Raw genomic sequence first — 72,089 nt, 5'->3', positions numbered from 1 at the left:
AATGATGCAGAAAAACTAGTTCATGCATTTGTTACCTCCAGATTGGATTATTGTAACTCTCTTTTGTCAGGGTGCTCTAGTAAGTCTCTAACTCTTCAACTAGTCCAAAATGCTGCAGCTCGTGTACTGACCAGAACCAGGAAATGGGACCACATCACTCCGGTCTTGGCTTCTCTGCACTGGCTCCCCATACAGAATAGAATTCAAAATCCTTCTTCTCACTTATAAAGCTCTAAGTGGCCAGGCACCATCTTATCTTAAGGAGCTACTAGTGCCGTACTGTCCCTCAAGAGCGTTGCGGTCCCGGAGTGCAGGCCTGCTGGTGGTACCTACAGTCTCTAAGTGTACTATGGGGGGTAAAGCCTTCAGTTATCGGGCTCCTCTCCTCTGGAACTGCCTTCCAGCCGGGGTCCGGGAGGCAGACACAGTCTGTATTTTTAAGAATAGACTTAAAACTTTCCTTTTTGATAAATCTTATAGTTAGTGCTGGTGTAGACCAGCTCTTAGTTATGCTGCTATAGGCTTAGACTACCGGGGGAACTGGCACCTTGAGCTCCAAAGTTCTTATCTGGCGTTTTGTGAACTTTTGTCCTTGGTTGGTTTCGTTTGGCAAGCTCACCAAGGAACACCCATCATGATATGAATTTTGTGACAACTGTAACATGTAATTATGCATGCTTCACGTGCAGCTTTTTGAATTCATGTCAAAGCTTGAATGGCAAAGTAGGGCAGTCCTCTGGCATCATGTGGCAATAAGCACAGAGCTAATGTCAAAAACAATAATAATAAATAGAGGTATAAATGAAGACATAGCATACAGCCGTGGGTTGGGACTTTGCATTAAATCACCAGTGGAAGTCTGAAGACTGCATGAATGCATCTCACTGGACAGTGACACCACAGTATTATGCTATGTTTTTCAAAATTATTAAGTGACTGGAAATTCACAAAGTACAGTTACTGTAGCCCATTTAGGCTGTATAAGTCCCTTTTTTGCCTGCTTTTATTAGTCATGCAGAAGTACAATTAGAAACACTCAAAACAATGCGTACCAAATTTTCCAATAGTATAACTCTTTAAACGCCTTTTAAAGTCAATATGGCAGAAATGGTTTTGTACAAAAATATAACCTCTCCCTGGTGTATAAGAACAAACAGCTCAGCTAACGTATACTCATAAAGTGTTATAGACACATTAGTGGCATTTAGTGACAGGAGGTGTGTTTATCATAGGGAGTGTAAGAATTATCACTGCTGCACACAAACTGCCTTCTGACGGGCAGAGTCACTAGATTTACCCAAAGGAAGTATACACTTGTACAAAAGTAATGCTACTAAGTCTCAGGGAGCTTGCAGTGTAGCTACAGGCAGTAAACCTATACACACTAAAGTCCTGCAGTGAGTGTACACTTTTGGTGATGAGACCAGTTTGAATGTTGTGTTTACAATCTGTAATGAACATTTACTCCTTTACCTTTAAAGATGCTGTAATGAACGCTTGTAATGACAAATGTCCCAATGAGATTTGGAGGCCGATAGAATGATAAGTAACACCTGCTGACAGACAGACAGTCGGGCAGGTAGAATGTCAGACAGACAGACAGACAGACAGACAGACAGAAAGACAGAGAGACAGACACCTTTGTAATATATCCAAGATCAGGAATATCCTGTCGCAAAATGATGCAGAAAAACTAGTTCATGCATTTGTTACCTCCAGATTGGATTATTGTAACTCTCTTTTGTCAGGGTGCTCTAGTAAGTCTCTAACTCTTCAACTAGTCCAAAATGCTGCAGCTCGTGTACTGACCAGAACCAGGAAATGGGACCACATCACTCCGGTCTTGGCTTCTCTGCACTGGCTCCCCATACAGAATAGAATTCAAAATCCTTCTTCTCACTTACAAAGCTCTAAGTGGCCAGGCACCATCTTATCTTAAGGAGCTACTAGTGCCGTACTGTCCCTCAAGAGCATTGCGGTCCCGGAGTGCAGGCCTGCTGGTGGTACCTACAGTCTCTAAGTGTACTATGGGGGGTAAAGCCTTCAGTTATCGGGCTCCTCTCCTCTGGAACCGCCTTCCAGCCGGGGTCCGGGAGGCAGACACAGTCTGTATTTTTAAGAATAGACTTAAAACTTTCCTTTTTGATAAATCTTATAGTTAGTGCTGGTGTAGACCAGCTCTTAGTTATGCTGCTATAGGCTTAGACTACCGGGGGAACTGGCACCTTGAGCTCCTCTCTCTCTCTCTCTCTCTCTATCTCTCTCTCTCTCTCTCTCTCTCTCTCTCTGTGCATATACAGTACATTATATTACTGCATGTATCTATCTGTAAATCTCAGTCACTAGCCACCTACTTTCCTGAGAGCTCTTGAGCTCTCTTAGGCTCCTCAAGATCGTTGGTTGACGACCTGCCAGTTGACGCTATTAAAAATAAATTCAATTCAATTCAATTGCATTGAATTGAATTGAATTGAATTGAATTGAATTGAATTGAATTGAATTGAATTGAATTGAATTGAATTTAATTGAATTTAATTTAATTGACAGACAGACAGACAGACAGACAGGAAGACAGAGTGACAAGACGGACAGGCAGGCCGTCAGACAGCAAGAAAGACAGACACAGACAGACTGACAGAGGCTGTGGAAACTGAGATTTATGACACCTGCTCTATGACTACATGTGATGAGCTCATTGAACATCTGCATGGAGAAGACAACAGTCAATGGGTATGCATCATGACTTTTGGCTGCACTTTCTCTGGGGTGACTTACTGGAAGAAATCACTATAGACCCATTTAAGGTATCACATACTTTACTGTTTGCAGTACCTGTAATGCCATGATTTTAAGGTAAACCAAAACCAGATGAAGATAAGAGATGCAGATAGAAATCAACCTTGGCCTTTTGAACCTGCAAAGTGATTGAGATGAATGAATTCTAAATATGTGTGGCTAAAACTGCAAATTATAGTTTGAAATGTACGTGGGTGGATTAACGACGATGTCTTAAAGGTCCCATATTATGCTTTTTCTGGTTTTATATGCTCTTCAGTGTGTTTTCCAAGTGTCCTGTGCATGTTTAGGAACATCTATGTGCAAAAAATCAAAGTCCGCGGAAACACGGCTTTTCCTAAGTCCTCCTGTTAGCTGTAGCATTAGCTGCATGTAACGCTCGGTTCTAGCCCCCCTCAATAAAAATTTGTCAGTCCGACGTCATTGTCAGTGGCAGATCACTGATCTAAGCCCATTGGCTCATTGTGGCAAGCCCTGCAGCTCATGTTGCACGCCCGTTAACTTCTGTAGCACGCCCATGATATGCTGTAGCCTGCGGTAGCACAGTAGTGCTAAGGTGCTAATGTTTATCCTCCCCTCGGACGGAGCCAGTGGCTGCATTCCCAATATGGTAAAAGAGGCGGGTAATTTCCGAGAACCATGCTGAGCAACTGACCAATAACGACAGAGCGGATCGACAGACCAATCAGAGCAGACTTGGCCCACGCTCCTCCTACGTCCTCCTGTTAGCTGTAGCATTAGCCTCATGTAACGCTCGGTTCTAGCCCCCCTCGAAAAAAAATTGTCAGTGTGAGATCACTGATCTAAGCCCATTGGCTCGTTGTGGCAAGCCCAGCAGCTCAGGTTGAAATTTCTGAGAAGCGTGCTGAGCAACTGACCAATAACGACAGAGCGGCTCGGCAGACCAATCAGAGCAGACTTGGCCCACGTGGGGTCTAACAGTGTGGTCACAGCAGAGTGTAGCTGACGGACTCAGAGCGTAGAGGGAGCAAGGAGGAGCAGTACATGAAAACAGACACTTTTTTAGAACTTTAGCTATTGTGAATGTACAAAGTAGGTACATAGATTAAATATACGAACCCCAAAAAGGGCATAATATGGGCTCTTTAATGATTAGCATAGAAGATGTGAAATACTTGTGTATACTAGCATAAAGATCTGTATCTTTCTTCAGCATTCATTTGCATAGCTGTAGAGAATATCAATTCCTGACTTGTCAAAATGTTAGGTTGCCATGTCCTTAAATGGAAGAAAAAGATCCTCCTTTTTTAAATGTCTGGCATCTTTTGGAGATATAATCTGTAACAATATTTTTATTACTAAATGTGTTGGCATACACCTCATCATGGTTTACCCTTTAAAAACCTATGGGTGAGCTTTTTTTTGCAAGTAGCTGATGGAACCTGATGTCTGGATTACATAAGTAATGCGGGTGTGGTTCAGTTGGTAGAGTCGTCGTCTCTCAACCGGAATGTCAAGGGTTTGATCCCCAGCTCCTGCAGCAACATGTCCGATGTGTCCTTGGGCAAGACACTTAACGTGGAATTGCTCCCGCTGCTTCATCTGTGGCGTATGAATGGGATTAGTTACTTCTGATAGTCTCACTACATAGCAACCAATTCCATCAGTGTGTGAATGGGTGTGAATGGGTAGGTGGTACATGCAGTGTAAAAGCGCTTTGAGTAGTCAGAAAACTAGAAAATGCACCATACAAGCTCAAGTCCATTTACCATAAGTAGAAACAGTTTGTGGAGTATAATACAGGTCTTTTATTCAGAACATGTCCTATACAAGACCATCACGCTACTAGTGTAAAACAACACCAAATAAGGATGATTCCATTCTCTTTACATTTAAACAATTTTAACCAACATGATTGTATCAGTCTAGTTTATGTAGACATAACCATGAGCTCTTTGGCATTTTTTTTATACCAGAGACGCTGGAGAGCAGACAGAACGATAAGCTAAGAGTGCAGACAGATATGGTGACAGCAGAGGAAGGTATGTGCAAAGACTTACTCATCACTCACCTCACCTCAGCTCACCTAGCCTGGGAAAGTCTGCATGAAGGGCATATCAGGTTGTTGGCATCCGGATGTGTCAACAATGAACTCCTTCATGACTTTCTTTTTCGCAATAGAAGTAAAAAAACTTTATAAATACAAACATGAAGCTTATGAGGTAATGCATATTGAATATTGAGTCACTGTACAAATATTAGTAGTTGTGATTTATTTAACAGATTAGCTTTGGTGTTTGGATTAGTGATTAGCACAAACATTAGCATGCTTTAATGATACAGTATGAGCACAGGCTCACACAGATACAATATGATTGTTGAATGTGTGGGTAATCACCGTCTTTAACAAAATGTATTATAAATAGTAATTTTCCTGCTTGTTGAAGTCACAGCTGGAGCCAAAACCATTTAGGTGCTACTTAGGTGAAGCCCTAAACATATTTACAAAAGCTGTTTGTCTTCACTTCATAGAAAGTGGCTGTTTGAGCTTGTCATGAATGAAACAGTTTCTGATGCAGAGCTTGGCTTGAAATTCTAGTCAGTCAGTCACCTGCTGAACAGTATCCAACGTTGAAACACTGAAATGATTTGTTATGACAGCCCAGGGTAGCATGATGGAAACTCCCAGACTACTCTCAGCTTGAACATCAGTCCTGCAAATTACACATTTTCACTTTGCCAGAAAAAGACATGTTGATCCTGAAATGTACACAATGACTCCTGGCTATCATACTGATACATCATGAGGTGTTGATGTATCTTAGTTGGTAAAGCAGGAGCCTTGTATACATAACAATAGTTCATATTGCATCAGCAACAGGTCTGACTCCTGACCTCGGCCCTTTGATGCATGTCTACCCTCCTCACTCCTTCTGAAAGGATAAAAGCTTTCTTGCCGATGTCCCAGTAAGTCTTTAAACTGGTACTATAGAGCTCAGGAAAACAGAACACCATTTGTTGTGATTTGATCTTCCCTCTTATTGGATGTGCCAAGGAGTCGTCACAAATCACTGCACCCAAGATGAAAAAAAAACTGGTCTCCCAACGCCCAATCTAACCCTCAACAACAATGACATCACACGCCTTGCAACCTCAATAGAACAGGACATCCCATATCCACTAAACATCCACCCTACCCCACTCCCCTCATGACGGAGGTACAGACAACTGAGGTGCAGGAGGGCTCGCCTCAGGAAAAGCCTGATCCCTGCGGTTATAGCTGCCATGAACAAAAGGGGAATTGTTTGATTGTTGTTTAACTTTATTTGTTCTATACATTGTGTTTTGTGTATGCACTGTTCTTTTTGAGGGAATTGTATTGTCCCCACGGGTACAATAAAGTCTAAAGTGTAACTTATGTCCACAGGCGACCCTGTGCTGTGCTCAGCAAGGCACAGTGCAGATACGCTCGCCACCAACAAATAGACAATGAATGAGTTGAGAATGGTGTGCATTTCCCAACGCATCCTATCTGAAAGGCCTTTTATAGGCCATCCAAGTCTTTTCAAGTATGTGGAATGAAAAATCATTGATAATATTGGTGAGTTTTTCCCCACAAGTTCTGTATTGAAATGTTTAATTTACACTTTTGACAGCACAAAACTGTATGTGTCACAGTTTGTCAAAAACTTAGAGGAAAACCCGAGTGTAAAAACAAAATGTTTTTTTTTTTTTTCACAATAAAGGCAAACAACGCTTACGCGTTGGCCGAGGGAAGATACAAAGAAAAGTCCAACTTGGTGGCTTGTGGTTTAAAAGGAGAAGATTCAGGGATGACATAATGACAAGCTGACACAGAGGAGAAAGCACACAGAGGGTGCATCCGAATTGTCCCTCCTATCTCCTTTCACTATCCACTTCACCTTAACCCTGGAAGCATTTATGTGGCGGCCATGATAAGAGCCGTTCGAATTCTCTAAAAGTTAAGGAAAGGTGGGTCAATGCTTCCTTTATAACCTGCTTTAGCATAGGATACACTGGACCATCCTTTACCAAAGGAGATGAGATATGAGATATTCTGAGTGGACAGGAAGCTGATGGTTTCATTTTTCTTACTTGTAGCCTGGTAGTCTATATTTATTTTATTTCAATCCCAACCTTTTGAAAATTAGGATTATTTCACTGGTAAGAAGGCACAGAAAGAGTTTTTTAGATGTGTTTTTTGTAGTCCATTTTCGGAACGTTGTAGTTTCACCACGGCAGACCCACGTCATTAACCTCCGCCGGCGCGTCGCATTTAATGATGTCGCCTAGTGGAAAATGCGGTCGGATTGTCAGAGCAACAAGATCGCCTTTCCCTAAGTCCTTTATGAATTCTCCTAACATCTTTCCTTGAACTCATGACGTTTTCGCGGGGTTAAGTTAAAGTGGATAGTGAAAGGAGATAGGAGGGACAATTCGGATGCACCCAGACACTAAATAAACAAGGAGTGATTGGATACAGGTGTGACAAGGGGACACAGGTGAAACTGGTGAGGACAATCAAAATGGACGGAAACGGGACGAAGGGAGGAAGTAAGACAAGAAACACTTTGGACAAGAACTACAAAATAAAATACGGGGGGTAAGAAATTACAAAATGAAACGGAAAAACCATAATGCTAAACTTGGAAATAAAGCAATGAAAAATACACATGAGGGAAACAAGCAACACAAAGGATGAAATACCCCCCAAAACAGGAAATAATTTAAACAGTCATTCCTTTAATCCCAAAATGAGATCCCATGCCAAGGTGAAGTACCAAATCAGATTAAAAGGGTTTAATTTCCCATAATTTAAATGTAACTTTGAATATAAATACATGACTTTTCTTTGTTCTGAAGTCTTCAGTTTATATCTGTGGTTTAAGATAAACAGTTTATATGATCTGAGCCTGTTTTTCAGTGATTAAAACAAGTGATATTTCCGTAAACACGCTTCACTTTCTGTGCAACAGTTCTTTAGGGGCAGGAACAAAGTAGATCCACTTCATTGGCTGAACTCTGCTAACATGCAAATATGGTGTCAAAGAAGGTTCAGCCTCTAGTTTACACCCTGCACATAAGCTCCAAGTGAGAGAGCGGAGACAGCTCAGACCTGCCACCCTCTCTTTGGTTAAGGACATTATTTTTTTTATTTAGTCTACTTTCGGGAGCTGTTTGCGTCATGAAGAGCACTCAATATTTGGAATAACTGACGTTCAGTTAGAAGCGGTTTTTTTCTCATTAAACCTAAATCCTGCTCATAGATCATTCTGATTTTGCTGTAGCCATCTGGCAAGGACAACTGACCAAGTCAAATCTTCAATTTGAAAATGAGCTTCACAAGGTAAGTCACTGTGCTTAAATTAAACTCATTTAACTGTATTTCTACCTGTGCTGTTGGTTTAACAAAAAACTAGAAAAATTAGATAGATAAATATGAAAATAGATTCATAAAGATAACAAGGTAAAAAGATACAGAAGGTAATTTGATCATTGGTATATATTCATGTCTTACAATACCAATCACTGCATGCTTGAATTTGCATATTGTATTCTTTGGCAATATTTCAACTCCATTGTTTCTCCTTTCTCAGAGTTCTCAGTGCTCTTGGGAGTCACCCACAGCCAGGAGTGATACCTGTCGACCTCACCCTCTGTCTGAGCCTCAGTCAGCGCCAACCGCTGTATGAACTGCTGTCCAGTGCTTCTCTGAAACCGGCAGAGCAAAGCTCTCGGCCAGCTCAATGTCTGCAGAGGACTGTCAGCCGCCGCTCCCCTTCTCACCGCCACTCCTCATATTCAACGCTGCCCTCCTCTCCTGTGTACTCAGGGCCTCGGAGCTGTTTCCGCAAAGACAGCAGCGGTCAGAACAAGAAGCGTGTGGTGTTTGCAGATGCTAAAGGACTGGCCCTTACTGCTGTGCGCATGTTTATCCCCGGCTCCTCTATCCCTACTCCTACTCTGGTGATGAAACCTGTCCCGGTCAGATTCCAAGGTCAACAGTCACCCATAAACAAACTGCAGCAGCAGACCCTCTCAAACAAACTGCAGCAGCAGACCCTCTCAAACAAACTGCAGCGCCACAAGTTGAGGCTGGGTTTCCCTCAGCCAGTCCTAGACATTTCTCTGGCACGTCTGCGAGAGATGCGTGTACAGTTGGAAAGCTGCAACATTTCAGAAAACACTTTGAACGGCAGAGTGCGTGTCTCTCATGTCAGCACTGACAAGGCTGTGCATGTAAGGGTGACCTTTGACTCTTGGCGGAGCCATCATGACGTCCCCTGCACATTCCTGCATCAGCAGCGTTTTGGTGGTTCAGAGGTGGATGTGTTTGCCTTTGACGTAAGCTTACCAAAGAACATAGATCCAGAGGACAGATTTGAGTTCTGCGTGTCGCTTAAAACCGGAGCTGGAGCAACAACACACTGGGACGACAACAATGGACAGAACTATACAATCTATGTGGAAAAAGACAGAGCTAATGCTAACCAGGGCACTGCCAACTGCTTTTACCCTACACTTTCAAAATATCAGCAGCCATCTTGGCCCTCAAATGTGTCCCACAATTTGCAAAAATATGCTGATCCCTGTTACTTTCAGGGTAGCTTATCGAGAAGGGTCCAAGCAGACTGGGATACTGTGTTCGTTTAGGAAGTGCAGTCCACACATTGTGAACAGAGCTATGTGAATATGTCAATAATATGAAAACTGATGTTAATATACTTTAGAAAGATAGAGCTTTATTTCCAAAAGCATGAAAAGTATGAACTTTTTGAAAATTGGGGGGAAAATGTTACCCACCTGAGTTCACCCACCCTGCTGAAATGTGAATTGATATGCTGCAATATACATGTCTGATTAAACCTTTTTATTGGAAAAAAACAACCATTGCACTCTTTTTTTTTTCACTCTGTGGAAGTTAGATTATTAATAACGTGCAAATGTACAAACGCAGCTCAGCTTTTACTTAAGTAAAACATGTGTGTGACACAAAATCCCTGATTACGATACAGGGGCCCTACAGGGAAAGTGTAAAAGGAGAGCTCTTAGCCTGTAACCTATTTACTCCAAGCACAGAGAAAGCATGAAACAATGATCTATGTTTGTGATGTACTTTCACAGACATTAATTGTCTTGGCTCAGGCTCAGATTTCCGATGTGTCTTTTCCCCGGGTATGTCATGCATACCAGACAGAATAAGTCAACAAACAGACACATCCCCTGGGCAGAGTGGCACACAGGATTTGCATAGGAGAGTCTGTTCTAGACATTCCCCTACCTGTTGTGAAAGTGGAATAACACGCTGGGAGTTGTTACTCTTTGTCCTGAACATGATCAGTTTGGCAAAATAGTGAGTAACCATGGCAGCATCAGGGCCGGCATGTGCTTTGGAGACTACATAGGCATGTGCTTACAAGCCAGGGTGGAGTCAGCGTCGGATACTGTGGCGGATAAAGGTGTGATTTAAATACTGTCTGCCTCCCCTTTCCCACCCCTTCTTAGTCATGTTTCTGTTACACCTGTTCTTTCTTCTCTTTCAGGCTAGTCTCTTCCCTGGACCACTGCCCAATTCAAATTGCCAAATTTGGCAAGTGAACTCAGCTTTAGCGTCCCATGTGAGCAGACGGCACAGGTAGCATGTCTACACACCTTTTAGCCAAAAAGTAATTCTTATGTATGTCACTCAACAGTGTTTGACTTCTCTTAGAAGCTGTTAGATTCCTCTTCCTCTTAGCAGCCCATGAATGATGAGCAGTACAGAACCTTGGAACAAGACATAAAACCTACAAGAAGCTGTTACATGTAGGTATACTACAAACTCCTTTCATGATTCTTGCAAACATGTGTCAATTTAGATTGCATATGTGCAATATTTGGAACAGTTTGGTTAAAACGAGTGAGTTTTTCAGGAGCTAAAACTTTAACAAATGCTTAACCAATGATGCTGAATAAGCCCACATTCGAAAGTCTAACTTTGTCACATGTTAAAGGGACAATCATTAGCTACCCTTGAATGATTTGTTACATTCAAATACCTAAGACATGACATCATCACAACAATCACAAATGTTACTGTAACTAGGCTAATCATTAGGGCGTATACCACAGTGTTGTAATGTACATTGCAAGGTGTATCAAGCCAAGGACTGACAATTCATATCAAAGCCATCTTTCCCTCTTCCCTTGATCCCTGGTAACTTTTGTATTGTCCTATCTGATTTAAATGCCCCAAAAGTGAATGGTTATGATAGATTATAACATTCCCAGAGGGGAGGGGTACCTCTAATTTCACTTTATTTTTCAGTTTGATGCAGCAGCTGGGGTATTAAAGTGTGTCTCTTTTTCATAGTGGTTAGCAGGATTGGAATAGGAACAATATTTGCCAATTTCTGTCCAGTTCATCCCTACAACCCCACCCTCATAGCACAGCAATTTATTTACAAAGTCTCTTTTGTGTGAATTCATACAAATAATGTCAAAAGCACAAAACTAAGGCATAACGACAATCGATGCAAACAGCGAATGGTTTATAAACCGAAGTAAAAAATGGTGTTTCTAGCATTCTGAGCACATGAGGTGGTTCACACTAGCTACAGTACTCTACTGTATTTACCCCATTGATGCACTCATTCAAAACTATGGCTATAAAACTATGGCTATTCAGGGATCAGTATTTGGCTGAAGGATACTCCAACATGTGTTAATTTTATCAACGTTGAAGAAGCTGAATGGCAATGACATTAAGACAGGCTCTTTCCTGTCTTTCTTAATCAATCTAATTATGTATGGCTTGACCAAAACAAAGGTAGCTTAATACAATTATTGGGGCAGTGTATTGTTTTTTTGTTGATGTTTCCATTGAACAGTAATTTAATAAAGATAAGGGTGAGTTTATGTTCCCTTGGTAACTTAAATGATTTAAGACATAAAATGTGTTCTGGAAGGATACAAAACAAAAATTAACTTGTGATTCCTGCAGCTTTCATTTTCAAGTTGACTCCAAAATTGGAGTCAAACCAAAGAATAATTGACACTTTGAGACAATTACAGAATATTAACAGTAGAGTGAGAAGAGATGTGAGTAACAAGAATGATTTTTTTTAAAGTCTGTATTCCAGGAATCAATACTTGGAACACAGGAACCAGTGAGGAGTGAAAATGTCTGATATGTCATTTGCAATTAACAACTTGGCTTTCACTATGTGTGTGTGTGTGTGTGTGTGTGTGTGTGTGTGTGTGTGTGTGTGTGTGTGTGTGTGTGTGTGTGTGTGTGTGTGTGTGTGTGTGTGTGTGTGTGTGTGTGTGTGTGTGTGTGTGTGTGTGTGTGTTGTGTGTGGAAGGAGCCTAACAGAGTTTTGTGGTTTACTTCTGAAACTGTGATTTGAAATAATTGACTGTCAAGTTAAGCCGAAGTAACTTTCTTCAACAATTTCAAAAGCAGGCAGATTATGAATAATTTTTGTAACTACTTTTAGACATGATGTCATGATCAAACAAGACGAACGTGGGTGTTTCGCAAGGCACTGAAGAAAAATGAAACCTTTTGTGATGTTGTCTGGAACACCATAAGACCCTTGGCAAATCGAAATGTGAAGAGAGGGTTCCTGTGATGAGAAAGCTCATCTCCACAGTCAGTGTTTGTGTGTGGCTCAGCAATGCGTAAGCTACAGTAGATAATATTTCATTTCATTTTTTTATTCCAGCAGCAGTCACAGGTGGTTAGTGACCAACCGCCAGCTGCTGGAGCTCAGAGTGCTGATGCTTGGTGTGTTCTGAACAATAGCCTGAAGACAGATCCAATGCACCGAAGCCACAGCTGCAATTACCAGTAGACAGTGTACAGTATAGAGTATAGAGCAGTGGCTAGATAAAAACAAAGACATTAGGCTGCAGTGACCAGATATGTTTTATTCTGGTGCCAAATAATCTCAAAGCGACTAAGATTTATCCGATAGGGCCTTGATCATTTTGCATAATTGCTAGATAGAGTAAGATATTTTAGAAATGTTAAATCGAGTTGTACAGAAGTCCTGATGGGCAGTAAAAGAAACAAATGTGATTGTCTATTTTCCATTCTGTTCTTATTACTCAAGAAAAATTGAGAAAATAATTATTATCTGAAAATAATCTCCCTTACTTCCTGTTTTTTTTTTAATCAATGAAAGAAGTTGGGGGAAACGCTTTGTCAGGTTAAAATAAAAGAAACACTTTCAGACTTATTTCTTTGTTGCTATAATCCTCTGACCACATGACATTGAATACGCCCTTTTTTTTTCTTAAAATGAATGAAGATATTCCAGTATTCTTCAAGGTGAGTTTTATTTTCTTCAGTCACTTAAAGACATATATAATCAAAGAGAAACAGGGCATTCTTTTAGAAAACTTTCTCAGACACACTTTACCATATCATATTGTGCTTTGATTGATTTTTTTTCTGCCAACCCTTTCACACAGATGAACACGTCATTATATTTCTGTTTCATTCTGTAGATTAAGAAACTTGTATGAATATGCTTGCAAAGACTTTTTTCCTTCCTGTTAATTTAAGGTCCAATATGTAAGATATCTACTGAATTAAATCATAAATCGACCTTACTTTATCACCAGACAATAAGGAAACATGCTATATTGAAGTTCTGGCTTCTATCTCAACCCTGCAGCAGCCAGAGTGTCCGACTGAAGTTTGGATTTTAGTGCGGAATGGTTCGTTTCTTTATTTGACCAGAGAAGGTAGGCGGTTTCAAGGACACCCTCCCACGGCTGTTCAAGTCGTGTTTGCCCCCTCGGTTTGCCAGGCAAACGGCAAACATACAGGTGTTGCAGCGATAAAAACTGCCAAACAAACTGGCTCAGATATAACTGATTCTACCCGACCTAAAAGCCTCTGCGTTTTTCTTCAAACTAGGATAAATACTGGAGATGCTTTTGAGTAATGCAGAGAGGTTAGAGCGCAGAAAGGTTTCCAGACCGATACAGAGCTAACACAGAGGCTTCTGAGAGAATTTGGACTGCATTGCCCATTTTAAACACTAGGTGTCAGAATTACATATTGCTCCTTTAAACATAAATAAGGGAGAGAAAACTTTGAAGATCAGGCTGAGGAAATTGACCAAAAGATGTATTTTTTTGTTTCTTGTTGACCTCATGGCTTCTACACTATTTGAATTGTGGCATGCGTTGTGTTGTTAACCGTAGAATCACTATGAATTGTGTGATTATTGCATACTGACAGCCAACATATACTTTGGTTGTGCACGTTAATCCAGAAAAAATATCCTACTGAGTGTTCAGATAATGGTGGTGGCATGAATCCATCAGTTTTTATGTTTTGGTGTAATTTTTATCTTCATTTCTGTCTGTAAGATAAAATACAATAAAGCTATCTGAAACAACAATTAACTACCTGCAATGTAAATATGTGTTGTATTACAATGTTAATGTAACTATTTCGTCTTTAAAATAAATAATTATCTTAGCACAATGTATTATGGTTCAAAGCATGGCTTCATACTGTAGACAGAAGACAGAAAAGGTAGATAGCAGTGCCCTCTATGGTGACTTCAGGTGAGTTACCTTTGTAAAATAAGCCTTCTGTTTATTTCTGCCTGAGCAGTTCTTTTATAACATCCCAATCATCCTTTTATGGGCAATTATCATACTGAGCAATTACAACATGTGTGCTATATAAAGACCGTTTCCTAGAAGTTTCTTGGACAGACAGCTGGTCTCTTAACAGGAAAGAGTGGGAGGGTATGTGTGTATGTGTATCAGATCATGAACTTATGACTTGGCTAAATTCAGAGGATAGAAAACTATTGGTTTGTACCTGTTGCTGTCCAGATTGTGTGTTTCTGTTATGCTTCAACCTTTCAAACTACAAGAGCAAGTGATGGGACATAAGAGATGCAGGGAAAATTGTGTTTATTATCACAATTTCAAAACAAACATATATATATACCTTTACAGATGGAGGTAATAATGGAATGTTAAAGGTCACACAAAATCATTGTAAGCCAAATAGGAATCCTGAATACTTTGTGCCAGAATGTTACATCTGTGTGATTATTTATAATAAGCTAATGGGTCCTCAACAAATTGACAATGTGTGTTGTGTTTTCTCTTAACCAAATAGCACTTTAAAACCAGGCAAAAAATCCTAATACAGTTTGTTTTTTACTGACATTGGTCACTGGGCAGATGCTCGTGCTCTGGGTTCCAAGGATTTTTGGCAAAACACTCGGCAGCCTTCCTGTCGCACTCGCAGATGAACATCTCACATTCATTGTTGTTGTCTGAAGAGGATAGTAAGAGAGGTCTCTGTGACAACAATTCCTTTGAACTAGCAGCATCAGTATTATTACAACAGTAGAAGTCTTAAATTTAACTTAATGGAACCTCGATGACATTAGTCTGGGACAATACTGACAGTTTAGTACTGAAGAAGGACAATATGCATGCTAGCGTTTTCTCAGCAACTTAAGTTTAGAAGATCTAGTATTTTTAGTACTTACTGCCACAGGTGACCTTCTTGTTTGCCTCGTCACAGCTGTAGGCGTAGAACTCGGTGTAGGGATTGTCGAGGATGGGCCAGCACTCGGGGTGCTGCATGGCATCATTGTAACACAGATCATGCACATAACAGCACCTATGGGGTCAGAAGGCAAAACAAGACAACATTTGAAAAAACATGTTTTTTTACCCCCTTCAATTTCGCAAGCTTATTGAATGAATCATGACCTATCCAGATCATCCACAGGTGTGCCAGAGCCTCCTTTCCCACAGAAGCAGCCATAGTCAGCGTAGTCCAAGACAGGCCAGCTGTCAGGCATCACACACAGGATCATGTTTCTAAACTGGTTGAGTGCCTTGTAGTCCATGGACTGGGCTGAAGTGACAAAAAGACACAATCAGAAAGCGCCACACATGCAGATGCAGGATAGCCCTGGTGAAGCTACAATATACTCACCAAGAGAGAGGCTTACAGCCACGAGAAACAGAAACTGGAGGGTTTTCATCCTGTCAGTAGGGAGGTCAGTCGCACAGTAGCACTCCCTCTGACATCCTATTCTCTTTATATATCAAGTCAGAGACCTTGGGACATGTCCCAACAGCTGTTCATACCACTAAAGGTCACAGGACTCATAATGCACAAACTCTGAGATTATTGCAGAGACCTGCATATGTAAAGCCAGGAGGAGATTCCCACACTTTGGGAACATCTGAGCCCTGTTGTTAACATGTTTGATTTTCCCTTGTAGAGTTACTCAACCCTGGAGATAGGGATCCAAGCTAGGTCCGTATGTACTATACTAACATGAAGAAAAGACTAATTTTACAAAAGTAATGATGTCAGTCCCTTTTTCTTTTACTTGTGTTCCATTTTTTGGAGTGGAAAACTCTTAACTTAACAGCACAGAGCCCTTTGCTTTACTTTGACCAACACCATTGTCATAAATTGGAAAATAAAGCCTCATCTTCCAACACCAGCAGTGGTTATTGACAGGATCACTGGCAGAATTGCCTGTGATTATTTTAATGTGATTGAATGCAAAATGGCCTCTTCAAATGCAACCAAAACCTTGACTCATATGCCAATAGCAGGGAAGAGGAACTTGATATGATACCTTTGGTTGATTACATGGGAATGAGGACTTTTCACATGGATTTGAGGACTGGTCTTCACTTGAACCTTCTCTAAATGCCTTGGTTGTAGTCCTCCAACCATTTTGAATCAGTCACAGTCCTGATCTTGTCTTATTGTTGATACACCCTGGTTTTGGTCATGACTTGTTGATTTATTGGATGGAGTAGACTACAAAACTAATTGTAAAGATTGTCTGTTCACATGGCCAAAGCAGGGATTTTTATAATCTACCTTCTTTGATTTTCCTTAAAATTACAGAGGGGGTCCGGAAGAAAAGAAATGTACATAAGTGTAGGGGTTCATAACATTATTTTGGACTCTTGGGTCAGAGATGTTGGGAAACCCAGTGTGTGTGTTTGAGCCTGTATGACACTTAGTGACAAAATGTCTTATTTGGATGTCATTTGTGACTGACTATTCCAGCAAATAAAAGTTCCAAATGAAAATGTCCCAACATTTATAGAGGCATGGAAATCCTGGACCTAAATGGTGATAATTTGACAATGAAGGAGAATGTTTTAGATTTACCATCACATCTGGGAATTCATTACAGTTGTTGTTTTTTTTCATTTTCTCTCAGGCAATATGACTGTCACAGTGTGATTGTCTGTCATTTCCTGGAGTCATTGATATGGGTGAAACATGCTTTGAACATTTCCTGGATTCAATGTACCGGTAAATGAAGTGATATGCATTACCTATTTTAATATAATGATGATGCTTTGAACATTATTTGTCCCTTTTAGTGCTGATAAAAGGTGTGCATTATTTTTAACTGTAAATACGTTTTTGTTATAATTAGTTTTTCTTCTCATTTGGGTACTTGAAGATAAATTGTTCAAAATGTTATTTCCGAGGAGCTTGATGTTTATGTTGTGGTTGATCATAGAAGTGATTGGTACAAGACTAGTTGTTTAAATATCACTGCAGGAGGCCCTAAGGTGAGTCTATGTGAAGTAGTTAGCCACTGCCTTACATGGACTCCTGTGTATGAGAATGATGCTGAGAAAATACAAATATATACATGATAACTAATGCTAGTCATTTTCTGAGTTAAAGACTGATATAAAAAGACAATCCACATGTCCATTTTGAAATGATTTTAATACAAATATCTCTCCAAACAAAAAATTGCCTACTTGGTTAGAATGATCAACATTTGAAATGATACTGCAATTCATTTGAAATACAAACATTCGAGCATAAATACATCACGACTATAATAGTTCTGACCAAACAGAAGAAGTAGTAGTCTTATACTGAGGAGACTGTCATCCTCTACTGGCCTACAGCTTACAACAAAAATAGATGTAGCATAATAAATTGTTAAATAAAATGATTCCATGATCGACTATTTGTAAATGAAACATTGATGTAAATAGATGCTACATGTCATATCTTTAACTTAAACTAATACAACCTGTCAGACTTCATGAAATGCACACACAGACGGGAAACTATTTAAAAAAAATAAAATCTACAACAGAACAGCTCTGACATGTGATCCCGTGATGGTCCTTCAGGTTCTAATTCTTCAAGCTCTTTTTTTCATTCAACTTTCTTTGACTAAATCATTGGACCTTTTTTCTCTTCTTTAAATCATTTTTTCATCAATCATGAATTCATCTGAAAAATCTCCATCACTGCCATCAAGATTGACGACATTGTATGGATCACACACTGACGCCATACTGACTACACCATCTGGTATGAGTATATCTTTGAAATGCATTGACCTGCTTCGACGAACAAAAAGGGTAAGATTTATTCTCCTGACACATTGGCGGGATTTGAGTGTACATACACTGTATGCATATTCTTCTTTCTAAATAAATGTGACCATTGCCATGCAAAACCAATAAAATCATTATTTAGTAAAGGCAAAATGATTGAAAATTAAAACATGGTTGTATTTTTGATCTTAACATAGGCTTGTCTTCAAGGAAGAATGTGCAACATTTTACACCTAAATACAGCAGAAATCAAGTATATCCTCTGTAAATGACTGTCTACAATGAGTGAGAAGCTCAAGTCCCTCCAGCTGTATTGTTGTCAGAGCTGTGTTTACATCATGTTTACATGGACGAGATGGTCTTGCGTATGAAGCTGTTTTAGTCAAGGACCACAGAAAAGAAGAATTTAACCTACACACTGCTTATTTGGATGTCACTTAAGTGAGTTAAGATCACGTTAATTCCGTGTGAATTTATGTGCAATATGAAGCTATGAGCAAACCAAAGTGTGCTAACATTAGCCTGCTAACACAACAATGCAGGACTAAGGCAATTGCAGCTCAAGAAAAGGCCAATTTTGTCTACCGCTTGTGCTTAATGGTGCAATCTAATTCATAACTCCTTTGTGAGGATACGAAGGGGGAGAGGTTGGAGGTGTGCCGCTGGAGGAGAGCGGAGGAGTCGCCAAACAGAGGTTTTGATTTGGTTTAATGCTGGAGCTCAAGGGCAACATCTACTGGATCAAAAAGTTGCACATTCTTCCTTTAACCCACGCAACCAATATGCTAGGACACATTTCCCACTCAAGTCTTGAAGACAACTTCTAACTATAAAAAAACATCATCAAAGACTGTAGAAATAAAATAAACAACACTAAATACTTCACAAAGGGTATTCATGTTCTACTGTGCACTGTGTGACTATAAATAAATGAATATTTCTCAAGATAAACATGAAAATAAAATCAGTGGAGAACTACTGCAGTGCATTTTTTTTTTCCTTTCTTTGACCTTTATATTTACATTCTTGATTGTACCGCTGCTGTCTTCTTCATCATGGAAAACTCATGATTGGACAACTTTCAGTCAGATTTGGCCAGGATTATAAATCCTCTTCAGAACATTTATGTCTGATTTTGTGTCAGACATAGAGTACTACCCTATAATAACTGCCTCTCTATCTCTAACAAGCAAACAGTGTGTTGCTGTAAATGGCAATCAGTGAATGAATAAAAGGCAGATTATAAAAGATTGGGGTAACTGAGTGACATTTATCATCCTAAAGAGATGAGTATAACAATAATGGATATACACTGAGTGTACAAGATAAAATCTCAGAGCTTCTTAATAGTGCTAGATAATTTGGGATTCTCATTATAATCACCTCCGGCCTTCTCAAATTTGGATAAAGAGTACAAATGGTCAAATTCCTGGACACTATGTAGTACAAAACAAGAATAAATCAATTGAAATGACCTCTACAAACAGATTTGAACCCCTCCAGGCCAGGATGTGGATTCAGCAGGTCTAACTCACAACCTGGATTCACCTGCTCCCTCTATTTTAAGAAGGAAACAGGCAGAGTTTATATTTTGTACACTCAGTGTACAGTTAACATACTTGGATATACAAGCCTGTTGTCACTCAGATGGGCTTGTATAATAAAGTGGTCACATACTTCTTCTTGTAACGATGTGTTGCACTGAGCACCATCACTCCATCCTGTGAAGAAAATGTACAACACAGGACATTACTTTAAAAAAAAGCATAACTTCTTAACCATGAAAACATGCTTACAGCAAAGGGACAAGTGGGCTGATGGCAACAATGGTATCAGTCAAACCATGTGCAGTAAACATAAAGTCAACCAAAGAGATTAGAGGGAGGGCCATGCACTAATCTCTACAATGTGCTCCAGCTCCACTCAGGAATCCTCAACACTGAGGCAGGCATTATAATGTCCCTCTACTTTATTCCTGTTCTTATTTTCATAGAAAAAACATGTCAGCTATAACAGCTGCAATACAGTAGAGTTTACAGCCGTTCAGACACAATGAATGAAAATCACATTTGAAAATACATTCAGTGGTTTTTAAGCCACCTATTGAAGCTTCAATTCCAGTATGATTTACAACCTGTTAAAAACTCCTCATGGGAGCTTTTACTAGTTTATGTCCCCCACCCCTTCTATGTGAAGCATCTGAGATTAGTAACAGGTCTTAAATGAAAAAAAACATTTGTTGTTCAAGAGAACCATTTAAATACTTTGAACCCATCCTTAAAAGTGCTTTTACCACAGACTTACAGCAGCAGGGCTTTTATTTTGAAGCTACAGAAGGTGAGCCTTTATTGTGGTGTCAGCATCTAATTTTTTTGTTTAGAAAATCATTAACTGTAAATCATGTTCAATCCCTGTGCTTTAAAGCTCAATCTATTTTGCTCTACTTTGAGATAAATAACACCAGTACAGAACCTAATGTAGAGCCCGGTCGGGCAAATAGCAAATAAATAAGTATTGAAAGCCACAGTGTTGCGAGTCTTTGTGCATCATCCCCTGTGCTTCCCCATGTATCTAAAAAGTAAGCAACACCTTAAGCACTGTTGCTTATAGTTTGGCTCAGCTATCCAATAGCAGGGAATTACTCAAACACAAAAATGTGTTCTGAAATGTCCAGATGTCATTCTGATTTGTCCAATAAATATAGTTTGAAAACAGTGCACATACAACTCTTCCGTTTGTATCACCTTGTAAAAGTCTACTAATGATAAAATCTTTTCTCTGAGCTTTTATTTCCCTTTTCCATATATGAAAAAACATCCGTTTCCTGTATAACCGTTTGATCACAGCTACGAAGCCCACACTTATTTACCTTTGTACCATCACAGGGAAGGACAACCAGTGGAGTCAACAGCTGGCTGTCTGAGCCGTTGCAAATTGGCATGGAAAATAATGTGTCTTGTTTACATGGAAATCCAAGTGTGTACTCTTCTTGTGGGTTTTCTTTTTTATCTGACACTGCAGCTGCTATTAATATATCACATTCACAGTTTGTTTTTCCAGAAACAATGTGTGAAAAGAAGGCAATTATCTTTACTTCAGCTCCCCTGTTGCCAGCGTGTTATCATTGTATGCACAAACCAGATACAATGTGTTCGGCAAGCCATGTGAAAGCTTACAAGCAGCTGCAGCAGCTCACAGTTTGTATTAAAAGTGCTAACAAAGCTGGTGATTTCTCAAGTGTCACCACTGAAAGTTTTCCCACATCTCAGCAGCAACATGGTGCAGAAACCATTTACTGTATATTTGCTGTAATGCAGTCAATGTGGGGGCCTTACCTTAATGGAGAGAGCGTAGAGGTGGTTTAGCATGACATGGTTGGGTTCAGGGAGTAATGCAGGGTCACACTGTAAAAGGAGGAAAATGAGAATTTTACATGAGTAATGTTTACTAAAGACTTATTATAATCTGTAGATCTGGATGAATTTCATCACAGCTACTTACAGAAATGCCAGTGTCTTTGTTGAGTATAACCTGTAGCAGGTGAGGTGGGAGTATGGGTGGGGACTTAAACTTCTCTTCTTGCTTAGGAACATAGGCGTCCTGATGATAAGGCCCAGGAGGAGAGCTGGAGAGGTCTAATGACAAGGAGGACAGGCAAAAATGTCTGACTGAGGCAAAACAACCAAAACATGATTTTCAAATATTTCCATAAACCTGTTTTAAAATCAAGACCTCTGTTCACACAATAGAAAGTATTCATTATGATCTCAAATATTATGGTTGACTATTTAATTGGTGTGACCAAAGTGATCAAATGCTGAGAGAATATCCTTCTAAACCAGCTTAAAAAGACAAAACATTACAAATCAGATGGGAAAAGGCTGTTGTCAGCACTTATTAGGGTGGCAGTAGCTCAGTCTGTGGGGGCTTGGGTTGGGAATTTGAGGGTCGCCGGTTCAGGACCGTAGCTGGAGGGGTGTCAGAGCACTTCCCAAGTACTACCGAGGTACAGAACCCCCAAACACTCTGGTGCTCTCCCTGTGTAGCAGTGTGTATCAGCCCCACTCTGACATCTCTCAACTAATGCATGTCCACAGGTCGTGTTTGTGCATGTGTGTGTGTGAGAAGCATGCCTCTCAATAACAGAGTGTAAACCAGAATTTCCCTCAGGGATTAATAAAGTATGTAAAGTAAAACAAATAAATTACCTGACATGTCGGAGCACTTCTGAGAGTCTACCATTAGAGCATCGAACACCTCAAAGTCAGTTTTCTTCACCTGGATGATATTGTTGACTGTCCCCAACTGACTTGTTACAACTGGCTGTGAGAAAACATAAAGACCATACCGACAGATCACTTAAAAACTAAAGCCCCAAATAATAAACTAATCGTACAAGAAGAAAAACAACACTGTAAAAGTATTTGACTAAAGTATCCCGTCAAGCAACGCACATGTGGAAAATGATTACACTAATAAATAAAAACAAGTGTCTAAAAATAAACAAATAAGCTTACAACAATTCTCCATTGCTACACATTTCCTCACTAAAATTTTGAAGTTAACAAAATGGAATGATTATCTTAAATCCTTGGGAGTAAAAAAAACAAACAAACACTTTAAATCAAACATGTATATATGAACATAATCCCCACCAAGTCTTAGAAAGCCAATACATGAAGTGTAGTAAAACACATAATTCCTTCCTAGTTACATGGAGAGCTGATCATATAGCTTGTTGAACAGTAGCTCTTATTCTTAAGAGTCATTTCTAACCTCAGCAGGGTCGTGGGTCCACTGGCCATCCACGTAGAACTTGTACTGGTGCTCCCCTTCAGGTAGATCGACAATAGCAACAAAGGTGTTCTGACTTTGAGAGATGACAAGGGAGACATTTTGCATAAAGGTGAGTTAACACAGTACCTCTCTTTAAATCTTTGACCTCATCAATTATATGTATGTCCTCTAACTACTAAGATTTAAATAACCTGACTCACATACACTAAGAGATTAAAGGCTTTCTATGTGATTTTTCACACTTAAATATAATAGAAATCAAGTATATCCTCGGAAAATAACTCTGTGAGTCATGACTGTCTACAATGGGTGTAACACCCGAGTCTCACTGTCTGTGATGTTTTCAGAGTCCTATCTTCACTTTGTTTACATCGCCCAGACGGCTGGCCGGCTCCTCCCCTCACGTATAAAAGTTGTTTAATTGAGGGACTAGAGAAAAGAAGAATAACATACTGAACTCACTGCTTAACTGTGTTTCTAGATCACGCTCATTTCAGGTAAATTTACATACACTGAAGATGCGAGCATAATAAAGATCACTAGCATTAGCATGCTAACACAACAATGCAGCGCAAGTTGTTGCAGCGCAAGTTGTTGCAGCGCATATAAAGTCTTTAAATCAAATTTGAGTTCAATCAGCATTTTTCCTCCCTGAAACAACCAGGCTTTTAACAAAAAGAAAATCATATATTTGAGTTGTATTGCCTTACAAAGGGAACAGTAAACTGTTTGTATGAAGTAGCTAGACATTTGTTAAGAATTATAACAGACAAACAGTGACAATTGAACCCACAATCACACATTTTAGCATCCCATTACCTTCTTATTAGTGGAATCTTATTGGCCCAGTTGTTGAAAGATCCAGACAGGAAGACCTCTTTTCCATCTCCAGTCCAGCGAAATACTGTTGGCCGGTCTAAAGTTGGCCCTTTGTCGTCTGCTTCTAAGTCTTGCTGCCATGCAAGAAACTCTTCTTTCTCTAAAGGAGCCTAAAATATCCATGCAACAACAATAATTATTGAACCCTATGTTTAAAGGTCAACAGTCAAGACTATGTTGGTAAATGAAAAACCTTTACTTTAGACAGTAGAAGAACTTACCTTCATGTCTTCACCATGAAACATATCTGCATCCTCGGGGCTGTCCATCAGGATTTTTGGTCTCTCTCCCTCCTTGTTTCCTCGGCTATCCCTCCGCTGAGCCTTCTCCCCCTGGCCCATGGCAGCCCTCTCACTGCTTGTATTCCCCATGGCTTTGTCTTCTTGTACACCAGTACAAGGTCACTGTAAGAAGGAGTTTAAGGCCAACCAGAAACTTAGAAAAGACTTCACAGTATCTGACATTTTTCTAGTAAGGTCATTAATCATTACTAGCTGCTACAGGCAACAATAGTTACTTTAAAGGACCTCGTCACCCTAATATGATCAAAGTCTTACCCCACAGACACTAAAATTCATCTACAATGATTAACAACGAGTGCAAAAGAGGAATAGGTTAACTTAAATGTGCAGGCAGCAGGGGTTAGATCCATGAAGAAGGGCATGGAAAATGTATACTCCACACATAGGGGTGTAAAATAATGCCTTTAGTTGGGATCTGGATAGCAATGAAGAAGAATATTTAACAACATCATGCATGCCTGAGTTGTTAGAGTTAATACTTCATGTGTTGCACGTCACTGAATAATTAAGCAATAATAGCATAACCTTGAACACTAAAAGCACAGAGTAATGGATTACCTATTTCCCCAGATGGTTGTGCAAATTCAGTTACATGATGTTGTGAAATGAATTGAAACCAACAGAGATGACAATGAAAAGTAAAGACACATTAGATAGCTGAAAAGGGTGACCGCAAACTTCAGTATGTTGTCCTTGTCTGAATCCGGTTTAGGTGCGAAATACTATCCTAACTTCTCGAATTCAAACAGTACTGTCTATGGCTGGTAGACACAGAATAACTTCAGTCAGGGTCAATTCATTTAGTATTTAGTGTTGTTTCCAGGAATAGTCAGACGTGTTCTAATTATTATATGAATGGGATAACAATATAAACCGAATTTAACATTATGCAACACAGTTAAACGCAATTGCGTGGTACAAAGCTACGAAAAACTTAAACTAAAAAACTAAACTTCACTTGCTGACATTACCTACCAAAGATAGTGATCCCCCCAATCCGAGGCTAACGTTACGTTAGGTCGCATTAAAACTTAATGTTCGCGATATTACGCTTTGTTTCGGACTCTTTTGTGGTTGTTTCTTGATTCAAGTAAGCTAAGTGGAGGGCAGGAAACTCATTTAATTTCAGCCATTTGTACCTGCGTAATACAAAATAAGAGCTAGCTATCCACCAAAGCTGCAGCGTTAGGTAGCAACTAGCATCACTGTGTCATGTAGCCGGCTGGAGGTCTTGTTAACCAAACAGTGCAAATGAATACAACATCTAAGAGATAAAAATTCAAGCAATAAAGTCACTGACTAAGAACAGACTCCTGTAGCAGTCATTCTCATTTTTACCTGGGGATATTTTGTAGTCGCAGCTGTCCGTGTTGTTAGCTCAGAGAACCCCATATAATGAGCAGAAAACAAAACATGTCGTCATGCACAACAAACCCGCCCCCTGGTTCGCGCAGGCGCAGTACAGCTGGTGTGAAATTGTGAGCACGTTATTTCAAAGCAACTGAATAAACCACTTAAATCATCGCGTAATCATTATTACGATTGTTAACTTGTAGTATTAGTATTATTAACATTATTTTTATATTTGAATTCATCTGTTGTGGGAAATGTAATTTTACTTAGTGAACACTAGATGGAAGCGTGAGTCAAGAACAGGGAAATATAGGCTACAGTAAACTGAAAGACAGCAATATAAAGCGAGTAACTTGCGATGTTATGTTATATTAGCCTACATGCATTTCTTTTGGTAAAACTTGTTAATTTCGAATTCATATGTTTTACTGTTGTACAAATCTGTTTTCTAAAAGGCTACTTTATGTCCTAACTAGACCAACTTCAGTAACCTTTGCATGACTTTCTAGAGATATAAAATACAAAGATCTGCCCAGGCTGGTATAGCTTAGGCCTTTATATTATGCATAGGGCAATACAACATCAGGATAAACAGATAGGCCTAGACATGATAACCTAAGTATATTATAGATTATCATATAAAAGCCTACTCATATTCATATTGTCAATTAACACGATGAAAGACAGTGCTGTCGCGAAAATGTATGTGCTTTTTATAGCTGCTGTCAGTTTACAAACGGCTTTTATATCCAACTTAATTTCACTCAGCTGACTGTTTTAACATCCACTAACAATCGTGTTTCAGTCAGCACAGTGTGTGTGTGTGACTGAGGCTGGTGACTCGCAGTCTCGCTCGTTCACGTTCAGTCAGTGTTTCATTCACTGAACGAACTGAGAGGTAGTAGTAATAGAGCCATGATCCCACCACATGCTGAAAAAATTATTTTCATCTTTGCAACCATTCCCCAACTAAAGCAATTATTTCAACTCAAACTTGCACACAGATTTAATGGAGCTAATAATGTGACCCCCTAACAGCACTCAACGGCCTCCAGACACAGAGGGGCAGCGGATGCTGGAGGCTTTGGAACATAACAAGGAGCTACATTAAAAAAGTGTCCAGCAGAGATGAAAGTTCGATTTCACTGGACCATTTAAAACAGAAGGATCTACAGTTAATAGGGCTCTATTAGCAGGAATGTCACAGCCGACACAGTCCCAAATTATAAGCATTGTCACAGTTGATTGCTGTACACAGATTCTGGCACACACTGGGTGTTCAATTACAGAGATTTAATTTATCCCTTCACAGCCTTTATGCCTTCTAATAACAATCTAACAATTTTGGTATCTCCTCTGATGGCTTCTTATCAAGAGGAAAACTTGAATTGTATTGTGTGATGCAACAATTTACATGTGTATGTTTTCATGCAGATAAGAGAAAGGCATTAACGTCACAAGAGCACCACTCTACCTCATCAAATTCACCTTGACTATTTCTTTACCTTGACTATTTCTCTACTAAAACTGTGCAATCTGTTGAAAACTGGACAATATTTATACATGAACTGTGCAATATCTACGCTGTTAATCCATCTGTGTATATTCATATTTGTAAATATTGTTTATATTCTCAATTACCTGCGCTTGAACATAGCTTATTACTTATTACTACTTTATTATTGCTTTCACTTGGTACTTATGCTTATTAAATTGTTATTACTATTTTTATTTTATTTTATATTGTGAATTTATCTGTACTTCCTACTGATTTTTGGTGTCATGAGCAACTGTAGCAAACAATTTTTTTCCCTGGGATTAATAAAGTATTTCTGATTCTGATTCTGATTCAAGTTTTTAAAAACCAGAAGCCAGAGCACGTTTGACGACTGTCCTTGAACCAGACGCCTGTAATTGGCTCACATCAGCTTCGGAGACTGAGTGGGCTCCAAAGACAGAGTAAGCCTGGCGGGTGGAGGTGGGATGTTTTTGCCTGCACTTGTGGGTGGATTTAAAATGGATTGGGGATACGGAGTAGGATGGTATGGCAGGTTGATTGTACTCACGGACTGAAAATCTGATGGCAATGAAAGAACAAAGAGTGAGATAGAGCTGGGTAATCCCTGATTATGGATCTTTCTAAGACTTTAAACCCTATACCTTTCCTTTTGTTTCATCCATTTAAACTACTACTCTCTTATCCATCTCTTACTATATCAGTGTAGATTTCTTCTCAAATCAAACACTTTTTTTAAAATGTTTTTTCTATCTTTATAGAATGTCATCTTAGACCACTCTTAAGGGAAGCTGTAACTAAAGTCCAAACACATTACTTACAGTCTTGTTAAAATTCCTGTGTTGGTTTACAGACCTCGTGATGAACTCCACGATGTGAGTGATGTGCTGACATTTTATCTTGGCTCCATTCCGGCTTCACTGCCCAAGAGCAATGACCACTCTGCCACTGTTGTTTACCATTTCCTCTTCCTGCTGAGTGAAGCCATCACAGACACTGCATCACACCTCAGCCAGCAGCCGGCTTTGATATACTCTCTGTAGGACATGCCAGATAACCTTTACTCTGAGCTACTCTGGATTACACAGGGGGGATGATGACTCAGACTCACACTTGTTGCCTTGGCACTCACTTACATGATCACATCGGCGCATGCAACACACTCAAACACACCTGTATGCATGCACTTCTTTCTCTGTTAAAGAAAACAGAATAAAACTGTGTTTTACTGGGACTTCATGGAATAGAACCATGTTCATCTGGGCATAAAGGATACATTTAGTTTTCTGTGTAAGTGGATGTAAATCTTTCTACATTGCAACACAACCGGTATCCCCAAGCTCATTGTTTCCTAATGAGGACACAAACGTAATAGCAGGAAACTGACGAGAAGGGCGGCTGTGTTTCAGTTGGTAGAGTCGTCGCCTCTCAACCGGAAGGTCGAGGGTTCGATCCCCAGCTGAGCAACATGTCCGATGTGTCCTTGGGCAAGACACTTAACCCCGCATTGCTCCCTTTGCTCAGTGGCGGTGTATGAATGGATTAGTGTTGTACTTACTCTCTGATGTACGTTGCTTTGGATAAAAGCGTCTACTAAGTAAATTGTAAAGTGTAAATATATGTATTTTGGAAAGGCCCAGTTCTGTAGGACACAAACAGGAATTCATTGTGCACTCTGTTAGTGGCAGATTAATACTCATCAATTGCCCTAATGACAGTATAGCAGCAAGTGTATGTTTGTGTAAATGCTTTAAACTAACCTGACCATGATCAAAGTAATACAAAGTAATGTACTCCATTGTAACACTCTCTGGGGTTAATTCAAGTGCTTAAGTTACATGGGACATAAAAATTACTTTCTTAGAAATTGTCATTCTTTATTGTAGTGTTTGTTTGTTTTTTACCCACTTCAGCTTTAAACAGCTTCTAGGTACATCATGAAAACATAGCCATCTATTATGCAGCTTCAATTGAGCATTTTAACTGTTTTTCTTTTTTCAGAAAAACTGGCAAGTTTCACATTGCTTGATTGCATCTTGGAACCAAGGAGCTTAGGGCAAGCCCCAGGGAGCGGTAAGTAGACGTCCCTACTGCTGCCTCACCACCCAGAGATGTACTGGGATTAAAGGGGCGAAACATCTGTGGAGGGTGGCTCCGAGCTACTCTGTGGCTGAGGTTGCGACAGAAATGCCTCGAAGATGACGAATACCGTTGCTCCCATCCAACTTGCTGTGTAACCTGTCAGTATTTTCTATGGTCTATATAAATGAACTGGAACAACAAGTTTGATTGGTCGGATCCTCTTATACTGCCTTCACATTGAGTCATACTCACCACTGATGCTTAACTCCTTCTTTGTACAAAACTAAGTTACATAACAACTGTCTGCTCGGTCTGTGGTAAATGATCAATGGACTTGAGCTTATATAATGCTTTTCTAGTCTTCATACTACTCAAAGCTCTTTAACACTGCAGGTCAAACCTACCCATTCACATCCATTCACACAGCTATAGCAGAGGTTTCTATGTAAAGTGACCACCAGAAGTAACTAATCCATTCACACACATTCATACGCCACAGAAGAAGCAGCGGGAGAAACTTGGGGTTAAGTGTCTTGCTCAAGGACACTTGCTGCAGGAGCTGGGGATCAAACCCCTGACCTTCCGCTTAGGAGACGACCGACTCCACCACTCAAAGAAGTTCTTTCTGCATATTGAAAGTTAAACCAACAATCATACTGTAGGTCCAGTTTCAGGAACCTGTATATTGTTCAAGGACACTTTGACTTGTGGCTCGTCTTTTGACAAAATCAATCTTCAAATTCAATCTTGAGTGTTGCTCAATATATCACTTTTGGTATCAATCATTTTCTGCCTTGAAAAAACACATTTTAAAGACTGAAAGGGAATGGTGCAAAAAATGACTGACTGATGCACTGTAAAAAAAAAATGTTTTTAAAATTCTTGACAGACATTTATTTTTATGGTGGAATTTAAGGATTGAACAATATCCCCAAGTTCAAGCTCCCTAAACATCCTCCCCACATCATTTTGTTATAACACCGTGGTACTGCTGGAGTTGCATCAATCTGTTTGTCAAATGCAAGGTCCATTTTATCATTAACACAATATAACTATACTTGTTTGCTTCTTTCAGTATCTCACTCCTAGCCCAAAGGGATACATATAGAGATACTTTTCTTTACAACAGAAACAATAGATACATTGTAATGGCTTTTACTGCTTTATGTGCAGCTATTTTATATTTAAAAGACATAGATAGAACCTTTAATTGGCACCTCTTTTCAGCACTTTTTCTACTTTTTTGTTTCAGCGCTTTAAAGCGAGTCAGGCTTTTGTTGGGAGATAGTATAAGGTCTTTTTCATAAGCTGATTGTCTCAAAAGACATGAAGGCTGCATCACAGGGCTTAAAACTCTATCTTTCCCATCAGCCGAGTCATTTGTGAGGCTACTTGGGCGGGACAACCTTGGACTAATTCAGAGCTCAAGTTTCACATTAGACTCTGAATTTTAAGTAGCAATTAGCCGGGTCAAGATCACCATCATTGAATCTGTTATGAAACAATTACATAACATTCTCATCTAAACCATTTCCCTCCCACACACACTCCCTCACCCTTTGTGTCCTTGTATCTCTATTTCCTGTTTGGTTTCTGTGAGTCTTTATCTTTCCACAGCATGTCTGCGTCTCCCCCCAGCTTCTTGCTGTTGACCTTCAGTTAAACATTCAGGGTGATGCTACCGCTGGACTCAGCTGGGGCTATTTCTGGTTTTCCTGACAGATATAAAAGAAACACAAGCTTCAGGGCGCTATACATGCTTCATAGCTACGCTGTCTGACTACTACACTTATTCCATTTCCCTTCTGAAAACCTGGCAAACCTTTGGAGGGTGAGTCTTTCAAACCACTATTTCTGTTACACCCTGCATACCTGAAGAGTGAGTGTGACCTTTTGGGTGGTATGAGAGACAATCCTTTTCATTTCCGTGGTAGACAGGTGGCTGTTATAGAGTGAGAGCCAATGTTCCATCCTATGAATTTAAGTTTAAGCAGAGCCTCATCTGACTGTGCTGCAACCCTCTTGACACCTATACTGTACTGTAGGCCTATTCAAGTTTATGAAGGTAAGGTATTCAGTAAAAGGCTTTACACATTGTAGAACTTTTTCAGTTATTTCAAAGTACTTTGATTTTTTTTTTTCTGCTTCAGTAACTAAAAAATCATTGGATATCAAAGTGCAGGAGCTGTTAACTTGCCGGATTTTAAATGTGTAAATCTAAAGCTGTTTTTTTTCTGCATGTTTAACTGACTGTTCACTTATCTCCAGCTCCAGAGTAAGGGTTATATCTTTCAAGTTTTCCAATCAGGCATGGTAACTGTGCAGTCTAGCATATGGACCATGCATTTCAATGATAACGATTGCATATTTAAAAAATGTCCTTTTTCCCCAGTCTCATTCAGTCCCATACAAATTCAAGTTTTTCCATGTTCTTGTGGTGAATTCACATCATTGGTCTAGTTTAACCTCAAACTCAAGTGACCTTTGGATCTCACTTTTTCCTTTCTTCCACTTATTGGCTTTCCAGCACAACACCCACATGATGGCTACAAAGATAATGTCATAGGCAAAAAAAAATGTAGCATCCTTATTAGCTGATGAGATGTTTATGAGCCAATAAAATAAGAGTATTTAAAGATAAATATTTTTTTATATGTCAAACTTCATGTTTAGTCAGAGTTATGGGGACATGACCAAGTTACCCAGAGGTGTGGAAGTTGGTCTTCATTTGACTAAACCACTAAATCAACTTAATTAGCTACTGATGCTGTAGGAAGAGATTACAGACGCAGTAGGAGTCCAACAAATAAGGAAGAGGATAAGTTTGTAACTTGAAACAGTTGACAAAACCAGAAAGAAACTAGTTTTGATAAACCATCTCCAAATGTAGACCTGTGTCACGTAGACGTTGGTTGGCAAGCGGTTGCAATGGGCTCAATGTTAAATCAAATGATCATTTTATATGCACATTTTCATACATTTAAAATATATTTTTCACATTCTGTCAATACAACACTGATATATTCATATTAATATTCAGACTTTGTGTCATTCATTTCAACCATATTAAACATAGCTACTGTATTTGCAATGCTTGTTTTTATCAGCTCATTCATTCATTTATTTATTTTGACTGCATTGGAACTAAATGAGAAATAACACACGACCACAATTCTCTTGAAGGAGAGTAAATGCCATGCATTTATTTCAGCAATGTGACATATCCCTCAGACCATCACCAACCATGTCAATAACACACTTCATTCACATCATGGCGGAGCCTTCAATACACAGCATCGACACTTAATGAAGTTCTAGTTGTTACAGTACGTTTCCAGTGATTCTATGAGCAGGTTTATGTGCATTTAACTTGTATAAATTGAACATTATAGACTTCCAGCCACAATTCTTAAACAGTGCTTCAGTATATTAACACAAAGGCATGTGTTTGCACCACATCTTCCACTTCAGTATATCATTAAAGTGATTATGTCAAACAGTAGTCTGTCTACAGCTCATTCCCTCAGTGCAAATAATGACAGCAGAACCAGAGGGCGGATGTTTCCACCTTGTCTATGTGCAGCTCTGAGTACAACAGGGACAAAATGTACTATATGGCAGTATATATACACATCGATTAATGGGTTAGCTTTCATTAACATTCACTTCACATCCTTTCTCACAGTTAGTACTTCAGAGGAACATAGATTCTTGAATGAGAATGCGGGGGAGGGGGGGGATATATCAGAGGATACAGGAATAAATACTGCTTTTAATGCATGATAATAATTTATACTAGTATGAATTGTAGTTCTTATAATATGCACGCGGATAGCTTTCATTCCTGTTTGGTATATGTTCTGATAATGGCAGCTGCAGGGTTCATCTCCTCCCGAAAAAGCCTATCCAGTTTTTTTTTCAAACAGTACAAATAATGACTTTACATGTGCCTCTGTGTAGTGTGAATAACAACTTTGAATGTGAATAACACAATCCCATTACAGCAGCATGTAACTATAATTAGGACAAGATTAGGCCAAAAGGAATGAACATAGAGAGGTGTGTTATGAAGTCAGAGGGCCACAGAGTGCAGTGTTTAACGTTAAATGCAGAGTGTGAGTTTGTCTGATAGTGTGCATGATTCTTTTGCTCTCAAAACTTTCAGCACTGACTGACTATTCATGAGTAGGTGGTTTTGTCTTCCTCGCTTCCTATCTCTCTCATATTTGTTGGAAGCCGTCAGATTTTTGAGTTTGGTCCTGTGACAGCTGCTGTCACTTGCGATGTGTGTGTCAGTCAAGCGTGTGTGTGAGTGTGTGTGTGTTGTCAGTGTTGTGGGTTTTAAGGTATCGCAGAGGAGGAGAGATTCTGTCGATGGCTTGATCTGCTGTCTCTCAGTGCTTCATCTTGTTCCTTTCGGTTGCAGTCCCTACGTCACCGTGCAGTCACTCTTCTGTAGGCTCTATAGGGCTCACCCTCTATCTCTCTCCTGCTCTCTGCTGGGTGCAGTCGAGGCTCCTGGACTATAGAGGCAGACGGATGTGCATGGCAGAACTATTCGGCCTTGCAGCCACGATATAGATGGCGCTCTCCCTTAAAAAGTCTGCCCAGGTCACTGGCCTGTCAAATAGAGAGAGGAAGTGAAAAACACTGCTTGCAAATGACTAGAAAAAGGGGTAGGGACAAGGTTGTAAACTGAGGATAATGTAGAGTAATGTATAATAAAACACCTAAAATAAAATAAAAAGGAAAAGGCTTGTTTAACTATAGTTTGTAGTCTTTCTATATTTTTCTTTTTGTCTATAATTAATACCAAAACAAACTCTGAGTTAACTGTCCCCAAAGCCTCGACAGCCGAAGGCTTTTATAATGTTATTCCTCTGTGGCATACAGCTCTATTGTATTGCATACACTTTTAAAAATTCATCAGTGAGCCACAGTCTGCACTTTGTGACATATTCCTAAACAACAATAAACCCTGTAGCTGAATAATACCATTTTTGAGTCAATTGTATACACCATACTTTTCTCCCTCCCAGAAATGTGCATTTATTCAAGGCTAAAAAATGTCCCCAACAACAAATTGTACTGATTACTAATGCTGCGTTATATTCCCTAAAGTCTACACAAAACAGCTATATTTTAAAATTGGGTTAAAAAAATTGTAATAAATGTTTGATTTATGGCTTTGCAGTACAATACAGTCATCAAGCAGTACTTGACTTGCTGATATCATTATAGAAAGTATTTGGCTTCACTTTTGCTTTATTTGCCTCACTCAGCCTTGAAAAAAATAATTTATAAAAATGAGTGTTTGTCAGGCCTCTTTCAGAGCATGCTAATGCTAATTAGTATTCAATTTACAGTAGTAAGACTCTCTTGTGTAGCTCTCTGGAATTTTTGGTTCCCATGTGGATGGCTGACTGTAGTGCTGGGGCATTAGCTTCAATTATTGCAAATTCTTGTAATGGGGCATGAAGAAAAGTCTCAGAAGTAATGATATGCCAAAAAGGATTTGTCTCCATTATCTGGCTACAGATAGAAAGTCAGTTCCAGGTCATATGCTAGGGCAAAGGAGCTGCCAGTGCTGCAGTCTTATTGCAATGCTTCACTTGAAATGTGTTCCATAGTTGCTGCCAGTGAAATATTTACTGCCTTTGGACAATGGGGACCTCTGTCAGGTCACAGGAGCCATATTGTAGGCTGGTCCAGGGGAAATGTCTGGCTTATTCAAACAGGGTGAACAAGATTATGTAAACTGTAAGACTGATAGAAAGCTGCAGGCAAAGAGAGTCTTCACCACTTAGTCATTACTGCAAGGCTGTTTTATACTAAGCTACTGATCAATAACATTTTGCCCCTCCTCAGATGAACTCAAGGAAAATAAAGAGAGGACAAACCTGCTTTCATCAGTCTTGCTTCGTTCACTTCCAGAGCTGGCAGGACTGCTCTCACATATGGGGCCAACATGACTTATACTGTAACGAGGGACAAAGGATTAAAAACACACAGAAAAGTACAAGTTAGATATTCGGCTACAACAACAATCAATGGAGGGACATTGCATTCGATGGGCCAAATAAACTATGTTATTATGTTTTTTGTTACACGGAAAATGTCCTGCTAATGTCTTGCTAATGTTACTCTATAATGAATTATTATCAAAATTATATTTGTGTTTCATGTTTTATTTAAGTTTCTATTTATCCAAATGTATAACTTATTTTAAGAGTTTGATTATTTTAACCATTTGATCCCAACCTGGGGTCTGAGCCCCTCTAGTGGGGGCGCCAAATATCTTGGGGTGGCTTTGTCTGCTGCCAGGTCATTGAAATTAGATTTGCACATTTTAACTAAAATCATGAAAACCCACTGACTGGATTGTTCATACAAAGTTGGTTTGGTAAGAATACGCTTATCTCGTTGGGATTTTCAAAATAAATGTTTAGCTTGTACCAGAAAATAGACTATTATCAATGAAAATATCAGAACAGATGCAAAATTGCCATGTAGTACTATTTCCCTCTCCTTTGTCTCAGCTTTTCATACTCAAGTCGGGGTGGGCTCCAAAGAAAAACAGGTTAGGACCCATTGTTTTAAACCATGGGTTTAAATGAATGTATTCATTATTTAAGGCGACTAGCTACTCTGAAGAGTGTTCTAACATCATTTCCATACAGTTGATATTGCACAGAATACAATGTGTTTTTACTGTCATATCCTGTTTCCTTCACAGTCCTACAGACTGTCATCTGTCTGAGAGGGCGACTGCCAACAGTCATTAACCCAAACATCTCCCGAGCATCAGCTTTCAACGTCACTTTAATTATTTTCAGTTCCCAGCTGCCAGTGCAGTAATGGAGGCAGCAGATGAGTGCAAAATACCTTAATGCGCTACCTGATTTGAACCTTCTGACTGATGCAACATTTAAAGCTCCATTTCACTCTCACACTGTGGTTGGTGAATGTCTATAATTCAGCGATCAAAAAGAGGGGAGTCTCTCCCCCCCCCACACTCATTTCATATTTTCTTTTTGATGAGCTTGAGTGAGGCTGTATTTGAGCGTTATGTGTGGACCTTATAAGCGCACTCACAACCTTCTGCCCTACTGCATCCTCTTAAAGTGATAAATGGGCTTTTCAGATGGAGCTTCCCTAAAGAGAACAAAAGGCTTTCGTTTAATCCCTATAATGAGAGGCCCGCCGGAATCTTATTCATGCCTCAGAAAAATCAAGACCTGATAATGTGTAGGGCTCCCATTCACCTCATAAAGCTCCGTTCAATGAAGCGTGCATCTTTCATTGCTGCATGATCAGAATCAGATCCAGTTTGGGGTTAAGAGGGCTCTTTACTTTTCAAGAGGAAGTTGCTACGTATATGCCGAATGAAATGAAAAATTGAGGGATTGTCTGAGAATACTTGAGGATTGCAGCATGCCTGATGATGTTGATTTGGGGGGAAAAGGGAGAGACGCCATGCAGTGCTGAGTCACACTCACCCACAATTAATAGGAGAGCAGAGTCCCATGAGTCTGTGAGGAATGCCATGTGTTGGATAGGTGAGAGGAATGATATGGTAGAGCAGGTGAGATTTCACAGCAGAGGAGGTTATACGCAGTAATGAAACACGTGCACACATGTAACACACAAACAGTAAACACGGAACAGTAGTGAAAAGTACATTCCATCAAGTGCAGACCCACATTTTTGAAGCACAAAGTTCACTTTGTATTTATACGTTTCAGCATGAGAGAATCTGGACGCTTGTTCAGCCAATAACGCACAAATACACAGAGATCACATATACAACCTCAGAGTCAATCAGAGCTTATTTCCCTTTTCATTATCACTCTGATGAGGTCGGTCCGTAAGTGTAAAACGGTGAGCAGTGAGGTTTTATTTATTTATTAGCATCTAATTTATTGTGCAATGTTGAGTGTTAATAATTCTGGCATAAATATTGTTTACAGTCAAGGCATGAGGATGGAAAACATGAAAACAACAGCTGTTCAGTGAAATCCAGCACAAAAGAATCATCAAGGAAAACAGCTTTCTGATGGTTGCTATAGGTTTTGGATTTCATTATGGTTTTATCAGAGAGGGGTTGATTCATCTCTACGGCCATTTTCCAGGCTCTTCTTTGTGGTGAAGTTTCACCAGATTGCGTTATAAAGTGTCTCCTTTGATCCAGTATCAACAAAAAGGCCTTGCAGTGGTAGTGTTTGATGCAGGGTTGTTCTATTAGATCGCCCTGCACTGTACATAATGTTGAAGCTATTGTGTCTATACCCTGTAGCAATTTCAGGCGTTGAACATTGATTGATCTGAAAACACAATCAGCTCTGTGCTGAGTCTACCTGAGGAGCACTCCAACAACAAAACAATAACGAAAAAAACAACAGTTCAATGGATTTTCAAGCAAAGCAATCAACACCATCAATCTCATAGCTGATAATATCACACTTGCAAGACTTCTGTCTCACTTAGCACAAGCTGACAATAACTAAGTACCTGCGACATAAGTACAGAAGACATTAATGAAAACGGAAAATGCTCGAGCATCTGTAATATGAGAGGAGGAACATGCAACATTTTATTTTTATTTTTCCATTATTTTAAATAACTCTTGTAGACATCACTAACTTATATTGGACTGGATAAAGGGAAGATCACTGTATTGCTCCATTCAAGTGGTTTCTGTGTTCCACTCTTTGTTTTATTGCATTCTGCCAGCTAAACCCACTGCCCTCCATTCTTCAGTGATCGTCCACATTTGAAAACATAGTAATCTTATTTACTTTTGGAGACACCTTGAAACAAAACTTTGAGTGTCATGTCATGATACGGGATAGAACCAATCACAAAAGAGAAGGTGGGACATAATGTTGGAGTGAATTTTGATTGGATCGTGAGCTTCAACAAAGCTTTTTGATTAGTCGAAAAATTTGTAAATGTCTCTGAGTGCAGTCATCAGACATTTGAAAAGTTTTACAGGCAGAGAAAATATGAGTCGGGTATGGCTGCATCCTGGCGCTCTCTCGTCTGTGTCCTCTTGTCTCATACGCTCTGGCGCCCCGCTCCTCTTCCGCTGGGTCAAGAAGAAGTTTAGGAACTCACGCATTAATTAATATTTACAGTCTATGATTAATTCAAACATTACCACCACGCCAAAAGAAGATAAGAGTTAAGAGTCATGCGCCCGAGGTTTACAAGAAGCCCAAATTAATGTGTGAATGAAAAGACGTTCAAATGAGTCACGCAGAGGGAGAGAGTTTTAGAGCGCTGTTTTTTTCAACAGCTGAACCGACGCTGGTGATTGAGCTGTGTGCTTATATATATTGCCGAAATTGCTTATTTTTTATTTAGTCTCGAATGTATAAGCACCTGGTATGTTTGTAATATATCACATGTACACTACAGATATTTTTATTTCCGGAGCTTTATGTTGAAAATTAGAAGCTCATGGGGCTCGGCTTCAGGCATCCAGACAAGAGCACACAGAGGAGAGAGCACCAGGATGCAGACATACAGTCTTGGAAAATATGGCTGTTTTGATGTAAAATTACTCAAATAAAACTTTATTGAAATATATTTGGCAGGTAAATGAGGATTAAACAGAGGAACTCTAGATTAAAACCAGGGAAATACATTTTTCATTTCAAGGGCACTTTAAGTAACTCAGGAGAATGGCAACATGTTTAGACGTGTGCAGCATTAAAAAAAAAATTCTGAACAAGCCCCAGAGTGTCATCATAGTGACAGAAACTCAATGTCCAAATCAATGTGGAGATAAAAAAAAAGAGCTTTGAACGTATTTGGATTGTCCTACACAACCTTGGCAACATTTTAGTTAAAATAGATACCTTAAGGGTCATAGCTGTAGTTTCAATTTGGCATACTTTGCAAGAGGACATGTTCCATGCTGAATGCTAAAATCTTTAGGAAAACAAGCTGGTTTAACCCTGAACTCTCCGTGGGTTCATGCCTGATTCATGTTCATTGTAAAATCTGCGTTTACCTGGAGTATTTATTTGGAGGTCTTTACTTGTAAATGCAAATATACGTATACAACAGTAGGTGGCCCACTTATCTGCAAAGCGAGTGTGCTGACTGAGGCCAGCTGTCATTCACAGCTGCCGTGGTGGGGCAAAGTGGCTCAGAAGAAGGCAAAGTTAACTGAATGGAGGCAAAGATTTGAGGCCAAATGCAGAAAAATAGTCTTTAAAAAAGAAGGTTTGTCTTGTAATCAAGGGGACATAAATCCACAACAATACAGTATGTGGTGTGTTAGTAAATCAGGCTCTTAGGTATGTAATTGATAATGTTGGAGTACAACAAATAGGCCATAACTTCGTTCCTCAATCTCCAAATCCTGAATATGCTTTGCTGTTTTGTTTTGTTTTACAGACAAAACCTCAGCAGTTTGAGCCCTGCAACCTTATGAAATTGTGACTTGACTTTTCATACTGTAGTTCATTCATGTAGACACGAGATTGACTTTGCTGGGGTGACACAGCAAAAGCTACTAAGTGCATGCCTTACTGACTCACAGTTCACATTTTCTAAATGACAGAGCACATCGGGAAAGTACAATTAATTGATTGGCTCCAGTTGTGATTTAAAACCTTTCTCCTCAAAGAGCGTCTGCCGGTGTAGATTTACAGTATAAATGGGCTGCAGATTCATCAACGTGCCAATCATAGCAAAGTGGTAAACAATCATCAGACCTGCAATAACTCTTCTCTTTTTTATGGAGTTGTTTTAGTATCTCACTAAAGAGCAAGTCCATTATTTACTTTCTTTAAGTTCTTTATTTAGTCTCTCAGACTGTACATGGGAGGGAAATAGTTGGCTTTTTATGTGATCAGTTCTTCATCATATTTCCCAGCTAGTTGCTAACTTTGTTGTTCTGCTGTTTGGAGCATAGCAGGAAATGTACAGTGACTTTTTAGCACTTTATGCTTGAAAAGGCTGTCTGCTATTCAATGACAGCTATGAGAGATAATTACAACAGTGAAGTTATTTACCAAATAGATAATAAAGGAGGTGAACAATTCTGGTAATAATTCTTGATATTTATCTCACTAGAAGCAGCAAATGTACCAAATTTGATTGTTGTTGTTGTTGTTGTTTTTTTAACATGCCAACAAATAGGTTCATAACTTGTGTTATTCATCTACTCACTATGGTGTTAAAGCAATTTTTTTTAATAAAAGAAATTCTGAAATAAAGAAGAGTCTGTAAATGTAGATATATGCAGCTCTTATAAAGTCTTACTATATTGATTGGATGCTTCTATGTAGGCCTAGTGTTGGTAAGAATCATTCCAAGTCCTATGGGACAGTTATCATGTTTCAAAGTTCAGTTTGAAATCACAGTTCAGCATCCCTATAAATTTAAAAGTGGCCCTGTCACTCAATCACTGAGTGGAGCTTTAACTAAATCAGGCAGCAGAGAAGATTATAACAGAATGACTCAGATCTGACTTCATTACTTAATTGGCTCTTGATGATTTGCAGCCACCAATAAATCTTTCTATGACTGCACAAGTTCTCTATACACTAACACTGATGCTGAAAACACAGAATACTTTCTGAATGTAATACCATTTGATACATACAGGGCAAGTAAAGCATAGTGTCATCTGCAAAGCAATGAAAGTGGACACTTTTGCTGTATAATTCTTAACCAGAGGACGCATATGTAATGGGGAAAGAACACAGCTTGTTTTTTGCTGCCAGACGCCCTTCCCACTATCTCTATTCCCCAAGCAGAAAACCATTTTCTTCCTCTGCCAGCTGCAGATGCATACTGATGAGATCCTGACTCCTCAAAATCCTGCCAGACTTGTACATAGATATCTGCCTTTAATCTCAGTCTAGATATAGAATACCTTTGTGTCGTGAAACTAATGTTCCAAGTTTGAATTGTATTATGCATTGCTTGGTGTTTGATGGCTCTCATTTGGTGTGCTTACCTCACATTGCAAGACTGTGGTTCTTTGTTGAGCTTGTGGAACCAGGACTGCTGGGCCTGGCGGCTTTCTGCCCTTGTGATCACTCCGTCTTTATCCAGGACCAGGCCCTTGAACACTGACCGTGCAGTGTCTCTCTCCTTGGCAGTCAACAGACGCACAAGGGAGTTCTGGGGAAAATGACATCAAAACAGTGTTTTTAGATAAAGCTATGAGCTATGAGTTTCCATCCTCTTTTAATATTTTGATAGATGTTATTTTAGGGGCCTGGAAAATATATTTATAGGGAGCATGTCTTTGGCCTAAATAATTCTCAATTATTTAATCACAGGCCATAAATTCTAGTTTTAGGGGCGGCACTAGCTCAGTCGGTTGACACTGTTGTTGGGAAAACAGAGAGTTGCTGGTTTAAGTCCCAGTACAGACCAAAGTATGAATTTGGGTTGGTTGCTTGAGAGGTGTCAGTTCTTTTCCCTGGACTGTACTTAAACCAGTTACCCTTGAGCAGAGCACCAAACCCCCCCAACTCTTCCATGTGCAGCCCCTTACTCTGGAGTATCTCCATTAGTGCATGTCCATAGGATTCTGGTTGTGCTTTTTTAAATATTCCTGGTCTATATAACCTGTGTAACATGTGTAGCATGTTCACTAGTAATGAAAGAATAAAATAAAGAAGTATGTCTTTATTTTATTATGATTTCAGACTGTCTAAAATCAGCACATTTTGATTAGAAAGATCTGTGGAAATAAACCAACAAATTATATAAAATATGAAATAACAGATGTCATTTTTAGCTATAGGCCATGGTATGTTATCCTTCGAGATGAACACAATCATTAGAATGGATGAGTCTTTGCGTTTGGTGGTTCTGTCCTCTCTAATGCCCAAACCGTCTTCCTTGTTCTTGCTATAATGCTGTCCAACATTGATCATTGTTAAGTCAGGGCATCTCCTTTAAGGAGTAAGTTTGACAATTCTCTAGGCTCCATTGGATGCTGAAGCAAAATCAGCGAGTGTGTACTGTAAGTTAGTTGTGTTCTGTATAACTGCCACTTGTTTTCTTCATTCTTATACTTTACCTCTGTGCGTAACTTCCTTAATACTGCAAGGGATTCAAAGTAGAGGAAGTCGGACCACTCAATGTGACCCTTCTTCTCGGGGTCCAGTGCTGTAAACTGGGACAAGACCTCCTCTTCCTGCTCATCAGTCAGGTCCTTATCGAATAGCTGTTTGGATGCAAAGTGGCGGTACTGCAGCAGCTCATCTGACACCAGGCATGACTCTACAGCAGCAAGGAACAATTCATTCCGTCAGACTTAATTAGTTTTGGAGTAGTTTTCCAGTTATAATTAACTTACGATGACTCATTCTCTACAAAGGCAAGACCACCTCCCACGGATTGTACTCAATCCAAGCAGCAGAACAATACCATACATTTGGATGAAATAACATAATAACTCCCATTGGGCAATGTGATAAAAAATACAAGGGAGCAAACATATGTAGACAGTATACTCCTCTGTGAGCTGAATACTTTTCTAACAAATGTTGTGTGTTTCCTCTGCCAACTGTACTAGACGTTCATAAGCCTGATAGACTGGGCTAGTTATCTACTGCATAGAAAGTAGTTGATGGCAAATGCTTAATGCTTAATTAACAAGATACAGAATACGAGAACATTGGTCCCCTAACAAATTAATCAGACCATGGCGTAAACAGATGTACAGCAAAGTGCAGAAGAGTACAAAAAGGAAAAGCAGAAATGGGACACAAACTGTTTCTTTCAAAAAAGACATACAGACTGGGTCAGAAAAAGGGAGGGTAGGGGGGTGTAGTCAGCATCTTCCAAGTATTGTGCCACCAGATGTTTATGCATGAGGGAATTTTAATTTCAGGTTAAGTGAAGAAGAAACTAAATGAGGCTAAGTATGGCTTATGGATATACAAAAAAAAAGACAAACAGTCCACGGCCTTAGAGGTCTGTAAAAGCTATACAGTCAGTGGTTTCAGGAGTGCAGTTTGAGCTAAATGCTAACAGTATGCTCAGAGGCTTTCAAGGATGATGTTAACATTGCAGATGGAATGCTTTCCATGTAAATTTGTTTTAGCATGTTTACATCAGGTTAACATTGACAAAATTACACTTAATACAAAGAGCAGCTAAGGCTAAGTGGAATGACATTATTACACTCTGTCTGGGTCATCGAGCAAAGTGTTGATGGTTATGGTTCTACAAGTGATACCAAACCATAGATATCACAATTTGGATATTTTAGTCTTGACCAATGTGGTGAAAGTATCCACCAACAAACATTGTGAAAGCTAAAAGTATGTTTACAAATTTCCCTTACTGCCCAATGCTAAATGATTTCAGTACAGTCTAACCACCTTTTGGTACATTTTAACAAAATGTGTTTTCTAATCTTGAGTCAGTGACTCACCTGGAATAATCTTGCACTGATTGAAGGTCTCCATAAGGCTGTACATCTCCTCCTCTGTTAGGAGTAGATTCACATTATCCTGTAAAAAAAAAGGGTGAAATGGGGACAGAAAATTAAACTTCATAAAAAATTCAACCTCACACAATTTCTATTATAGTCAAGTGGCGTATTACTTGATGTTTATTAAGTGAGAGTGCGCTAATTGTTTGGATTATGTCCCAAATTAGGTTTTCGATCACAAATCCATTTTGTGGACGACTGTTTCCAAGGTGATTCACATAAAATGCAGTTATATCCCACTCTCTGTTCATAGGGGTGTTTTCCAAATCATTTCAATTTAAACTTTTAAGTACAGCATACCATGAGGCTTGGTATTTTATCACAGTCCATATAATGGGACAGAAAATATTTTTAAATAACTGCTTACATAAAATTAAAAACACAACTCAATTGAATATGTACTGTATATAAATATTTTTTGTGTTTGAGCCAAGAGGGTCATTAGGATCAGAATTCATATTATGAAAGACATAAAAATATGTAATAAGACATGTCGATTCACATCCTGCGAATGAAAATCTCAGGAGACACTAATGTTTTATATTTATATATTGTTTGTTTGTTTGTTTATTATTCATTAGATAAGTGGTGTGCATTATTTTATCCTAATGCTGATGGAGGTGAATTCCAATTTGTCCTTTATCATTGCTTTAAAGGCTTTATATGCGATTTTATGATCCAGTAGATGCCCTTGAGCACCAGCATGAAATCAAAACAAACGGCTGTTTGGCCACACCTCCTCCACGCTGTAGCCTCCCTCTCTACTCCAGCAACACACCTCCGAGTCCAACCCCCCTCAACTCGCGTTCGCAAGGAGTCAAGCTCCAGCGGTGGATAACATTTCCCTTGTAAAAGCTTTCTTACGGAAAAATGTCAAGTGACGAGGTAAGTAAGACGTTGTTAGTAATGTCATTGTTAAAGCGTTATTTTTTATATCCCGAAGATATGCACCTCTGTTAGGAGATATTTCTTGTATTCTACTCCGGAGTAGGCGAAAGTAATTTGTAGCTTGCAGTTTGCACTGCTACTGCTAGTTAGCCTTCTTTTACCATTAGAATAATTTTGGTGATTGTAAAATGCTAGAAACAGCAATGAATAAGTGTTTTCACTTGAATCCCTCTGAATGTTTGCCATTTCTTTACAGTCGGATGTTGGTATGGCTGCTGACGAGGGACCGGTCGCGGGGCCGGAAGGGGGCGGCCGGGCCGGCTAGATAAACATTGCTTCTATATCAACAAAGCCAGTGGGACTGGAGCTTCTCACTCATTGGAAACAGAGGTGACAGCGAGGTGATCTGACACTGCTACCATCCGACATCCCTGATGCCCAACCACCACCATCGGACTGTGTCGCCCCCACAACAACAGCCGTCTTCATTCATCCACGGCCTGCTCAGCGGCCTCCGACCTCCACTTCAGGCAATGAAGGGTGGACAACAGGAACGCGAGGAATTCAAAAGAGAAATCCTTCCTGCATATTATCCCATATGCTCTTTTGTAAAGCTTCTTCAGATAACGCTTGTTATGAATGATTGATTGATTGATTGATTGATTGATTGATTGATTGATTGATTGATTGATTGACTGACTGATTGATTGATTGAGGAGGGGGCGGGGCGGACAAATCTCTTTGGACTGCAGTACCAATTTTAAACACTATGTCAGAGTTACATATTTCTCCTTTATTCTATCAGGGCTTCATAAAATCCACATGATCAATTCCAAATGAAACCCTATATTTGGAAGCAAATAAAAAAAAAACACCTATTGGGATTGTCGATAAAGAAAAGAATACTATGTCTATGTTCTACAACAGAGGAGACGAATCCAATGATTGCTGGAGTCTCTATTCAACTTATTCTTGGAGCCCTCTTGCCCCTAACAGAACTTTTTCTCTGCAGAAAAGCTTGATTCATCCGTTAACAAACATGGTCTCATTAAATGAGCCACTGGGGGCTGAACATGTGTGCTAACATTTCTCCAACCTGTCATCAAGATCAGAGTAACTGCCAACGGTTTACTACCCCACTGTCTGCAGCATTTACAAATGAAAAGTGCGTACTGTATGGTTGAAGTAATTATTCAGTCCTTCCAGCTAATATCTGCAAGTGCTTGCCGAACTTGATATTCTGGAGCATCCTAATGGAAACAGGAATAGGATGGTATGATTTCCACTTCTTTCCTTTATTAATATATTAATTTGTGCACTGAATTATTCAGTATTAACCTATACATATTAACTCCAAGTGTGGAGTGGAAATGGAAATAAAAAATCTAATGAATTAAACAGACTTGTGTCCTGTCTCCAACCCCCCAAAATAGTAGAAATGTAGGGATCCAGTTTGGGACACTGTTTGTGTCATTGTGACAATTTTGAAATGTATAATTTTAACAGTGGAACTATTATTATAAAATGCCTAAGCATAGTGAAAGCTATCGCCGGAAAGCAGCCAACTCCACATCAAAGAAACCTGCATGCTTTCTTCCACATAGCTACAGTACACTGGCCCTCTAGTATCTGCTCCCTGCAGTTATACAATCACAAAGGTTGATGAAAAAGACCTGCATGGATACAATTCAAGAAAGGAAAGGCAGTTCAAAAAGAAACAGTACATGAAATAGTGCTGTTCCACCTCTGATGTCTTTATATCTTTATTGTATATTTAACATTTAAATGTTTCTTGCTGTCGTTATTGTCTGTAATGTATATTTATGATAATAGCCTTGAAATAGTAGGCGATGTGTTTCCTCTCAGCCATGCACAATATGCTACACCATTATCTCCAACACAGCACATCTCTTATAGCCTGCATTGATGTCTTAAGGTCCTATTTATCGACTAGTTGAATCACATTTCAAAACCATCTACTTTACCACTCCATACTATCTCTCCTATTGTGTAGTTGATAATATTATTAGATGTTTTTCAGTGTGCTGCATCTCAATTAAGTTCAATTTCCATTGTATCCATCCATACATGACAGTCAATCTGACATACAGTACATATTCCTGGTGAAGCACGAAAGAATGATAATACTGGAAAGTGCTCTCTTCACTATTCTATGCCAGACATACTTTCTGTGCATCTGACATCTGCAATATCATGTTCATAAAGCATAACCTTTTGTAAAAACTGCTTGCAAAGCAATGAAACAGTCTATCTCCCATGCAAGCTATAATTATATTGTTGTGTCAAAAATGAGCACCCTTCAAAGAGATTTAAGAGTTTATACAACACCTAAAAAGTTCTTAGCGACTTCAAATTGTCCCCTTGGAGAGTAAATTTAATAATACCACATTCTAATCTTGATTTGGCTGCATGCAAAAATAGATACTTCAGACTAGTCCCCTTTCAGACAGATGACATCGTTGATCATGTTCAAACAGATGAGCCAAATTTAGACTGGAAAGTATTGTTTTCAAAGCTGCTTCAAGTCAAATGCTAATGTGAACGGTAGAAGATGTGATGAGTATGACTTAAAAGGTAACATAAACCAAAGAATAGAATAGAATAGAATATTTGTTCATTGTACCAGGTATAGCTGAATTGAGCTAGCAAAACGCCATAAAAAATAAATGTAAACAAACAACAGCACATAAAAAGTCTACAGCAGCAGTATGTAGATTAGGGGTTTCTTCATGTGCACATTTTCAAATCTTCAGCAACACAAGAGCAGCATCAATGTAGGTTTATGTTCATGTCCCCTGCAAATGTGACTATAAATAATGCAACAGTATAGCCTAATATATAATAGATTATATAGTGCCATTTAAAATACAACACAAATGACGAACAGTTGCCACTACCAACAGTTCCTTTCATGTCTGTGATGTATTCGTTACATTTGTCGTCATTTCTGCTCTTATAAGACTTATCACTCCCTTACTAGAAACCTGCCACTAAAAAGCAGATGGACTTAATGCAGGACAAGTACTGAACTTGCATTCACCATGGCAGACTAAAAATAGAACTTAAATCAATTAATTATTTGCTCCATGTCACTCTTTAAAGGGAACCTTCAACTTTGAACTTGGCATGACCCCGGGATCGTAGCCCGTAGGATTGCTACCAGATAGCATCGAGCATAGATATGAACTGTTATAAAGAAGGGTCACACTTCATGAACCCTTTCCTGCATCTGATTGGATGCTATTGAGCCATACAGTACATGCAGCCGTCTACTTTGAAGGCTGACTGTAAATCCACATTCAAGGGAACTCAGTCCACTGCCAGCAGCAGTCCCAAATGCATGTGTGAAATGAAATGTCAGATACACAGAAGGGGGGGATTTGTAACAGCTGACTGATGTGTGCTAACAAAGAAGCTGGTTTTCCCGCCCTCCCTAGAATTCACAATTTAAATAAAGATTTTCTCTACTTCTCTCTCCCCCCCCCCCCCCCCCCCCCACTGAATTGTCCCCTTCCACCCTCATTCCTCTCATACACTGAAGGAGCCGGCAGCCAGAGACAGAGGACCCTTCAGTGTCCTTCCTCAGATTGTGTGAAAACGCCCCCCCTCCTCTAAGCACAAATTTGGCAAGTGATTTCGCTTCTCAGGGCTGGCGAAAGACAGAGAAGCACCTACTCCGCTCTGAAGGGTCCTTTAGCAAAAGCCCTCTTCAGCTGTTTATGCCTGAATTAAAGCAGATCTCTTCATGCGTCAATGAGGTGGCGATCAGCAGAGAGGCATCAGTCATGGCACGGCACCTTGAATATCTGAGGCGCTAGGTGTTTGTTTTACTGTTTTTAAATCAGTAACACTGTTCTGTGGAAAAGTTCTCATTTATTTTAACACTTACAGTTTTTTACAGCAGAAAAACGGCTGCTGGACATGTTTCATTTGAAACCATTCAACAATTACAGTTGCCTGAAACAAAAGACTGCATGTCCAAATCTCTGCTGTAATTGCTGAAATACTGTAGTACTTTCATTAGCAACTTCAATGTTGATGCTTGTAGCCTATAGGTTTATCAAACATACTCACCATCCCAGAAAGTACAAGGAAACAAGAGCCATTGTTATGCACCTGTGCATTCCCTGCTACGACGGCAAATGTTGGCAGTGAAAAAAAAATGGCTATAAGTTGTTGTATAGTTATTGTTTTTCTCTGCAAGTTGATGCATAACAAGTGGCAGCTTCATACACATCTCTGTATAATGTTTGATGTTTAAAAAAGGTAAAATGCTCTGTCTGCTAGCTAGCAGGTAGCTCAGCAGTCGTCTAGTCAATGTGACTGACATCTTAACAGGTTGTCAAAGTGTTCCAGGGAGAGGTTTCAGAACATCCTATCATGGGCCTCCAAGAACAAGCACAGTGTGACAGCACAGTTGTCTGCAAAGCTAACAGCTCCAGCTGCTCCAGTGTGGAGCTGTCAACATTACGTGTTGTCAGTCAGATGTCAGAACCCTGTGATTGCTGTGATTAAACAGCACTTAGTCATTACTGCCATGACTGGCCATGTAGACTTTATCAAAAGGCGAAATAACTGAATTATTTTGAAGTCAAAACAAGATCACTTTTTGTGATTCAATGAAGACAAAAAAAGGCAACACTTGTGTTTGATTAACACGATAACCCACTTGGTGTAATTTGTTTCAGCATATATCCGTGCGTTTACATTCATGTTGAAGGCAGCGAGCTGTGAAGACTTACACAATAGTAGCAGCTCCAGCCGGTAACAGTGTGGGCTGTATCTCTCATCTCTTGCAGGGCCTCGGCGCGCAGATAGCCCAGCTCTCTCAGACAGCCGTCGTGGAACACTCGAGTGCAGATCCTGCAGGGATACAGGTCATCTGCCGTCCACACCTCACACACATCACACATCTCATCGCTCGGTGGCTGGGGAGCAGGATGAAAAAACAGACGTGTCTGTCAGATTATGTGTAGATTATTTGATCTAATATCTTGGTTGGGTAGAACACATAGACAAACAAGCACTGCTGTGTATCCTGTCCATCAAAGCTCTGAATGACAGGCCAGAAGGGAGAAATTTGGCTTCAGTCGTAGGAGTGTGGTTTGATTGTGGGATTGTATAATGTATAAATTGTTGGTGTCATATTCACTGCTCACGGTCTTAGGTAGATTAGATGATATCTGCCTGATATATCACATAATAAAGAATTGTATTTTTGTCTGACGTGTTCATTGTCTGTATTTCTTAAACTTGTCTGTGGACTCCATTTATAGCCACAGTACACTCAGATGTCAAGCCAGGGAAGATGACTGTGGAATGCCATGGCTGGATAACCTCATGTTCACACTGAGTTCTATCCTTGCTGGTGTTTTCTTATCCTTATTTCAGGAGCGAAGCACAGGCTTCAGGGGCTGTAGACACATCTCAGCCAACACGTCTAATTTCCCAAGTCACAGCTTAATCCTAGAGTTACGGCCCACCTCTTGTGACCTGATGGCAGTGTTTAATCATTTAAGTTTCCGTCTTCATAGTCCCATTCCAAACGCAATCTAAGCCTTCAACGGGGGCTTAGACGGGCAGACATGTTCATTCATCAACTCCCTAACATGCTGGGAGTTATCATAAAATGAAGCCCTCCAGGCTTAAAGTTTCATTACGCCACACTGTCTAACCAGGATTCCTGTGTAGAACAGCATATTGTAGCTGCTCATAAACTTAGCAGGGCATAGAGAGAAAGATGAGTTCTACTAGATCAGCTTATACTAAAGAAAACGGTGTGTTGAAACATTGAGGGTTCAAGCCCTTAGGAGCATGACAGTACTCAGTTACTTTCCCTAAAACTCACCTGTTGAAGCATGATTTATATTTTTTTTACAGATTTGCAAGGCCTTATTCTCAAAAGGACTCTGTAGCTTTTGTGTGTGAGACATAAAGGCAAGGACTAGTTCACAGAGCACAAGCAAAGATTTAATAGAAACCCTGAATGGCTGCAAAGCATATCAACATCTCTGTGTGGCAGTGCTAGTCACATGTATTTTAATGAGCTGTTGTGCAGTTAGTTGGGGCAAAAGATATACTGTATGGGGTCCCTTTCTATGCAAATGAGCATCAGTATGAAAATCATCTCATTCACAAACCAAGACCAATTCTAAAAGATGGTGTCAGCTGCGCCACTGTTTTTCACTAACAAAGGTTCCAGTGATCATGACAACAACTCCACCTGTGGATCACAAAAACATGTATTTATCTGTCTGTAAATTGTACATCTATTTCTAATTTTCTGTTAATGTAATAAAGGGTTAAATCAGTTTGGCACAAACCTGGCACATACTGTAAAATCTCTACGTTTGGAGATGGTCTGCGTTGTAAACGCAGGACTTAGTGTTTGTGTTTTTTTGTTTTTCTTCTCTTAGGGCTTGTTACAGGCAGGGAGCCAACACTGAAACTCACATCTGTAAAGTCTGCACAATAAACTGCACAATAAACTTCACAATAAACGGGGAAAAGTGTCCCCTCAGCACAGCTCTGCGCGTCAGCAGAGTCTTATAGCTGGTGGAACTCAACTATAAGACTCCAACGAAGAGCTACCTGCTCAGAGAGGGACGACTCCACAGGCAATGTTTGCACTGTCTTTAAAGCAATATACTTTGTTTACTGGACCTTGAGACAGAGCTGATAGTGGGAGCAATTGATTGGCAATTTATTGACCTATCAGTGGACACATTCTATGTTCTATGGAACATAGAACATAGAATGTCCCACCCCCCTGATTTGTGAGTAACGAATTATGTGTGTGAAATGAGGAAGAAATTTAGTCCCAAATAGTTATTGATTTTGCATTTTTTTGTTTGCAATACTAAATGTAAATGAATTTCATGGGAAAACATATTAAACATGATTAATTAATGACAAAGATACTACCAAGATGAGCTGAATACACAAACGGACACAATAAATAAAAAATACTACTAAACAAATGAATGCATTGCTCAAATTATTAGCGCATAGTGAAGTAAGTCTATTGGTTTGTTTCATGTGGGGAATTATTTTTTCCTTTTGAGATCCTATCTTTAGCATCAACAACTAGATACAACTTAGTGTCATCAGCATAACAGTAATCATGACAGCATTGACATTTGGGAAGAGGCCTACATGGAGAGAATAAAACTGGAACCAAAATTAACATTTTGAGTATGCAACACCTTGCCTGTAAATACCATCTCAGATTTTGTTTTTCCGTCGTTGGGATCAGGTTTAGTCTTCCCAAATCTGTAACTGGACTCTTTTAATTCTCTACCTCTTGATGAAGTGAAGCATTAACAGTTCAGCAAGTTGCCAGGCAATGTTTACTCTCTGCAAAAAAAAAACCCTGATGGTGTCGGTGCCCCTTTGAACTCTACCCCCTGTTAGTCAGAGTCACCCTGGATTTGGTCACTCTCAGCTCTCTCAGCCCACCCACAAGATGCACACTGTGAAGAGTGCACAACAACAACAACAACAACAACAACAACACACATCACAGATAGTGTGTGGGAATAAAAAGCCTTACAATAAAACTCATACTTTTTCACCTTCAACAAGGGTGTTTAGATAAAGCTTAAGAGTCCCTTCTCCGCCTGTCTGAACTGCTTTATTGTCATGCCTAACTTGAGGGGAGGGGGGTAATAGGCTGCTGTTGCCATGGAGATTCTTTGACATCTTGCAGACATCTCTCTAATCCCGGGGCTTGGGGATTTAAAAGTGCATGTTTTCTCAAAGTAAAATGCTTTTTTAAAAAATATATGTACTGTATATATTTCTGCTTCAAATCACGCAGTGTTCTTTATTCGATGTGATACAGACTAGGATCAACAGCAACCACTTTCCATCCCATAATACCTGCTCTTTATTTTCCAGCTCAATCTCTATGGGCTGGTCATCATCGGCTTCCCTTTTGGGTCGCACGTAAGCAGGCGGTGTGAGCTGGTGGGTCTTGTCCATATCTTCAGGTTCCACTCCTTTCCCGTCCCGTAACCTCGACCATGCCTCCTGGTTGACCTTACACTCATCTCTGGCTGACGCTGTGGCCTGTTGGGAGGTTGACGGGCCTGCGGTACTGTCCGCTTCCTCTTTCTCTGCCTCCTCTGTGTTCTTTTCGTCAGGACTGGCTGAAGATTTGGCTTCAGCTTCCTCCACTTCTTCTATCTGTTTGACTATGGCGCGCTCCTTGACAGTTGCTTGGAAGGCGGAGACGACGGCGTTGCACTTCTGCACCTTCTCCACCTGCTGCTTCTTTGACATAAGCACTCCCATGGCTAAAGAGAGGTGGCGAGAGAAAGACAGAGAGACAAGTTATAGTTTGTGCAATCTATGATAACCCTGTAATACTGTGAAATATTCATGAGGTAATATCAAGTAATAACACCTATTAAAAATATGCAGATAAGATAAAGATCCAAGACTTAGCTAATTTGCTTTACCAGCACTGCACGGCTGTGATTTGCAGTAAACAAGCCCAAAGCCATCATCAAAATGTGCATACATTTTTCCATACATCATATATGATGCTCACTGAGGAATATTAAAAGTAACCAGGTTTCAGCTTTAGAAAAGATAAAGTCATAAGAAACCTTATTTGTGACGCCTTTATTTTGCTGCCTTAAGCCTATGTTGTCCCATTTGCTTTTTTTTTTTTTTTTTTAAAGGCTTTTATTTTGAAAGGAAAGTGGAGACTCTGCCAATTAAATGGAAAGTGAATAGGAACTGTAAACTTAATCGCAAAGGAGTGAAATGTGTAATGTCTTAACAACACATATGCATAAGGTTTGTTTCAGCTGTCTTTATTATAATGTTTAAACAAGATTTTTGCTTAAATATGCTTAAATAAGTAACTTAATAACTACTAGCAGGATAATTGAGTAAACTAGTTTTACTCCAGCCCTTATGCTTATACTCTTATACTCATTTTCAACAAGTTTAAAAAAGTCTCAGAGCTTCCCAAAACATGTCTTTCCCGCAATTCACACATACTCCGTACGCGCCGTGGTCCGTCAGCGCCACGGTTTTGCTGCATCGGACGGCTCGCGCCCATTCACACTGGATCTGTTTCTGCGACGTCAGCGCAGCGGAGCGCAGCCATGACACATCACAGGAGAACAACAAGATCCCGCGGGAATAAAGAGAAAAACATGCAAACAACATGTTGCTTTGTCTTTCTGAGGATGCATTGTTGTTCATTCAGTTCCTGTTTTGACGTAATGTTGATAAAGTGATGAAAAATACAATCACGAGTCCGTATATTGTGTTTTATTTTGAAATTGACTGGATGTTCTGTGCGTTTCCTTGTCTGACTTCCTGTCCGGGCTGTCATATTCTGTCCAGCTTGATGTGAACTTGCAACTTGAACTTTTGAAATGTCTTGCCCTCAATCTGATCCTGTATTTCAGCATGCCTATAAACCCCTCTATTTCAGCCCTGCTCAGAACAGACTGTTTCTGTGTCGAAAGCTTATAATAAAAGTGAGATGTGTTCGACCATCACAACATATCCTATCATTTACGTTGAAAAGACAGAGTCAGAGGGCAGAACACTTAGCTGTGGGAGTGTCACCTATCTGTGAGGGGTTACTGCCCTTTGTGATGTCATGATGGGAAAATCTCCAAATCGCCTGTTTGAGCACACATTTTCTGGAAAGTGGAGCAGGAAAAAGAGAGGATGGACTTTTCTCATAATTGGGGGGTTTGTAGACAGGCCATGGACACATATTAGAAAATGTGTTGCATGGTAAGCATGTTAAAATTCATTTTGCATAATATTTGACGAGAATGGATAGAAAATAAGCTGTCATCACCTTTAACGGTCCTATACTTAAGGCAAAACAAATAAATAATGTTACACTATATGTAAATGGATATACAGTCGTGCATTGTGCATTCACACAGTGGTACCTGCCTGTTATTGAGTACCAGACCTGAGACCTGTAATCATATCCAGGGTATCTTTTGTGATCTGGCTTAGCCTTATAAAGGAGATAGAACTCAGGGGTCACAAAGCGCTGGCTATCATATCATATAACACATCAACTCGTCCATGAGCACGCTCACAAAGAGGCGTTACTTACAATGTATGAGCATTCACAAACCATTCACATTCTGTCAGTAGAATGACATATTATACCTATGAGCAAACTATGATATATCATACATATGAAGAAGTTAAAGACAAAATCTAGAATACAACTATGACAGCTTGCGGAATCTGAATGAAGAGATAAACTGACAAAAATGCCTTAATGTGTGATTACACTACTTAAGACTCAATATCCCTTTTCCCAAGATCAGTGCATGCATGCTCTGACTATAAAATACCTTTTTATTAGATGAAATTACCATCGCAGATGTTTTTTATATGGCTACTATGACAAGTTTAAGACTTAGAGCAGCAACCCAAATGGTATTAAATAAATGTATGGAGCCTTTTGAAATGATTTAAAGGAGATCTATTATGCTGATCCATATTTAGATAAATACATATTATTTATTTATATAGTTACGATGTTTGGTGTACCTACTAAACCTCAGCAAAGTTTGTTTTTAAATACAAGAAACACAGCTGTTGTGGTTGATTATCTTTAATTACATATTTTTATCCAAGAAAATCATCTGCGGTAGACAACATGTGTTACTGGTCTTTTGACACTCTCGCCCTCCCCCCTTTCTCCAATCAGCTCAAAAAACCTCTGTGATAAAGAGAATTAAATGGTGAGTGGGCGGTGTTTTGCACAGGCTGATCTCTTATCCTGACTATAACCTGCTCCAGAGCAGGTTGGGAGTGCAGTATTAGTGACCATGGTGATGTACCTTGGTAAGAAGTTAACAGCACTTTAGCACCTTAGCACCTTTGCAGCACTAAAAATCCCTGAGCAGTACAGACCATATTTCACTACCTCAAATAAAAGGTAAAAGACTTGCATGAAAAGTTAATGGAAACAGCAAAAAGCACAGATAGTAAACCACCTGGAGAACTGGTGCAATAATGTTTTTTTTTTTGTAAAATATAGAATAAATCCAATAAGGAAAAAGTGAGAACTTGCTTCAGTCAAACACTGAGATGAGATCAGCAGCCAATGAAAATAGGTACTGTCTTTTCATTTCAGACATCTTTATGTACTCACTGAACACCTTGGGCCCTTTCAAATCTCCCTCATCTCATTCTTTCAGAAACACATCCCTGAACTCCTATCCTCATTACTTATAAATGCGGCTCCTCTGTTCCTGCTCCCACATTTGAATAGGCTCAGTTGTAGTATTTCATTACTCATTTCAAACCTCAGGACAATGTAGATATAGAACAAAGTGAGACTTTTTTTGTTTAGTTTTGATGATTCAACACAAACTTCATAAACCATTTTCTATACACCAGGTGTGAGATGTCAAATCCCAAATAAGACCTTAGGAACCCTGTGACTGTTTCAGATTGTTCAGACAACATGAGCAAAATATGTAGCTTAATACAAGTATGTTCTTCCTATTATAATGAAAAAGGGATTCTGTACATATTGATGTTGAATAAATACTTTGCTCTTTTGTTTCTGGCTCTTTATATCTCTTCCTGATGAGAGTGTCATGAATCTCAGTGCCCCATAACTAGCCACTCTTTAAATTCCAACAGTACATGCTCAAAATATTAAGACTTCTGATCACTACCATCAAGATTTGTGATGGTTTGGAAGGTCCTTTATCTAGGGTTTTTGAATCGTAAATTTAATCATTTTCAAAGGAATTTTAATATTATGCCACGTCGGGTGTTTGTCATCTTATTCCCTTTACCACATTGTCTTCATTGGTCAGGGATTTGTGGTGGTGTGACATCCACACAAAGCACTTCTCCCTGTGGATTAGCAAGACACATCACTTTTTTGTCAGGTAAATTAACTTGCATAATAATGTCAGGAGGCCAGAGTTGCTCAGGGTTCAGAGACCCCCAAGAGGTTTTACATTTGGTGTGTGTGTGCGTGCGTGCCTGTGTGTATGTGTGTGTATGGAATGTGCGCTTCATTATAATGATTCCACAGTAGAATACTCATAAACTGCATCAATCCCCACAGCCTGCTGAGTTCAGCTAGTTTCTCTTTTCAATTCCGCCTGTTTACCAAATGAAATGACTTCAGATCAGATGAAATAAGATCATATTTATTGGATCCTGGGGAGATTATTAGCTGCAATCTCCCTGCAGGTTTTCAGTGACTTTTTTTTGCTTGAACACCTTTAGACTGCTGAGCATTTGTCTGAAAAGCCAAGACAATTTTTTGCTGAAAAATGTAGAAACGATAGTTTGACCAAAGGTAATGAGGATGGCTTGTGAGTTTTCCACTGGTTTATGATCTTCATGTTCATGCTGTAACTATGAAGACATTTTAATTGTTCAAAAAGTGATTGCCTTCAAGCTGTCTTGACAAATCTAATTATTTAACTTTATCAAATAAAGAGTGGCATTCGCTAATTTGCATCCTTTGTCATCAGATACAAATGGTATTAAAAGTCACATATTCTCCTCCATTTCAACAAGTTTAAATAAGTCTCAGATGTCCCTGAAATATGTCTGTGAAGTTTCTTGTTCTATATCCACTCTGATCCTGTATTTGATCATGCCTATAAACCCCTCTATTTCAGCCCTGCTCAGAACAGGCTGTTTCTGTGTCTGTACCTTTAAATATGTAAATGAGCTGTATTGGACCACGCCCCTATCTGGAAGGGGATGCTAAAGGTGAGAAGGCAGACACAGAGGGCAGAACAAACACCTAGCTGTGGGAGTGTCACACATCAGGGGGAGAGGTTACTGCCCTTTGTGATGTCATGAAGGGAAAATCTACAAACAGCCTGTTTGAGCACACATTTTTGTCGAAGTAGAGGGAGAAAAAGATGGAGAGATGCACTTTTCTCATGATTTTCAGGGTTCGTAGACAAGCTAAGGACACATATTAGTGTTCGAACAACACGGTTAACTGATTTTGCATAAAATCTATCTTTTTTAAAGATAGATTAAAGAAATCTATCTTTTTTAAAGATTTATTTTTTGGGCTTTTTGTGCCTTTAATGGAGAGATAGGACAGTGGATAGATTCGGAAATCAGGGAGAGAGAGAGGGGATTGACATGCGGGAAAGGAGCCACAGGCTGGATTTGAACCTGGGCTGCTCGCTTGGAGGACTACAGCCTCCATACATGGGGAGTGCACACTGACCACTTCACCACCAGAGCCCCATAAAATGTGTCTTTTAAGGCAGAATAATGACTGGTCATTTTGCTCCTTCTTCAATGCTTTAAAAGGCAGAACAATTTTCTCTTGACCTTGAGCTTATATCTTTTAAAACAGCAGCTGAACTCTAGAGAAAATAGTCTCATGTAATGCATTATTCATAAAGAATTTCAGTGAGATCCTTTACCGTAAGATGGTGTAGCAAGGTTAGAAAAAAAAAGAAGCAGAAACTGACTTAGTTCTAATATGTACTTAACTGTAACACAATTGTGAATTCAATTATTGATAAAAGGTGCCTGCCATAGATTCAAGTTGATTACATGGTACTTATGGACATGTGTCTTTGGCACTCAAATGCAATCCCATCCATCCATGCTGCTCATAAGTGCTTGTGTGAAATTTGATCGCATTTATCCGAAGTGAAATGGGAGTAATTCCCACTCTCTTCCTCCCAGGCTGAGACTCTAATAGCCTGCCAGGCCTTATGTTCTCATGCTGCCTTTACACTCACACTTGGAAGACTGTGGAAGACACAGCACTCAGGCTGCACTATCTCTTGTTTCATGCATTTAAATAATAATAAAAAATACACCAAGAGTTAGTAACAAAGAAATGACAACAGGACAACAAGTCAGAGTCAAAATCGCATGGATATGTTTCATGCAAAAAAATATCTATTTTTGCAGCTGTGTCTAAAAAAGGAAGCCAACAGTAAAAAACAGCTGCAGGGTAGCTGACTCCATCAGCAGGTAGGGCTCTGTTTTGGGCATGTTGCATAGCCACAATGGAAAAATGACAACATGAAGTATACTCCAAAATACCTAAATGTCCACTGAAAATTGCTGAAGTGTGTTTTTGATGTATTCTATTGTTCCACAGGAATTAGAAGAGGTGCTCAAAGTTGTACAGAAAGGGAAAATTGTGCAGATGATGGCAGAAAATATTCAGTTACAGGTCAGAAAATACCTTTTTATATGAGCTATGTATACTTACTGCCAAGCTTTACTCTGTGGGAAAATTCTAGCACACTAATTATCCTCCTCAAGGACATCCACTTTATTTCAAAGGTCAGTCCTCCTAGTAACAACGTCCTCCTGGAGTCTTATAAATGACACGGACATGATGAGAATATCCAATGATTAAAATATACACATTTGTAGGCCTCTTGAAGGCTGCAAAGAGTGCTGTGTTATCCTATCCACAGGAATGACAATCAGCTCAGTAGGTAGTCTCTTAGCATAGATAAGCTGAGGCTGATCTGCTCTGTTATTTTAAAGCAGGATTTTTTTGGATAACATGGAGAAAAGGATATAAAACTAAGAATTTACAGAATCAAACTTTTTTTCTGACAGGAATCTCTTTCCAAACATTGTGAAATGCAAAGCAGTAAACAACATTGATCTTATGAACTATAAGGAAAACAAGTGGTGGGATGCAACAAAGGGCACCCAGCTTGCAATCCAAACATTAACACTACAGTAATCATATTTACTTTTATATTTTTTATACTTTAATTATTTATATCTTCAAATCCTACAGCAAAAAACTGTATTTATAAATTTATTATATTACCATATGTATGACATTTTCCTTCTGCAGACACTAAATGGTGCACATAACAGAGTGCTCATATGTGCTATGCATCTACTTTGGGTTTACATTAAGTTGAAAACAGTGTGTCTTAGACTTAGACTAGCTATAAGATGCACCTTAAGGCATTGCATAAAAAACAGGATAGGAAGTGAGAGGAAAGAGAGGGATGACTGCAAAGCTTTGAGAAAGGATCATCACTTATGGTAAGGGGTCACAAATGGACCAAGATCAAAAACAAAAAGTTCAGGACCTACGAGAAAAAGTAGGAAATAGAGACATACACAGTTTCTATCATAAGCCATTCATCTGCTGTTAAAATACTTCCACATAAAAGCACAAACTAATGTCTGGTTGTCATTTCATGGCAGACCATCAAGTTCTTCAACAGTCTAGATCAACATGGCAAAGTGACAGAGACAAGTTATTGCTGGCTTGGATATTGTCTGATCCACTTAATAATGGTGCGGTTGTGGCTCAGTGGTAGAGTCGGATGTCTCTAGACCGGAAGGTCAGGGATTCAATCCCCAGCTCCTGTAGCCACATGTCAAATCTGTCCTTGAGGAAGACACTTAAACCCAAGTTGCTCCTGCAGCTTTGTCAATGGTGTATGAATGTGTATGAATGGATGAGTTAATGCTGATGGACACTTTACATAGCATCATCTGCCATCAGTGTGTGAGTGTGGTGTGTATGAGTAGGTGTGACCTGTGGTGTAAAAGGCTTTGAGTAGTCAGAAGACTTGCTATACAAGCGAAAGTCCATTTATCATTTACTTAATATATACAAAACTCTCCAGGCAGAAATTCACAAACAACTCACACTGTCAACACAGACAATGTGGTCTCCACAGTAAAGGATGGCACAGTGATTATTGTAGGGACATAATTATCCACTCAAGTGACCTTTACATTCTGGCTCAGAGCATCGCTGGCACAGACATCCTTTAGATGCCAGAGATGCCTGCGAGGACCAGCTCATAAACTGCTGCCTCTTTCATATGAACCCCAGGGGGGAAAAAAGAGAAAGTCTGAGTTGGTTGATATATTGGTTTTGATTCTCAATTACTGTGCAGTGCAGATAATGGACCGTTCCATTTTAAAAGAGATAAACAACAATGAACAAATTGTTCTTTAATGGCCAACAAAGTGAATTGGCTTCACAAACAGTTGTAGGTAAAGAAAGATGCTGAACAATAAACCAAGAGCTATTAAAAGCCCCAAGGTCATTGCATACTGCATCAAATCAATCCCAGCAGTAAAATACTCAAATTTACTGTCATTATCCTGTGACAGTAAAGCCCATCTTTTTACTCAAAACATAAATCCTCTGCTGCAGCAAAAAAAAAGATATATTCATAGAGCAAGAAAAGAAAAACAGGGGAACAAGGGTTTGAATTCTTCAAACAGAGCTGTAAGTGAAGCAGGACATATCTGAGTGCACAGAAGACCTTGTCATTTTCAGGTTACCTTGTGAATTTTAAATAAGGGCTTCCTGTTTTTTTTCTTCCTCCATGCACCATCCAAGTCGATTCTGACACAAATGGGTCGGTGCCTGGCTTTGATACCTCAGTTTATTACATAGCGCTGGATAACCTGCCACTTGGTTGCCTTGCAAGTCTGTGATTCTAAAGCTTTGGACCACAAACCTGTCAAATTATGGAGCCGTTTTCCTGGATGACTGACAGCAACGTTTGTGAAGCATAACACCTGTGTGCACTTTATGCTCGCAAGAGAGATAGCTGGTGTGTTTTCTTTAAAATCTGTAAGAGCACTTTAGTGAGTATCTACACCAACGACATGGATACTTTTTGATGAACACACACATTCCATGTCAATCAAATGGTTAATTACAGCTTGGCTCATGCTTTTGTAGTTTTGGCATTTATATCAGTAGGCTAATAATAACATAATATTCACCAAGTTACTTGTGGAAATGTGCTTAAAAAGGGCCCGAAGCGACAAGAAGACCAAGCTGTCAGAAAATGATGCACATTTGTAAAGTATTTGTGTTTTGAGAATAATCATACATCAAATGTTAAAGTTATGTTCGTCCTTCTATAATTTGAGCTTGGCTTGTGCAGAGTTTGATTTATGGCCATGGACTGTAAATGTTAATGAACTATGCCTGAGTGACATCACCCTGTTCATCATCTGTTACTGCACGATGGCTATCGCTATGCTGTGTCAACTTAACTTTCAGTCAACCTAACGACAAGCTAAGAGCTGGAGATGAGGCTGGTTTTAAACCTCCTGACAAACCGTTACATCGCGCCTGCCTGTCAATGAGGTCAGCTTCATGCCTTATTGTAAACAACGCTTATCCTTCATAAAATTAAAACTGATGAGTTATCATAAAATATAACCGCCTTACAGTGTGTGCCGATCAAGACATGAGCTAATCAGACCTATTTCTACTTTTTTAACCAGGCTGTAAACTTGCTGTAAAAAAAGGGCTTGTTTGAACGGGTGTACTTCCAGTGCTTCTCAAGCCAGCCTCAAGAGGACACTCGACAAACAGTTATCATGTTATCAATAACAGACTGCTCAAGTACGCAAAATAATTTTAAACTTTTGGTTTAAAAGTTTTGGGTTTGAGTTGTGAGATTAGATATGATTACTGAAGCCTCTGCCATTGTAAGAAAAAACACATATCCAGGGCGTGTCGTTTGCTCGATGCAGGGACTTGAACAGTGGAGGAACAGCTATCCTCTCTGGCTAGCATCAAAGCTTTTGTGTTCCATGTTAGCCTGTGAATGTTAGCCACTGGTTGACCTTGGAGTATTTGGTTTCATTTTGAGTTGTGTGAACCTGAGTCAATCTTTTGGTGGCTTGATATGGCGCTAATGCTATGCTATGCTATGCTATAGTGCAAGCAGTAGTTGTAGAAGTAGCAAGAGCAGTATTCACTTTCCTTCAAACTGTTGGCTAGCCTGGGTGCTAAACTATAATACTGTAGTTCTTTAAACCATGTTTCCACTTGTGATACATACAAAAGGATACAAGTCATTCAACTAATTTTTATTCATAATTAGTGGGTGGGGATTCTTAAAGACACTTTCCAGGTGATGCCAACTCAAAAAAAAAACAATACTGTATTTCAATACAATATAATAACATTCTGTGCGTCCTTACTTATAAATCTAAATAAAGGTATGAATACTGACTCCAAATATTGGCTTATGTGTTTGATCATCTGTATTTATTTATGGTCCTCATAATGATGGTGTAATATTTCCACATTAAAATAATTTCTTAACTGGTATAATGCAAAAGTCTAAAAGCTAAACACTTGCCATGATGAATATCTCATTTTTCCTCAAGTTCCAAATGTATCAAAAAAAATTGATGCCACTGAGGCTCGACCATATACGCAAAATGTATCCTCCATATTACATTTGAGGGCAGTTCAAGTTGAGGAGGATAGGACGAGACTCCCTCAGGCTTGTCGACATTCAGAAGGTTTCAGCAGCAGCTGCCTCTGCTGCTCTGCTTAGAGGACCCCTCTGAATGATTTAAAGCCCCTGGATAAAAAAAGAACTGGACCAAAAGAGGAAAAAGAGGGCCACTCCTTGGGGCAGAACCTGACATATTGAAGAATAAATGTGACGCTATCAAGCTAAAGTGCCAGAGACTATTATTAAGATGGGTAAGAATACCATAAACGTAATAGTTTTGATGACTTGTGTTCCAGGATCTATGATTATCCTACAGTCAAAATGAAGTGAAACACTAGTTTTAAGAGATGTAAATCAATTTATTTTCCCTATTAAACTTTATATACTTTTTTATTTTACTGAGTCTATTAAACATTTTAGACTCAAATGGCTTTCATTCTCTTGATTCATGGAAGCATCAGAGCGTAAAGAGCTCTCAGATGATGAAGCTCTCAGGAGAATCTTGGTTTAATTAATTATTGATAATTTCGGGAGGGGGGGGGGCACCAAAGTGCTCTTCATATACTTGTGATTCTTTTCCTGCTCCTTCGAGTAATGGTTTTGTAATCTTTTCACCCTTCACCCATTTATTTGTCCAACCAGAACATGTCGGGAAAAAACGTCTTCTACATCAGTTCACAACAACAATAACATCCATTACACTGAACTGGCATTGCTTCACTGTGTTTCAGATAAAAATGTTATTCCACCTTCGGTTATTCTATGAATGCTATGATCTACAGAGGAGGGAAAAAAATACATTTTGTCTGATCTATTTTTGTCAGATATACTGGTGGCAAGAGGTGAGTATACGATGCTTAAGCAGGGAATGAATCTTAGTTTTCTCTTGTAAGCAGCACTATGTTGGAGGTCAGTGGGGACAGCTTAAGGTCCATATTAGTATTCAGTCCTCTGCTGGCAAAGTGTCACCATGGGGATGTTATTGAGATCTACAGGAGCTCATATAAAATACATTTATCAGATGCAGGAACTAGTCCACCACTATCAAATAAAATCTGTAATAACAGTCACTCACAGTTGGGTCTTCTTTCAGTGAGAATAGTTTAACTAGATCTTTTTTCTTTACGAGTACTTAACTCACTCGGTGCCGTACAGGAAATGCCTCGATGTTGCACAAGGTCACTCTGATTACATGGCAGATGGGCAGTTCCGAGATTTCAGTTGGGGATCGATTCAGTTCAAAAGAGAATGTAATGAAGTCTGTCACCAAAAGAAAGAAAAAAAAACAGGGATGGATTCTTCTTCTTACTTACAAAGCTCTTATGGCCAGGCAGCGTCTCATCTTAAAGAGCTAATAATGCTGTGTTACTCTTCGAGAAGATTACGCTCCCAGAATGCAGATCTGCTCGTGGTACCTACAGTCTCTAAATATACTATAGGAGGAAGAGCCTTCGGTGATCGGGCCCCTTGCCTTTGGAATCATCTAAAAGTCAGGGTCCGGGAGGCAGACACTCTTTGTACTTTTAAGAATAGACTTAAAACTTTACTTTTTGATAAGGGGCGGCTGCGACTCATTTGGTAGTCGGTCATCTCTCAACATGAACAATCTACTCACAGCAAGCCCCTCCCCCACTCCTCACACCTGGTGTCACTCTTTTTCTCCTTCTTCTCTGTCCTCCAATAACTGTCATACACTCTCTACTGTCACAGACCACAGCACTGAATTCACTATCCCTGTACACGTCACCTGTAGACTGTCTCATCAACATCTGTCACCTGTCAATTACTGTAACCACTCCAATCTCACCCAAGTACGCCTCCAACCTCTCCCACAACCAACTTTTAATTGCACTTCAGCTAACTTTGGTCTTTTAAATATCAGATCCCTTAATAATAAATCTTTTATCTGCCTTGATTTTATAAATCATAATAATCTTGACTTTTTTATTGTCACTGAGACCTGGTTGACCATGGGAGATTGCAGTCCTCTGATTGAAGCAACCCCCCCTGATTTCACTCACCTTCATCAGCCCAGGATGTCAGGCCGGGGAGGGGGGGTTGCTGTTATTCATAGAAAAGATTTTAAATGCTCTCCAATTATTCACACTCATTTTACATCATTTGAGCATCTTGGTTTTATTGTTAATTTAAAAGATCCTGTGCTAATTTTAATCATCTACAGACCACCCAGACCTAACAATGTATTTATTGCAGAGTTTTCAGAGTTTCTATCACATTTTATTTCTAAGTATGATAAAATCCTTGTTTTAGGTGATTTTAACATACATGTCTGTTGTCCCTCTCAGTCCCTTGCGGGTGATTTTATGGATATTCTAGAATCTTTTAACCTTACTCAGGCAATACAGGAACCCACTCACTCTAAGGGCCACACACTTGATCTTGTTTTATACAGTGGTCTCAGCCCTAACAACTTTGAGACAAAGGATATCTGTGTGTCAGACCACAAACTGGTTTTATTCAGAGTGGTTCTATCTCAGCCACCTTTTATTAGCAAGGCACCTGTCCGCAGCAGGGTTTTTAACTCTACGTCTGCTAGCAAGTTTAAGGAGCTTTTTATTTCTGTCTCTTCAACTGCCTTTTACCAACATTTTAACACAGAGGAGCTGGTCTCCTCTTTTAATCTCACCTGTCAAACTGTGCTGGACTCTGTTGCTCCTTATAAAGACAAAAAACCTAACAGAGTCCCACAGCCAAGGCTAAACGAACTGACTCAGGATCTAAAAAGAGACTGCAGAAGGAAAGAACGAAAATGGAAAAAAACAGGCTTGCATGTATTTTATGAAATATGGAGAGATTCAATGATACAATACCAAAAGGAAGTTAAAGGCGCAAGAGCAGCATTTTATTCTAATCTGATTTTAGCCAATCATTCTAACCCCAGAATTTTATTTAAGGTTTTAGAATCAATCACCACCCCCTCCCCTTCTTATTTTACTGATCCTTCTCAGGATCTATGTGAGAAGTTTTTAACTTATTTTACTAATAAAGTCAAGGACATTAGGCAACAAATCATCCCCCCAGACCGTATTTTAGACACCAGCAGGGAACTTAACAGTTATTTTAGCAGTTTTGAGCCAGTGTCCTTGACCTTTTTAGCTGAAATTTTAACCCATATGAAATCAGCTACGTGCAGCCTTGATTTTATTCCCACAACATTTCTCAAAGAGGTTTTTAACACAGTTGGACCCAGTATTTTATCCATTATTAATAGTTCCTTGGCGGAAGGTGTAGTCCCCTCTGCTTTTAAACATGCTGTGGTCCAACCACTTTTAAAGAAACCCAACCTTGATCCCACTGATTTTAACAATTTTAGACCAATCTCAAAACTTCCATTTTTATCAAAGGTTTTAGAAAAGGTGGTCTCAACACAACTTTTATCTTTTATGACTGAAAATAACCTCTTTGAGAAATTCCAATCCGGTTTTAGAGCTTGCCACAGCACAGAGACTGCCCTCCTCAAGGTAACCAATGACCTTCTTTTAGCAGCAGACAGAGGGGAGGGCAGAATTTTAATTCTTTTAGATCTTAACGCAGCTTTTGATACTGTTGATCACACAATTTTAACTGATCGTCTCAGACATTGGGTTGGTTTAAAGGATACTGCACTTAGCTGGTTTTACTCTTATCTTTTAGAAAGAACCTTCGCGGTCACCATCGGTAACTACTCCTCCTCTACCTCTAACATTACCTGTGGTGTACCGCAAGGTTCGGTTTTAGGTCCCATTTTATTCTCCATTTATATGCTGCCTCTTGGCCAAATAATTGAACGCCACAATGTCTCCTTTCACTGCTACGCAGACGACACACAGATATACCTTCCTTTGAGACCTGAGGACCCTAGGAGCCTAGCTGCTGTCAGAAACTGCCTAAGCGATATCAACTGCTGGATGGCGCAAAACTTTCTCCAACTGAACAATTCTAAATCTGAAATCATAGTATTCAACCCGCCAAACACCACTCATATCTCAAAGAGCAGCCTCGGTCCCTTATTCACCAATGTCCAACCCACCGCCAGAAATCTAGGAGTAACATTCGACTGCAATCTCACCTTTGAATCCCATATCAAAACAGTTGTCCGATCAAGCTTCTTCCATCTACGCACCATCTCCAAAATTAAAACAATCCTAACCCAACAAGACCTTGAAAAGATCATCCACGCCCTCATCTTCTCCCGACTTGACTACTGTAACTCCCTCTTTTCCGGAATCACAAATAAGTCACTGTCTCGCCTCCAGCTGGTCCAAAATGCAGCAGCTAGGCTTCTTACTGGTTGTAACAGACGACATCACATCACTCCAATTTTAGCTTCATTACACTGGCTTCCTGTACGTTCTAGAATCGATTTTAAGATTTTACTCATTACTTTTAAAGCACGGACGGGGCTGGCTCCAAGCTATATAACAGAGTTACTGACACCATATGAGCCAGCCCGCAGTCTTAGATCCTCGGGTGGGAGCCTCCTGGTCGTTCCAAAGTCGAGACTTAAAACTAAAGGTGACCGGGCCTTTTCAGTCAGGGCCCCTCGACTTTGGAACGACCTCCCTGAGGAGATAAGACTCGCAGACTCCCTCAATTCTTTTAAATCCCTTCTTAAAACATACTTTTACAGACTTGCTTTTATGTGATGTCGTCTTCTTAATGTCTTCTCTTACTGGTTTTACTATTTTTATCTTCTTCTACTTCTTACTGTCTTTTATTTATGGTCTTATCTCGTATTTATGCTCATATCTTAATCTCCTCTTGTGTTTTAACTTGGTAATTTCTTATCTTACTTACTTTGTCTATTTATGTTTCGTATTTATAGTTAATTTTTATTTTTATTAATATTATAGTTTTGGTTTTTTTTTGATCCTTTAACCACTTGTTTTTATTTCCTTTACTGCGCTTACCTTCTCATTGCTTTTTATTTGCTTTTATCTCTTAGTTTCTTACATCTTTTTAAATCTTTGGTCCTCTTGGTCTCAGCTCATGTTGTTGGGTTCTTGTGTTCCTGGGTTCTTATGATGGTTCTTATGATGGTTGGGTTATATATGTCTGGTTGGGTATCGTGCACTTTGGGTTCTTTTCTGTTGAATTGTTTTTAATTATTTTTGGTATTTTGCATCTGTTATATTCTTACTGTTGTTAATGTTTTTCTGTGTTTAGTTTGCTTTGTTCTTGCTGTTTGTCAAAGCACTTTGTAAACCTGTGTTTTTAAAAGGTGCTATATAAATAAAGTTATTATTATTATTATTATTATGAAGGATGATGGTTCAATCCCATGCTCCTGCAGCTACATGTCTGATGTGTCCTTGGGCAAGACACTTAACCCCGGATTGCTTTGGTGGCGTATGAGTGTGTATGAATGGGATTAGTTAGTTCTGATTATTCTGCCATCAGTGTGTGAATGTGTAGGTGTGACAAGCATGAAAACGTGCTTTGAGTAGTGAGAAGACTAGAAAAGCACTATACAAGCTCAAGTCCATTTACCATAAAGCTTATGGCTGGCGCAGGTATGGACCAGCTCCTAGTTATGCTGCTATAGGCTTAGACTACCAGGGAAACTGGAACCTTGAACTCCTATCTCTTTACCTCTCTCTCTTTGACATCATGCATTTACTGCATGTCACTATCTGTACATCTTAAGAAACTAATCACATACTTTCCTGGGAGCTCGTGCGCTCTAATGTCTTGTAGGTTCCTCAGGATTGTTGGTGGGGACAGCCTGCTGCTAACTAACTGCTCTTTTGTAAATGGTCGAATGTGTGAATTGGCGCTGTATAAATAAAAGTTTGATTGATTATTTGAAGAAGATTAATTTATTGTTGGATGTTTTCGCCATAGGGTGCTTTGCAAATATAGCAAGAAAACAAGTATGCTCAGGTGTCATGACTTTGGTGGTTTTAATCAAATTGTTCACCATATGTGATTAACTGAACAAGACAAAAAGTCATTAAAAAGGTAAAATGCCAGATTAATGTATTTATTCACCAGCTTTGGTTTAATTTTACCAATGATAATGCTTTAACCTTTAACTCCTTTTTCCCCGCTATCCAACACTAATCCACTGCTGTTGTCTTCTTCTTTCACCCAGCTGGCAACTTCTTCTTTGACCTATTATGTTCATGTTAGTCTTGTTCATGCCGTAAGCACCACTGTGAGGAGTCGTGTAGTTGTGCCATGGTGAATCAAATTGGCAGCGATATATTGTTGCCCCCCACACACACACACACACACACACACACACACACATGCACACACACTTTTACCAATATTGACACAGCTGAAGTTTAAATTTTTGGAACACTTGAATTGCTATTGGCTGGATTACAATAGATTACAAAAGTAATTTACAATCCAAAATCTGAATCAGTGGTTTTATTTTTACCTCACATCAGATCATCTATTTTCAAGCTACACTTTTACAACACCCCGTTATGTACTATCAACTAACACCTTATCTATCATAAAAGCATAAAAAGGAAGCAATTCTGGTCTTTCTAACATGTTACATGTACTGTATGAATACCCTCCCAGAGCTGTTGGATGTCACTGTTATGTGCTGATTAGAATCCAAACCAGCCCTCCTTTTCATTCCTTGTTTCAGAGGGGGGGGGGGGGGGGGGGGGGGGGAATTTTGAAAGGAAGCCCCACAAAGCATGCCTTTTCATAGGGATGAATCCCTCTTTAGCTGAAGATCTCACCCACAGACCAGGGAGGCAAAGACCTAGAACTAATTACACTAACGAGTTCACCCAGATCGCTGTAATAGTGAGTGAGGGGCATCATTAACAGCCATTAAAAATGGACACAGATGGAGGTACACTTGGACACACAGAGCCAAACAAATCAAGAAGAGCTGAAATATTGGTATCTTCTTTCCGTCTGGTTACGAGATTCCTCATTTCTTCTGAAAGAAACACTGTTGTGTGGATAAACCAACAGCCCTCCCCTGACATTTCACTGTCTCTTCTCCAGCCCTCCAGTATCAACCTGAGCAAAACAACATTCTCCACAAAAAAACATGATATGCTCAAGGCTGAGCAGATGCATATGGGGGTTTGTGAATGGACAAACAAAAAAAAGTGCCTGAATGGAGGAGGAATTTAAATCTCAATGCACGGTTAGGCTGGAGACATCACGTTGGCATTCAGGCGCTGCCAGGCAGAGAGCCAGTGCCAGCCAAACACTCTGAGAGAGAGTCTGACAATAACCACAGAACAGGCAGCAGTGAAGCAGCTCAGGCTGCAGGGATCTGTCACAGACTGGGGAGCAGGACTCGCTCCAAGGTTAACACGGAAATTGGCTTGTTTGAGGACCTACATGCATTGGCTAAAAGATAAGCACAGTAGGGGTTGTAAACAAAGACTGATGGAGGGCTTAATGGACAGCTGCACTCTCCTGTGGGACAGTTCTGGAGGAAGTGGACAGAGCAGCTGGGGAAAGAGCAAACTACTTAGGTCTGCTGCAGATATCATTTTGACTCATCCAGACATGCCATTAGTTGCAGACTCTCTCATTGGTACAACTCACTGTAAGGCTGCTTTACCTGTTCTAACAACAACGTCCCAAGAACTCCAATATGTTTTGTTTATATCCAACAATGCACTGTTTTGAAACCAGAGAGAGACAAAAGATAGCAATGTGAACTCCTGTAGTTTTTTTTACAATCGCGACGCGCATCCACACCCATGTGGATGTTGACCTAAATAATCTTCCATACAAGCATGTGTAATGAGGCTTTCCAGCAGTATGCACCTATAGGCGTCACGTTACAGCTCATGCTTGCAACATAATCGATACAAAATAAAATCTAGAGCAGCACAGTATACAGCATGACAGTTTTCAGTTTGTTATGTAACAATAGAGAAAGCCAAACAGGCTGCATGTTGACTCACCGTAAAGAGTGAAGGGCTGCTGTTCTCACTTTATCCTCTCTGTCTCAAGCCCGGCCGTCCAGCATGGCAAGACTTTGCTCGAATGAAATATGTGCGCCTTTCCTGGCCAGTCGGTAGCCCCGCAGAGAGATGAATGGCAGAGCAGTTTATTATTCCTTCCTCCTCACAGTCCACAAGAGATCATTTACAATCGGAAGCAGTTTCCCCTCCTTGGCAGGAATAGAGACTTCTTCAAGTGCCGTGGACAGCTCCGGTGCTGAAATCTTTCTCCTTTTTTTCTGTCCTCCTCCTCCTCTCTCTCTCTCTCTCTCTCTCTCTCTCTCTCTCCACCCTCCCAGCTTAATCCCTCGGCGTCAGGGGAGACAAACGTTGAGGCAAGAGGGGACCTTGGTGCATGTTCGCGGGGCGGACACTGAAGTTAGATCACAGATTTATAACCATCGATTTTCCTCCTTCGAAATCTCGATGAGTTAGTCAGATAAATTGTGGATTACTCAGCGAACCTGCAGAGTCTTGATAGGCCAGGATCACCAGGATCCTACTGTTCTAAAAAAAAACATTTGACAAGATGCTTCCTCTGCAGACAGTTGTGTAACCCGACATTTAAATCATAACGAGGGCTCGTTTGGAGGACGGGTGTGCAGCTTGAATTTTTGAACCGAATAGAGTCACATTTTCTGGAGAAAGAGTGGTGGCGGAGGAGTTGGGGATGTCTTCACAGCATGGGAGTCAGAATTGAGCATATGTGTGACATGGAGGCATTAAATGCATGCAGGGCTGCATCTGCACTGAATAGATTATTTTTTACTTCTAGGAAAATGCTAGGGAGGCATATCAAATGTGTTTGAAAATCCTAAAATTCAGTTTAAAAAAAAAAAAGTCGCGATATTGAACAAATGATCATGAGTTTTGGAACAAACACTAATGAAGTTATTCTTAAAGCATCTAAACCAATCCTACATTTTCCATCCAATTATGGATGGATGGATTATGGACACAATAAATGTGTGTGAAATATATTATGAATAGATAATAGTTTATAACAATCTCTGTTTTGCATGCTTTGCACATGTGGCTCAATCTGGCTTTAATCCAACATAAACATAATCTACATTCAGAGGCGCTGCTTGTCAACAGGCAAGGCATGCAACTGATTGGGGCCCCAGGCCAGTAGTGGGCCCCTGAGGGCTGACAAACTTTAAACCACAGCAGTGACCCAAAATGTACACATTTTGAAACAACAGTTGGAAACCCCCCTAAGGGAGCCCCATCTGACAGCATTCACTCTTGTTGCCCTGCTTAGCGTTGTATGCATTATTGCTGTTAAAACCAAACTTTGTAGATGAAAGTCCACAAAGAAAAATGAAGAGGGATAATCCGTCTATAGGAGAGAAAAGGTGAACAGGAAAACAAAGGAAGAGGAGTATGCGTCAGTCATGGTGATTGGCGCTGTTTGGAGGGCCCCCCACTTGAGTTTTGCCTCAAGCCCCAACA

At 39.6% G+C, this 72,089-nt stretch overlaps 4 protein-coding genes across 5 annotated transcripts; 1 reads left to right on the top strand and 3 right to left on the bottom strand.

Moving 5' to 3' along the window:
* Nucleotides 1-7,863: 7,863 nt before the first annotated feature.
* On the top strand, nucleotides 7,864-9,658 carry ppp1r3c2a (protein phosphatase 1 regulatory subunit 3C2, duplicate a). Its single transcript, XM_029276757.2, has 2 exons — nucleotides 7,864-8,125; nucleotides 8,376-9,658. The coding sequence occupies exons 1-2, from the start codon at nucleotides 8,112-8,114 to the stop codon at nucleotides 9,430-9,432; spliced, it is 1,071 nt and encodes a 356-aa protein (XP_029132590.1). The 5' UTR covers nucleotides 7,864-8,111; the 3' UTR covers nucleotides 9,433-9,658.
* A 5,028-nt stretch (nucleotides 9,659-14,686) lies between these two features.
* On the bottom strand, nucleotides 14,687-15,903 carry LOC109981683 (phospholipase A2). Its single transcript, XM_020630594.3, has 4 exons — nucleotides 15,749-15,903; nucleotides 15,520-15,667; nucleotides 15,294-15,427; nucleotides 14,687-15,074 (listed from the first exon to the last, which is right to left on the bottom strand). The coding sequence occupies exons 1-4, from the start codon at nucleotides 15,795-15,797 to the stop codon at nucleotides 14,956-14,958; spliced, it is 450 nt and encodes a 149-aa protein (XP_020486250.1). The 5' UTR covers nucleotides 15,798-15,903; the 3' UTR covers nucleotides 14,687-14,955.
* Nucleotides 15,904-17,511: 1,608 nt separating this feature from the next.
* On the bottom strand, nucleotides 17,512-25,607 carry prkab1a (protein kinase, AMP-activated, beta 1 non-catalytic subunit, a). The gene is made up of 8 exons (XM_020630597.3): nucleotides 25,476-25,607; nucleotides 24,057-24,239; nucleotides 23,776-23,945; nucleotides 22,936-23,029; nucleotides 22,368-22,482; nucleotides 21,661-21,794; nucleotides 21,495-21,563; nucleotides 17,512-19,880 (listed from the first exon to the last, which is right to left on the bottom strand). The coding sequence occupies exons 2-8, from the start codon at nucleotides 24,204-24,206 to the stop codon at nucleotides 19,803-19,805; spliced, it is 810 nt and encodes a 269-aa protein (XP_020486253.1). The 5' UTR covers nucleotides 24,207-24,239; nucleotides 25,476-25,607; the 3' UTR covers nucleotides 17,512-19,802.
* Nucleotides 25,608-32,260: 6,653 nt separating this feature from the next.
* On the bottom strand, nucleotides 32,261-71,066 carry phf24 (PHD finger protein 24). 2 transcript variants are annotated; one of them, XM_029276746.2, is made up of 9 exons: nucleotides 70,596-71,066; nucleotides 52,355-52,770; nucleotides 49,216-49,401; nucleotides 43,505-43,583; nucleotides 42,143-42,345; nucleotides 41,066-41,232; nucleotides 36,588-36,620; nucleotides 34,989-35,066; nucleotides 32,261-33,708 (listed from the first exon to the last, which is right to left on the bottom strand). In XM_029276746.2, the coding sequence occupies exons 2-9, from the start codon at nucleotides 52,766-52,768 to the stop codon at nucleotides 33,612-33,614; spliced, it is 1,257 nt and encodes a 418-aa protein (XP_029132579.2). In that variant the 5' UTR covers nucleotides 52,769-52,770; nucleotides 70,596-71,066; the 3' UTR covers nucleotides 32,261-33,611. The 2 variants fall into 2 exon arrangements, with proteins under 2 accessions (XP_029132579.2, XP_020486233.2); XM_020630577.3 differs by lacking the exon at nucleotides 36,588-36,620 and having other exon boundaries at nucleotides 70,596-71,041.
* Between the last annotated feature and the right edge of the window lie 1,023 nt (nucleotides 71,067-72,089).

Source organism: Labrus bergylta, chromosome 17, assembly GCF_963930695.1.
Source record: "Labrus bergylta chromosome 17, fLabBer1.1, whole genome shotgun sequence".
In the NCBI taxonomy this organism is placed as follows: Eukaryota; Metazoa; Chordata; class Actinopteri; order Labriformes; family Labridae; genus Labrus; species Labrus bergylta.
The sequence above is the reverse complement of the archived record's forward strand: the minus strand, read 5'-3'. Positions and strand labels throughout refer to the sequence as shown.

Bases quoted from the DNA above. Each gene is read 5' to 3' on its own strand.
- LOC109981683 (XM_020630594.3), bottom strand. From the start codon at position 15,797: ATGAAAACCCTCCAGTTTCTGTTTCTCGTGGCTGTAAGCCTCTCTCTT. The intron at 15,668-15,748 runs GTGAGTATATTG...TTGTCACTTCAG, and splicing joins GGCTGTAAGCCTCTCTCTTG to CCCAGTCCATGGACTACAAG. The intron at 15,428-15,519 runs GTCATGATTCAT...CTGACCCCATAG, and splicing joins CCTGTGGATGATCTGGATAG to GTGCTGTTATGTGCATGATC.
- prkab1a (XM_020630597.3), bottom strand. From the start codon at position 24,206: ATGGGGAATACAAGCAGTGAGAGGGCTGCCATGGGCCAGGGGGAGAAG. The intron at 23,030-23,775 runs GTAATGGGATGC...CATCTCTCAAAG, and splicing joins AAGATTCCACTAATAAGAAG to TCAGAACACCTTTGTTGCTA. The intron at 21,795-22,367 runs GTAATTTATTTG...CCTTGTCATTAG, and splicing joins GAAGTGCTCCGACATGTCAG to ACCTCTCCAGCTCTCCTCCT.
- phf24 (XM_029276746.2), bottom strand. From the start codon at position 52,768: ATGGGAGTGCTTATGTCAAAGAAGCAGCAGGTGGAGAAGGTGCAGAAG. The intron at 36,621-41,065 runs GTAAGCACACCA...CATTCCTCACAG, and splicing joins CCACAGTCTTGCAATGTGAG to ACTCATGGGACTCTGCTCTC. The intron at 35,067-36,587 runs GTGAGTGTGACT...CCCTCGTTACAG, and splicing joins TGCTCTCCTATTAATTGTGG to TATAAGTCATGTTGGCCCCA.